We start from the raw sequence: 72,089 nt of genomic DNA on the forward strand, positions 1-72,089 counted from the left end.
AGAACCAACAGAATTAGAGTGAGAACTGTCAGATTTTAAAGAATAGGAGGATGACGCCAAGAAAGAAGACATGGCTGACCAAAATTTGGAATGGATGACTCAAGGACCATTGGCCCTCTTGGGTGCTTTTCACAATATGCTAAAGCAGTCGGAGAGAATGTTCACAAAGTTTAACCCTAACAACACAGCAAAGACAGAAGATCACTTAGACAACTTCTATCTACAACTGCAGATACTTGAGGTATGCTATGATCGTGTTGCATGTAGATTTTTCCCATGTACCTTAGATGGTCATGCAGTTGCATGGTATCACAGTCTTCCTATCAACTCCATACAGAACTGGGGTATGTTCAAACATATGTTTCTGAAAAAGTTTGTTGATGACAAGACTCGACCATGTTACTCAAAGAATTGGGAAGCCTGAAGGTGGTGAGGAAAGAAAAGGTAAAATATTTCAATTAGAGGTTTCTACACATATTGAATAAGTTTGCAGCAGACACGAAACCTCATGACCCCATCACTGACAACTACCAACCAACATTGCATAGTTCGTGAAGTGAGCTACGAAACCAAAACTGTTAGAAAATTGTGAAGAGACAATCAATGTGGAAAAGGACCTGCACGTGATTGGAGTCATCAAGGATGATGAACCAGCGAAGGACTCTAGATACAAGAGTAGGAAGCCCCAGCCTACGATGAGAAAGGTTAGAGAGAAGAAAACAAGGGATATTGAAACCCTCACTCGCCTTGTCAATAACTTTACAACAGAAGTGTCTGATCTTAAACAATGAACAATTGACACATTCAAGAGTAGTTGTCCACCCAGATAGAGACAAGGAAGCATGTCATCAGGTAACAACCACTACCCAACTAAAATTGTGCAGACCTCCAATTCTATGTTCCAGGTCGATGATTCCGCGAACAGTGAATTTTGTTCATTTCATGAAGATAAGAACCTGAAAGGGTCTTTTTCAGACTGGAAATGAATTACAGGCTCTGTATGTGACCAAATGAAAAATATGTCGATCAATTTGTAGGGATAGTTGGGGGACACAGATGATGATGAAGATGTTTCACCTAATGAGACATCAAGCACTTGGTGAGTGATTAACATGTATTAGTGCGTGCAAGCAGCACAAAAGACAATCACCGAGAAGCATCCTCCCAAGAAGAATGAGCACTACAGTCTTAGAAGTAAAGGGGCTCCCCCTACAATTGGGGAAGTGAAACAAAAACTCAAACTTCTGACGAGGGTTGATCCACCAGTCGTCCAAAAGAGGAAAACACAATGTGAGCCTTGGAAGATAGCAGCGGACAAGAGTACGTCCATTAGTAGAATACTACATAGCACTCTATCGGACAACACGAATACCAGTCTTACCCCAGACACCTCGATGAGTCTACCCCCTATGGATTACAACATTGTGGATGACATGAAGAAAACTCACGTAAACATGAGTTTTTTCGAGTTAGCTAAGATCAAGAGTCAGTGGTACATCCTGATGTTCACACTAGGGCAGACATCAGTGGACATCGCACCCTCTACCAGCAAGGGAGCAAGCACACCTCCGAAATCACTTTAAACTATGCTAAACACACTTCGAGTGGAAGAAGAAAACATTATTTTCCCTCCATTCCTACTTTCATTCAAAATCTTCAACTATAATGTTCACAACTATTTGGTTGATTCTGGTGCGGCTGCCAACGTCATGCTACTCTCCATTGCTAAAAATATCAATGCAAAGTGGAGCAAGACATCTGCGCAGATCATACAACTCGATCGAACATCTATACCAACCATTGGTAAACTCCAAGATGTGATCATTCAGCAATCTCACAACAATCGAGTTCACCAATGCATAAACATTTTTGTTGTGGATATACCAGAAGCATATGGCTTACTACTCAACAGAGACTGGTCCATCAAGTTGAGCGGATACTTTGCTACAGAATGGTTGCACTTGTGGCTTCTGTACAAGGGAAAAAACAATCAAATATGGGTGTCGTCTAAGAGATACATGAGGCACAATGTCACTCCCATGAATGGTGAAAACAAACCATTCGCCTTCGCAGGACTCATGTTCAGAAATTGCCTCTTGGAAACAGCGTTGGGGTGTTATCCCACACAGCCAGCCCTGACCCAACCAGACACGCAGTTGGGTCTCTTTCCTTGCCCAACTGATGGAAATGAAACATGTACAATACATTGTAACGTTAGTAGCAGTAGCAGTAGCAGTAGTTCAAGCACATCGAATGGTCCATGTACACACGAGTTGTCGACCGTGTACTTCGACAGATCAAAGACATATGATGGCTCAGGAGCTCGGAATGTCTTCATCATCCCAAACAATAGGAAACATCTGATTTCAAGCCGCTTGGAACTCGAGTGCACGAACAACATTGTTTAATACAAAGCACTTGTGTTAGGCTTGCAGAAAGCCATTAGCCTCAATGTGGTCATGCTCAAAGTGGTAGGTGATTCAGAAATAATGGTACGACAGGTACGTAACAGCATTCATTGTTTATCACTGCATCTCAAAAGTTACCAGTAAGAGGTATGGTGACTAATCTCTAACTTCCAAGCATTCAACATCATTGTTGTACCATGAATGCGTAATCTAGCTACCAATGTTTTCACAAACACAGCTTCTAGAATGTCACCACTTAGGGATATATTTACTGTTGAAATTTTGTATAGGCCATCTATCCCAGTTAGCATAACTAATTTATGCGTTTTTGATGATGATCAACATATACTGCATTTCATGGCCAACATTGATACCTGCAAGGAGGTAGTGATATACAAAGACGATCACGAGCGATCTTTGCAAGCTCGGGAAGATATCAAGAAAGGCCACCTCATTCCCAAAGGTGTGGCATCTTTGGAAAAGCTCTATGACTTGTAAGAATGTTTTCAGGGGCCAAGGAATAGCAAAACCCATGGCTCCACCATGATGCACGAATTGATCAACTTGGGAATAGAAGATCCGAAGCTCATCAATCTCGGTACGTGTTGCATGCAGCAGGAGTGGAAAGCCTTTGTCTTCTTGTTTAGATAGTACGGAGATGTGTTTGCGTGGACATATGATGGTCTAAAAGCTTACGACATGCGAATAATCCAACACATCATTCCAATCAAAGAAGGGATCAAGCCATATCAGCAAAAGCTGAGGAAAGTACATCCGTCACTAGAACCCCTCATACAAAAAGACCTCACCAAGTTGTTGGATGCATGGATCATATACAGAGTTCTTCATTCTACTTGGGTTTCAAAACTTGTTCATGTTCAAATAAGTTTAGGGAAATCCACTTGTGTGTTGATTTCCGAAAATTGAACCATGCCTCTGACAAAGACAACTACCACGTGCCGTCTATGTAACACATTTTGCAAACAATATCTGGGGCACAAATGTTTTCTCTACTTGACGGGTTTTTAGGATATAATCAGGTTCTGGTAGCTGAACCTAATAGAGTCAAAACTACCTTTTGTACCAAGTGGGGTACGTTTGCGTACAAATGAATTTTGTTCGGCCTCGTGAATGCAGGCATGACTTTTCAGGATGCCATAGACATTTCCTTTCGTGGACTCATCTGATAGATAATAGTAGTGTACCTCGATGATATTACTATATTTTCAAGAAAATGGGAACACCACATACGCCATTTGAAGAAAATTTTTGAGCGCTTCCGAAAATACGAGATTTCCTTGAATCCCAAAAAGAACATATTTGCATTATCTGAGGGGAACCTCCTTGGACACATCGTTGCCAAGAGCAGGGTCAAGACTTATCCAAATCGGATTTGAACTATCACAGAGATCCCTCAATGAGCCAACAACAAAGTAATGCACTCCTTCTTGGGAAAGATAAACTTCCTTTGGAATTTCATCTCAAATTATGCGCAGATAGTCAAATCAATGCATGCCATGATCAAGAAGGATGCAGTTCACAGTTGGGAAAGAGAGAAAAGTACGCATTCACCTATATCAAGCAGGCTATTGCAGAAGCACCTGCACACTAAAACTGAGATTTCATCAAAAAATTCCTTCTATACACCTTCACCTCCGGCAACTCGCTCGTTTTAGTACTCACTGAGAAGGATGAGATGAACGACAAATGCCCCATATCCTTCATGAGTGCAAGCATGCAGGGACCCGAACTCAATTACCCCGCAGCTGAAAAACAATCATATGTTGTATACAAGGCGGTGAAACACTTCAAACCCTACTTGCTGAAAAACCATTGCATGGTATATGTCCCTCACCGAGTAGTCCGCTCACTGCTTGTACAGCAAGAGCTGGGTGAATGACGTGCAAACTAGATGAAAAGCTTGCAAGAATATGATCCTGACATCAAGTCATTTCACATTGTCAAGGGTCATGGTCTTTGTACACTCATAGCTAAGGCAGTACACACATAGGAGGAAGAAGAAGAGCTCATTGGTTGGGGGTAGGAAATAAAAATGTATGATGTAGTGCAAGCACCACCCACTATAAACAGAAACTCTTGGTACATAGATGTGCGTCAGTACCTTGATCAGGTCACCATAGCCTCTCACTTTTCCATCAGATAGAAGAGGGAATTGCATCTAAATTTTTTAGCTTATCAGTAAGTGCACAAAGTGCTTTACAGAAAGCACAACAATGGAATATTGCTCAGGTGTCTGAAGGCACATGAATCAGAGAAGGTTGTGCAAGATTTGGATGACAAACTGGATGGGGGTCACTTCACGAGAAATACCACTGCGCACAAAGTTATGTGAGCTGATTTCTACTGGCCCACATTATTCAAGGATGCACATGCTTATGCCTGCAACTGCCCAGTCTGTCAACGATGTCCCAATGTGTGCATAGTCCTATGTGTCAACAACGTGCCCCAAAAATAAATAAGTTCCTATGTACAACCCTCTTTTAATAATACCAAGCCGAAAGAAGAGAACGGCTTCTTGCACAGAGAGGTGAAGCATGCAACTCCACCAAGGTAATGACCAGGCTCACTAACAATGGAGAAATATGTGTATTCTTGCATGACTCTACTGAGGTACTTTCCAGTTCTACTGGAAGCGGAGCAACACCAAAGATGAAAACTTATACTCTTAAATTTTTTAACTCGTGAGCCAAACTACCCTTCCCGATTTCGAGACACTGTGATCAAGTTGAAATTTTTGTTTTGTTTGACAAAGTTGACAAAGGGTGAACCATGTCAGACCATGGGGTAAGTGGGGAAGCTGAAGTAACTGGAACAATGATTCAATACTCCCTAAAATACCAATGCCTTGTGCCGTCAATGAACCAAAAGAGAGAATATGGAATTCTACCAGTGTGTCGCCAAGTGTTGTGGCAGCAGCAAAACTCTCCAAAATTTTGGCCTGCATCCAATTTCGGAGCCTCCCTTGAGTTTTTAATTGACGTTTGAAAGAACTCGGGATCACCCTGTGGACTCATGTGATTCTTTGCACCCTCATTTCTTGGCCATTTAACGTACAACTTTTTTCATGTTGGTCACAATTTCATGCTTGCAACCATATTCAGGTCATGCACAACGGCTTCGCTTTGTGTGTACATGTTGTGTTATCTATGTAAAAATATGTCACACTAACACACGAAGTTGTATACATTGTCGTGAAAGTGTCATTGCAGTTGTTAAATGATCCATCACAAACGTCGTGCTTGTCACTCACACCATCGGTCAGTCATGTTGAACATATGTTGTCTTGATGGTTTGAGGCGTCTTGTCATCAAGTTATTTTGAGTGTGTGTTCGCAAGGTTGCGTATGAAAAAATTCACTCTGTTATGAAACCAGCTCACAAAAATATAGAAAAGAGAGATCCACGCCTTAGAATTCAGCCTCTTCGAGGGGGCAATTCCCTTTAAATTACATAAATGAACAATTCTTGGATGATACAAATGACAAAACCTCCTTTCTATATATAGGAGTCTATGGAGTCACAATATAATCCAGCCGACCTAACAATAATAATATAAAGCCACAAAAATAACAATAGAGGGATTCTATGGGCACATTAATAACAGTATGGGGGTAATGGGGGCACAACAATATAAATAAGGGGTATAACTACAATAGTAATGGGGTAATCACTAGTATTATAGGGACGATAAGGTACTCTGAAATTGATCGATTTCGTAGCTGTCGAGTTCTTGTTTCTATAACTGCTTCCGGTTCCAATATAATTTTTCCTTCCTCGTCAAGTTCTGGCAATATTGTTTGAACTGGGAGCTTGTCGCCTATAACCTTCTTTAAGCATGAAACATGGAAAACTGGGTGCAATCGAGAAGCTGCAGGAAGCTCCAATTTGTATGCCATAGTACCAATCTTTTGCAACACCTTGTACGGACCATAATACTTTGGTGATAATTTATTATCCTTCTTAGCTTGCTTGAGGGACATTTGCTTATATGGTTGTAGCCGTAGGAATACCCAATCACCTACATCAACACTTCTTCACTGCGATGTTGATCTCCCTGTTGTTTCATTCTACTATGTGCCAACAGGAGGTTATCCTTTAAGAGTTGGAGGACTTGTTGTTGATGTTCGATGTGATGTTCCACTGCCTGAACCTTAGAATTTTCTCTTAAATATGATGTGATGGATGGTGGTTGATACCCATAAAGTGCCATAAATGGGGTCATTTTTGTTGCTGTATGGAAGGAAGTGTTATACCACCATTCAGCCAGAGGCAACCATTTGACCCATTGTGTCTGTTTATCAGATACAAAGCAACGAAGATATCCTTCCAAACATTTGTTTACTATCTCAGTTTGCCCATCAGATTGAGGATGATAAGATGAGCTATGAGCTAACTGAGTACCAAGACAAGAAAATAATTCTGTCCAAAAATTTCCAGTGAAAATGGGATCTCTGTCACTTACAATAATCTTTGGGTTTCCATGTAGCTTTTGAATTGTTTCCATAAATGCAGTAGAAACTGTACTGGCTTTAAATGGATGTGATAATGCACAAAAGTGTGCATACTTGGTAAGTCTGTCAACTACCACCATGATGACACTCTTTCCCTCAGACTTGGGTAAACCTGTGATAAAATCCATTGAAACCTCCTCCCAACGTTGGCTTGGAATGGATAAAGGTTGTAATAGACCCGGTGTCTTAATTGTTTCAACTTTATTTTGTTGGCAAACCAAACATTCCGCCACAAACTTTTGAATATCTGATTTAAGGCCATCCCAAAAAAATTCCTTCTTAACCCTGTGGTAAGTTTTTAAAAATCCTGAGTGCCCTCCTAAGGGAGAAGTGTGCAATTCCATAAGAATCTTTTGTTTTAGCTGGGAATTCTTACAGAGGTATAAGCGATCTTTGTACCATAACGAATCATTTTTCCAGCTAAATGTATCAGACGTACTGGAATCTTGTTGTAGCTTTCGAATAAGTGCCCACACTTCTTCGTCATTCTTCCATTCCTCCCTTGCTTCGTTTATCCAATCTGGTTGGATAATAGAAATGGCACACAACAATGCTTCCACATCCTCATCCTTTCTTGAGAGTGCATCTGCCACCACATTTTGCTTCCCTTTTTTGTAGATGATTTCAAAGTCATAACCCAACATCTTTGTGACCCACTTTTGTTGCTCTTCAGAGGATAATCTTTGTTCTAAAAAGTATTTAAGGCTATCATGATCCGTTTTTACCTTGAAGTGTCTTCCCATTAGGTAGGGTCGCCATTTCTTAAGTGCATGGAGTATTGCCAACATTTCCTTCTCATAAATAGCTTTGCTTAAAAACTTTCCCTTGATTGGACGACTTTCAAAAGCAATGGGTCTTTCATCTTGCATTAGAACAGCACCAATTCCATTTCCTGAAGCATCACATTCCACAATAAAGGTTTTTGTGAAGTCCGGTGTAGCTAAGACCGGTGCTTGGCACATTGCCTCTTTAAGATGTTCAAAGGCCTTTGTTGCTTCCGGAGTCCATGAAAATGCATCTTTCTTCAATAATGTTGTTAGAGGTGCTGCTATTCTCCCATAATTCTTAACAAACTTGCGATAATACCCTGTCAACCCAAGAAATCCTCGCAGATGCTTTATGGATGTGGGGATTTTCCATTCCTTAATGGCTTTAATTTTGCTAGGGTCTACCTTAACTCCTTCATGAGATACAATATGACCCAAATATTCCACCTCCTGGACTCCAAAGAAACATTTGGATCTTTTTGCATATAATTGTTTCTCCTCCAATAGTTGTAGCACCCTGTCAACATGTTCAACATGATCCTTCCAAGACTTGCTGTAGATTAGTATATCATCAAAAAATACTAACACAAATTTTCTAAGGAATGGTTTGAAAATTGAATTCATCAAACCTTGAAATGTTGAAGGTGCATTGGTAAGGCCAAAAGGCAAGACCAAAAATTCATAATGACCCTCATGAGTTTCAGAATGTCTTCAATCTTCATTCTGATTTGATGATATCCTGAACGAAGATCCAACTTGGTGAAGTAAATTGATCCATGCAATTCATCCAGTAATTCATCAATGACAGGAATGGGGAACTTATCTTTAATAGTGAGCTTGTTGAGCTCCCTATAATCCGGACACATGCGCCATGATCCATCCTTCTTGTGCACCAATACTACTGGAGCAGAGAAAGAACTTTGACTCGGTTGAATTATACCAGCCTCTAGCATTTCTGCAACCATACGTTCAATTTCACTTTTTTGGACATAGGGATATCTATACGGCCTGATGTTTGGAGGAACACTTCCTGGAATCAGATGAATAGCATGATCATGATCACGCATAGGTGGGAGACCTTTGGGAGTCTCAAATACCTTGGAATGATTGTCCAGGACTTTTTGGAGATCTGGAGAAATAGATGATTCCAATGTGGAAACATCTAGCGAACATAATTGTGCAATTACACCTCTTTGCTCCTTTTTTAGAAGCTTTGTCATACCATTAGAGCTGATTATCTTTCCTGGTTTCCCTGCAATACCCCTTAATTCAACTTCCTTTCCTTCCACAGAAAATTTCATGAAAAGTTCTTGAAAATTAAAAGCTATTGTACCCAAGGATTGTAGCCATTGGACTCCTAGTACAACATCAGCACCTCCCATTGGAATGGAAAGCATTGGGCTAGTCAATACATATTCTCCCATGGATAGCTTGATATTATGGCACTTTCCAGAGCAATTTATTGTTCCTCCATTTGCAATCATCACTTGACACTCTGGTGCTGGATATAGGAAGCAATTCAATTCTTTTGCTACCCTACAATGAATAAAATTGTGGGTGCTTCCTGAATCAATCAACACTATTACCTTTTTCTTCTTGATTTGTCCTTCTATCTTGATGGTTTGAGGAGTGGTAATTCCCGCCAATGCATTACAAGATATGGTCGGATTTATTTGTTCTTCATCTAGGCTTTGTTCCTGGAGTATATCCTCTTCTTTTGACCTTTCTTGCTCCTTTTCTTCTTCCTCTTCACAATCTATGTAGAATAATTTCTTCTCAGCACACTTATGACCTTTAGTGTATTTGCTATCACAACTGTAACAAAGCCCTTTTGCTCTTTTTTCTTCCAATTGTTGTGGTGTCAACCTTATAGGTTGTGGAAGACTAGGGGCAACAACACTTCCGTCTTTATAGTTGTGAGTGGTATGCTTCCTGGTTGCCATAATTTTGCTTTCCATTTTTCTTGCTAACCTGAATGCCTTCTCTAATGAATCAGGTTCCCAAAGGCGAACATCATGTTGGATATTATCCTTTAAAGACCCTATGAACACATCAATCCTATGCTCCTCTGGAATATCTTTTACCCTTATGTTCAATTTTTGGAACTCCTCAATGTGCTCCATTATTGAACCCTTTTGTTTGAGACTTATCAATTGGCTAAAAAAAGTGTTGCTTTTTGTATCCTCATAATGTGCTATCAATTCTTCCGTAAAAATTGCCCAAGTGATAAATTGTTTACGAGAGCAAAGCCATTGATACCATACAAACTGATTTGGTTCCAAATATAAAGTTGCCATACGTACCTTTTGTGTGTTTTGCACATTATTGAGATCGAAGAATTGCTCCATCTGTAATATCCATGTGGCGGGATCCTTGCCATCAAACTTCCTCATATCGATTTTTGGAATATGGTGATTCTTCAATCCAACATTAGCGTCTATGGAATCATGATTAACATTTCTTTTGTTCTCATCATGAGTTTCCTTTACTACCCTTTCACCCTTAGGGACGATTTCTTGTAGCAACTTATTCATATTTATCTTCAATTCGTCCATGTTTGTCTTCAAATCTATCTTCAAATCATCCATCTTAGCTTCCACGTCAATCATCTTAGCTTCTACGCCTTTCTTTAAACATCCATCTTAGCTTCTACACCTTTCTTTAAACCATCCATCTTAGCTTCTACATCTTTCTTTAAACCATCCATCTTAGATTCTGTTCCCTTTTGTGCAAGGGACAGTTGTTGCACTTGGTCTTGTAATTTTGATATATCATGTTGCATTTCTTCCTCTTCTTCATGAGTCATGCTAGAGCTTTCAGGTTCCTTACTAGGTGTTTGCATTTTCTTTCCTCGAGGCATCAGTTACCGATAATAATGCTTTACTATGCCCTTTGAATTCCTTCAAACCAAGCTTATGCAAAAATAAAAAATAAAAACTACACACCTTTTTTTACTTTGTAGAAGCCTGATATTGAATCTGATGTATCTCTGTAATTTCGAATCATCCAGTTCTGAAATTGTGATCTATAGTAGCCTTCTATGTCCTCTTTCCAATGCCACTAGTCTGATCCAAATTGGATTCTCCAAGAATGCGTTATGCCCAATCTCCCGCAATGACCTGATTATAGACTAGTTCAGTAGAGCGAACTTGTATGAAGTGCCACATGTCACTGTTTCAACCTTTGACTCTGAAAAATATATAAAAGAAAACTACAGTCCGTACTCTTTCTGTACCTTCTTATGAAATTTCAATCCGATTCTCAGAAAGAAAGTTATGACGATTTTCCCCAGGTCACCTGTTTTGAGTGTAATTCAGGAGTCTGCAAAAAGACCAACTTCCTGAGATCATATCTCCGAAAATATCGCGCAAAAAGCTCTGAAATTCGAACCCAAGCTTCAGCGCGATTTCTTCTCAAATGGGTTTTTTTTGCGAATTCTGAAACATCACACCAAAAACGTTATAGCGAAAATTCCACGATGACCTGTTTGGAGCAGCGAAACCCTAGAATCCAAAGCTTTGATACCAAATGTTATAAAACCAGCTCACAAAAAGATAGAAAAGAGAGATCCACGCCTTAGAATTCAGCCTCTTCGAGGGGGCAACCTCCTTTACATTACATAAATGAACAATTCTTGGATGATACAAATGACAAAACCTCCTTTCTATATATAGGAGTCTATAAGTCACAATATAATCCAGCCGACCTAACAATAATAATATAAAGCCACATAAATAACAATAGAGGGATTCTATGGGCACATTAATAACAATATGGGGGTAATGGGGGCACAACAATATAAATAAGGGGTATAACTACAATAGTAATGGGGTAATCACTAGTATTATAGGGAGCCAACACACTCGCTCACGCACTTAGTCATTTTTCTGAAGTTATGACGATCGGATCACCCCTTAACAGCTAGACCTCCACGCTGAAATCCACTCGACCCACTGTCACCCACAACAACACAGAAGTGTCCAACATGTCATTTCAATCTACGTTTCCCGTAAGATGATCAACCAACCCTCCTGTTGGTCAAACAGAGAGTTTACTGGGCAAAGACCCTGGGGCTCACTACCCCCAAACATTGCGTAGATGTTGCACACCTTTCCCGCTCTGCTGATTGAGGAAACTACACAGACAAGCCAGATAGACACCAAGTGTGCGTCCTTATCTCCCCTCAAAATTTGTGCAGTTTTTCCAGCTAGCCACCGAGTCAGCTAGCTAACTACTCACCCAGAAAATCACGCATATTTCATAAGCAAGCCCCTCAACAGCCTAGCATCCCGCTCAACTCAAAAACTGCACAGGTGTTTAGTAGGCCAACCTCCCATCAATTGTGCAGTTTTTGTCTCCAGCAACCCCGCATCCCGTTGTGAGATATATCTAGGAGTTGCGTAGTTTCTGCTGCCACGCCATCCCACAACCTACTACCAACTCGCTCCATGAAATGCGTTGTTTTTTCTGCCAAGCCTCCTAAAGCCCGCAACTAGCTCCCTCTAGGAATTGCGCAGTTTTTGCTGCCAAGGCCCTCTACTACCCGAATTGCTTCCTTCGAGAAATTGTGTAGATATTCCCTCTAGCCGAGCCAAATCCCATGAACAGTCATTGCTGATTCGGATTGTCCATCTTATTTCCCTAGTGACCTTTGCACAAATTTCACCAGTAGTTCCTGAAGCTCACATCCCATCTTGAAACTTTCCTTGTGCAGTTTTGCAGCCTTGTCCTCTCTCCCAGTCACCTACATCGGAAAGCGAACAACCATGCATCATGGAAGACTAGGAGGTTTATGGATTTGATGTCATCTACTCATGAGCGACTGCAGATACAGTTACATGAATAGACATGACATGATGACAAATTGGATAAACAAGGAGAGTACATGCAAAAGGGTGTGTTCATGAATAGATGAACAAATGATGCATGCAAGGAGATGTGTTTGCAAATGGACGATCATGTGAAGGTGTGTTCGTGAACGGACAAACAGACGATGCATGCGAGGAGATGCGTTAGTGAACGGATGACCATGCCAAGATGTGATAAGAAATGGAAGAGAATGCAAGGATGTGTTCATGAACGACGAACGAACGAACATGCAAGGGGATATTTTCACAAACAGACAGACATGTCAAGCATGCCAAAGTACAAGTGAGGAGTAGCGCGCACATGCAACATCAAGCGAACCCAATGACCATCAAGGACTCTACACACCTTGCCATGTGGAGGTGAAGCTATGATACCCCAAGAGGACATACATCGCTTAGCAAAACTGTAGCTCAACATGCACACCAGCAGTAGCATGAACATACCAACATTGTCATGTCGATTCGTGTCATGAGTCATGTCGACCACATCACTACTGTGGGCCATACTGTTGTCAATCAATGTAATGTAATGTGGAAGTCCAAGAGACCCACTTGTAATCTAAAGAGTCATGTAATCTTAAAAGTCATGAAAGTCAAACAGTCATGAGGGAAGTCAAACAGTCATAAGGGCCAGTTTCACCCTTGGCTATAAATACCCCCCATTCATACATGCAAAGGATTTTTCCACCTTGGCTCCTCCCACATAGTCTTGAGAGTTTGTAATCTTTTCTTTGAGGAGCAAGTAGTGGCTCCAATGCCCCGCCCATGGGGTTAGTGACGTATGGTGTATTGATTTGTCTTGGAACTTTCGCTTAATTCAGAAGCCTAATAATAGGCCAGCATGTTTTAAAACATGTGTTGTAACTATTTGTAAGATTAATCTTGAGCACTTGTAATGCATGTTGCTTTAACTCATGTTAAATAATTGAACTATTTCAGCTGTTCTAATACATATGTTTATGAAAATGTGTTGTATAAGTTGTTAACACTGTCTTTCCCATGTTGGTCACCTCCCCAGAAATCAAACAGAACATTTCACATAAACTTGTTATAATGACCTTCACACTCGTGCATACTGCCCTGCTGAGTTTTCAACGTGCTATCTTCCTTTGTGTGTTGTGACTATCACATCCGTGTGGATTTCTCTTCCAAAATTTGTGCATGTCATGTTGTTTTGTGTGTCTCTGGCAGATTTGGGACTTCTGACTGGAGACTCACTCCCACCCTCTCTCTCTGTTGTGAAAGAAACTTAACACAAGTAACACTAGCACTCGCCAGACACGTGAACTTCGATGTTCAAAGAAAAAGAAAACCACTCTCTCGTGCTAACAAGAAAGAGCTAAGGAAAACATTTAAGATAATGGAAACTGTGTCATCATACTGGATGGGACTCATACACGAAGCGGTGTGAGGTCAAGTTGGGACTTCACACTGGGGAGATCCCCTGAATGTTAGCGGGTCCAGCACCATCAACATAACCTTTCTAGGTGCTTAGCCCATAAGACAACTTAGCTTTTCACTATCCTAGCGCCTCAGTATCTCCCATGAGAAGGCATGCATGTGGCCAAGGCCTTCCAGAAACTCCCTCAGCAAGGTCTTTCCAGAGACTATGGACTTTTCTAGAAATTTTTGAGCCAGTGACCCTGAATTATGTGCCACTTTTTTAGGGCCATGACTTAGGCCATTGCCTAGAACTTCCTGAAACCTTCAAAAATTATAAATGACACTGAAACAAAGGTACTAATGCAAAAACTTGACCAATGAATTGATTGGACCCCCACTAACCATAATAGGCATTTCATCAAACATGTCACAAATATGCAATCTACAGATGATAACAACATATCTCAACATAGGGGTCTCATGCTTATCTAAGATTTGCAGAGAAGCGATGTTTCCTTATCACAATAGTTGCATTATCATCTATTATGTCTTATATTCATGGTATTTTCAATTACTAATCAACACATGATGATATCCATACATCAACTCTATTATAAACATACTCATAACCAACATATAACCTACAAAAATAACAAGGATATAATAGCCATACAATCCACATATAATACATTAAATTTACACATGAAATACCAAGGACAAATGGCTCTTATTAACGAATGCAAAAGCTAACCATGTTTTGGACTTCCATGAACCACCTAACCATAGATTGGCTAAACCAAATCTTTCTTTGAGCCAATCACCCATGTGCCATATTCCAAGCATGAATGTGGGACTCAAAACCAAACCAAGCTAGGTTTCCTCATGCTTTATTGCAATCCCCATTAGATCAATAGACCCTAAAAAGGCATGGATTCCCACTCGATTTCTCCACCTACACCGTGAGGAATTTGACTATATCCTAGTCTTTTTGCTTTACCGTATATCCCGCCATACAACGGGTTAGGATCTCTATGCTTAATCAAGACTCCACCCTCTAGGGAACACACCTGTAAGCTTTACCATATATACTGCCATTCACTGATTAAGGATTCGTAGGCCCACTGAGGCAAACAAAATTTTTCTTTACCACAATTCTAGTCTGGTTCAAGGATTCCTAAGCCTTGTGTTCTTTCTTTGAGAGACCACCTCACTCAATTCCAAAACCATCTAACAATCCATCTTAACCAAATAACAGAGAATCCATCATACCATGGCTATCCGGAAATGGAAACGCAAGGCTAAATATCATTTTCACACCTCACAAAACCATCCAGGATGACAAACTTTATCATAAGCGAAGGCATCTACACAATCCATCATACAATCAACTTATTAGATTATGTGGTTTGTTATCGGTCAGTAAGTCACTGGGCTTAGCTATTATTTGTAGATATTAGTTTGTATACCAAGGGGTGACAATTCAAACTATGTCAATTTCTATCAACATTCACAAAATCAAGACGTGTGTAGTATATGATTTGCCATTTATTTTCAATCACAACCATGATATGACAACTTAACATCCACCCTCAAAATCGAAGGCAGTATACTTTGTCAAAGTTTATGAGATTGAAGGTAATATACTTTGTCAAAATTGATTCATTTTCGAAGGCATCTACAAAATCCATCATGTATATTAGAATGGATGGCACAACCTATAAAACACTAAATGGTGTTTTCCCTAAGTTAAAGCATGACACAATTGTTAAACATATCTTACTTAAGAAATCATACAAACACATAGCAATAACGCTGGCCAAAATCATTCAATTGTTTTCACAGGTTCCTACTGCTAATGCTCCACTGCTCAAATCCCAAGAAGAACTATTAAAGTTACCCCACAAATCGACGGCTCAAAGCTTGGCCATAAATGTTAAAGTTACCTTTCCCGAAACCCTAATGTCCTAATGTTCTCAACTAAACTAGTCAACACAAAAAACCTAAATATGTTGGGATGAAGAATTAAACTTGGTAAGATACCTTAAAATGGTAAAACAAAGAGATAATGAATTGTTTAAAAAAATTCCAATTACACAATCATTGAATAAGATACCTTGAAATAGTGAAACATAGAGTTCATTGGAAAACACAATTATTCACATTGTTTGAAGAATTTAATCCACACATTAATGTAGTGCAGTGTTTATTATATGGAAAATGGAATTAAATGAAACATGATTTCAAAAACATAATTATTTGTATAAGAAGTTGCTTACTTATAAAATATAATGATTTCCATAAGGCATTGCTTACTATTAGGATGTTTTGGAGAGACATGTCCTTGGATTTGAAACTTAAATTACCAAAAGTACAATGTTGGTTGTATACATTGTTTTATATGGTTGGCATGGTTTCAATGATGTTAATATGTGGCTTCTAATAACCGAAATAAAATTATATATATATACGAGCACAACCACATTAATAATTGTTATGTGTAGTTTTTTAAAGACCAACTATTTATGATTACTAATTACTATATAAATAATAACAACTATATTCTTATATGTTTATGATTATTATTATATATATATATATATATATATATATATATATATACAGAAACGGGTAGTGGATATATTAAAATCTTGGCCTTAATGCTATAGAGCGGATTACAAAAGGTGAGTCTAAATCTAGAAATGCTAAACAGCCTTGCAAGATCGTGACAATTATGTTTAGCTCACATCTCTTTTTAGCTGCTATTATGCGGTCAATTTCAGAGATTTTCGCAAGCTTTTCGATACAAACAAACTGATTTAACAGTAGGCAATAAAACATGACAATTTTCTAAATTAAGGAATTGGTTCCCATATTTCCTGTCTGCTTATGAGCAGGGCACCAGCCGTAAGAAGGGCTGCTTTATTAGCTTCAGTGTCTACCTCCTTATTATTGGCTCTCAACACATGATAGAAATTCAAGTTCTGGAAAGAGTCTCCAAGGTCTGAAATTCTGTGAATAAGCCTTGCTAGCCTTAGGTATTTTGGCTTAGAATGAGTCACCATAGTGTTAATGATGACCTGAGAGTCTCCAATAACATTAGCCTCACTGATGTTCAACACTTTCAAAATCTTGAGTCCTTGAAAGAGAGCCAAAGCCTCAGCTTGAATGCTAGAAGAGATGCCCAAACCCCAGGCGAAACTCTGGATCCTAAAACCGACTGGATTCAATATAACTCCTCCAGCACCCGCTCTACCAAGATTTCCCTTTGCAGCCCCATCAAAAAATAAAGAGTTCCTTTGATGGTTTGCAATCCATCCCTATAACTCTTTTGTTGTAGCCCTTATTTGCCAAACTTTTGGGGGGGAGGTACTCTTTGCCATTTTTTGGAACTGAAGGTCAAGAGAAGATCCCCAATTTTTATCTTGCTGGGTGAGATTTAAATCATCATTGTGGTCTCTCGGGCACTCTTTTAACTGGCATTTAATTTTAACTACCACTAGCTTGACATCCTGTTCGCAGTTTCTAAAAATCCTTTTCTTTCGCTCAAGCCAAATCTACCAGCAGATAATTTTAGGGAGAATAAACCAAGCAGCTCTAATAATTTTGTTTTTTGGAGGAGGACCAGGGTACCTTTGTAGCCATTTGACAAAAAAATCAGCAGTGGAGGAAGGCAACACGAAGCTGGAACTCAAAGTTTCCAGTAGCTCGGTCCAGATCTACAATGTGAAGGAACATTCAAGCATCGGATGAGAAACACTTTCCTGGTTTGTCTTGCAAAGTCTACACCTTGAAGGGCCATGGAAGCCACGCTTCTGAAGATTATCGTCTGTCAAGATTTTGGAATGGCATAACAGCCAATTGAAGAAGTCAAGTTTTGGTAGTGAGGGATAATGCCATATCCCTTTCCATGGCTTTGGGTTCATGGCCACATGGGGGTTCTTACACAGCTTGGTGTATCCCTGAGCAACGGAATAACCACCAACCTGCACACCCAAACCACTTGAATCCCTTCTTTGCATCTGCGTTGGAGCCAATCTGTGAATCTTGAAGAGCAGTTCCTTGCGTTCCATAATCAAATCTAGGGGCGTTTCAAGTTTCCAGCCAGCCCAGTGTGAATCCTGCCAGACTGAAATGTCCCACAGGGAACGCAATCCAACATCGTTCATCCAACTGTGCAACGCTTGAAGAGAGCAACAGTCTCCCAGCGGCTCATTGTTCATAATTTTGTCTGTCCAAAGGTTGATCCTTTTTCCATTGCCGGGGACTCAGTAGGCATGAGTATTTATAAGAGGACAAGCTTTGGTACAGAGCTTCTAGAAGGGCGTATTCAGGAGTGGCAAAGGATGATCAAGACAGTGGGAGCACTTGCCATTAAATTATTTTTTCCAAAGAGCTACATGAGCCCAGCCAAGGTTAGGAGCAGTAATTCTCTAGATGAGCTTAGCTCCCATAGCGATATTTTGATATCCAAGATTTTTGAAGTTCAAGCCTCCTTCCAATAGCGGTTTAGAGATGGATTCCCAGCTGACTAATGGAATCTTTTTCTCATTTTGCTTGGCCCCCTTCCAAAAAAATTTCCGAATGATCTCCTCCATTTTTCTGAGAATGCCAGAGGGAGCAAGAAGAATAGAAAACTGAAATAAGGGAAGACTATTAAGGACTGATTTAATAAGGACAGACTTACCAACAATGTTGAGCCAGGAAAAGCCCTAGGCCAGCAACTTGTTCTTGAATTTCTCCAATTGGGGGAGCCATTCTCTACCAAAGGCTATTTTAAGAAATACAAGAAGGCCTAGGTACTTGAAGGAAGTCCAGTTTGAGGAAGTTGTGAAACCAAAGGCTCTGGAAATGGAATTGAGCAAGCTAGAAGTGGTGTTCTAGCAATAGATATGGCATTTTCCATTGTTTAGACTGCTTGCCGAAATCATACAAACTCGTCCAGGACTCCTTTAAGTCTGGATTCTATAAGCACAGAGGCATCTCCCAATAACAAGGTGTCATCTGCAAAGAGGGCATGATTAATTTTTTTAACACTTCTTGCTATACAAAGCCCAACAATTTCCTGGTCCAACATTTTTTTGTCTAAATAGAAGCTAAGGACAAAGGCTTGAAGAACGAATAGAAGGGGAGATAGAGGGCACCCCTGCCTAAACCCTCTCGTGGCTTTGAAAAAGTCATTAGTTCTGTTTTTTACTAAAGTAGCAATCCAAGGCTCCAAAATGCAGGCCCGAACCCAATTTATAAATTTCTCCCCAAATCCAAATTTGTGTAAGACTTTCAGCAGAAAACTATGCTTGACTCTATCAAAAGCATTTGCTATATCGAGCTTGACAACCATACCTTTTTCATTATGACTCAGACTTGAGTGGATTGCCTCTTGGACCAGAATGAAGTTATCCACTATCTGTCTCCCTTGAATGAATCCTCATTGGCTTTCTGGAATGACTTTGGGGAGGATGAGCTTAAGTCTATTAGCGATGACTTTAGTAATCAATTTGTAACCAATATTACGTAGCAAAATCGGTCTAAACCTGTTGAAGGTGTTGGCTCCTTTCTCTTTGGGAATGAGAGCAAGAAAAGTAGAGTCTGTGCTGCCTTTGATTTTCTGGCAAGCTTGGGACTTAATAATCATTTTGTATCGATCTTTTTCCACAATCGGCTAGCAAGATTGGAGGAATCTGGCTATAAATCCATCCGGCCCAGGGGCTTTGTCTGGGTCCATGGCGAAGAGGGCGTCCTTGACTTCATTCTTGGTGAATTTAGCTTCAAGAAGGTGATTCATTTCAACAGTAATCAAGGAGGGAATCATGTCAATCATGTCAGAGATTTGGTCTAGATTTATATCTTCACTATGCAGGTTTTAAAGTGAAGGGAGGCAGCTTTTTTTATGCTTGTATTGTCTTTGTGAATAATATTGCCATCTTTGATTTTGGAAATGGAATTGGTGCATTTCCTTGTCTGAGCTTGTTTATAGAAGAAGGAAGAGTTCTTGTCCCCTTCTTTAAGCCAAAGGCTGTGTCGCTTAAGTCTCCAGTACTCTTCTTCTGCTAGACAAGCCTTGTGATAGTTTTGCTGGAGCTGGGATTCTTTGTCTAGAATATCTTTAGTTATGTTAGCTGTTTCATCTTCGAGATGATGATTTTCTAGAATGCGTTGGAGATTTTTTCTTTCATTTGCTGGATTGGGCAGAGTTTTGGCTCAGCTTTTTAAAGCCCTTTTCACTCTTCTGAGCTTCTCCTCCCAGACAAAAAAGGGGGAGCCTTTGACCAGCTGCATCCAGATGCCCTCAACTAATTGCATGAGGTCTGATTCCTTAGCCCAGAGCGGGCTAAATCTAAAGGGAATTAGACCTAGGTCATGCTGAAACACTAGTTCCATCTTGATGGGTTTATGACCAAAAGTGCTACATGGGAGAATATGAACTCTAGCCTCTAATCCAAGCAAAAGAAAAGATCTTTGAAGTAAAAATCTATCCAATCTAGAAACAATGTGGCTAGGACCAATTCTTTTATTAGTCCAAGTGTACTTACTAGAGATTGGCTCGATTTCCAGCAGGTCCCAATCCTGCATAAGGTCCTCTGCCCATTCCATTGCTGGATCTCGAACAATGTTGCCTCCTCTATTGTCTGCTGATAAGAGAGTGAGATTAAGATCTCCTTCTATGATGGTATTTTCAAGATTAATGAGATCTGCTTGGGTTCTTATGGAGTCCTAGCAGGCCTCTTTTTCCACAGCATTCACAGGGGTGTACACGTTGAAGAGACTGATAATCTCTTTTGAATCTAAGTGCTGCAATTTTAAGAACAGCCAGTGAGTACTGAGGGTCTCCGAAATGACTAAGAATTTGTTAGCATTCCAAAGAGTGCCCAACCCACCGAAAGCCCCTTAGGCTGAGATTGATTTCTCCTCACATTTGTTACAGAGTCTCTTACTTGCTTGAAGGAAGACAGAGTATTCTAGTTTGGTCTCCTGGATGAGAAGAATGTCAGGAGCTTCTGTTCTTATTAAACTTCTAATGGCTTCTTCTTTGATTGTGCTCCCCATACCTCTACAGTTCCACGATAGTATCTTCATCATTTGTATTTCTGGTTGGCTCCCTTGGAGCCTTGGGGTTGGTTTCTTGCCATATTTGTTTTTTATGCTAGTAGCTTCTTAAGGGTTGGATGGCTGCCTTGGAGCTTATCCTTGAAAGTTTCCTGCTCTTTTTTTTCTCGATCTGATTTGCGGCCTCTTGTGGATCTCCTTATCGAAGCTTGGGATTCTCTATTTCCCCTTCTTCCTTCGAGAAATCTAATTCATGCTCAGCTTCCTCTACTTCGACAGTGTTTCCTTTGGAACTCTTAGCAAGGCTTGCCCCCTTGGGAGACGAGGGGGTGCCTTTAGAGGGTGGGGTTGATTTTTGATTGTCTGGTTCCTGAGTTTCCTCTATTTGCGAGCTTAGAGGAGCGAATTTATTTTCTTGATCCATTCTGGGAGTGAATAATATTAAGTTACTCTATAATATTTTATTTAATATTATTTGATTTTAAATTATTTAATATAATTTAAATATTTAATAATAATATAGTAATAAGGCTTCATTTCTATCTATGGCACAAACCATTGATAAATATATAATAAAAGTAACAATTTGAATTTTTGACCGGAGAACCCACAGAAATGGAATTTTTACACCAACGTTTCGAATCCCAAATGGGATCCATCATCAGGGTAAGAGAAAAGATGATAGAAGATGATAAAAGAAGAGCCAGAAGGAAGAAATAAATACTAATGAGGGAATAATAAAGGAGCAGCACAGGTCGGCTATAAAATGAAACCTAAAATTAATATTAATTTTAATCATTATAAATTAATAACAATTATTTTAATTTTTAATTTTTTTATTTTTTTTAAATTAATTATTTAATTTTTATATTAATATCAATTATTTAATATCAATAAAACAAAAACTCTAATACTAAAACCAATATTAAAATTAATATCTAAAAGACTGAAATAAATATTAATATTAATATCAAAAATCTATATATAACCTAAACCCTATATTAATATTAAAAACAAAAAACTAAAAAACTAGAAAGGAAAACTAAAAAATATGCTAAGGTCCAAAAAATATATATATATAATATTAATATCAATAACATTTATATAACTAAAAACTAAATTAATATTACTATCTTAAAACTTAATAAATATTTTAATAATAATATCATAAAACCTAAAAATTATATAACAATGATATTAAATAACCTAAGGCCTATGAAATTATAATTATAATTATAATTTTAATGATAGAATAACCTAGAATTTATCTAACTAACTTAATAAAAATAAAAAAGAAAGTTATATCAATAAAGCTCAATCTAAATAAATTAGGAAAACTAAATAAATTAATATTAAAATAACCTAAATTCTTTTTTAATTTCTATATTTAAAAACTAAACTATATTAAAACATACATTAAAGTCTAATTTATATTAAAAACATCCTAGTAATTATATTAAATTAAAGAGAGCTATAATATAATATAAGAACCTAATACCACAATTAATATAAAGATCAACACTATCCTACTAACTATAATAATATTTAAATTCATATGTAGACTTATATTAATATATATATTAAACATCTTACCTTTTTTTTTTTTTTTTTTTTTTTGACAACTTACCTGGGGCCGGGCAGACGCTTCTTGATTTCACTGATCAGTGGAAGCCAGCTTCCGCTGATCTCCAAACCGCTGTCTCTGTTCAGATTACACGGATGCTTCAAGATTTCGAGGGCTTCTCTGATCAACTGTATTCACATTCCAAGGAACATTTTATGAACAGACATCTGGTGTAGCAATGGGATCACCCCTCTCGCCAATTGTGGCCAACTTATACATGGAATACTTCGAGAAAAAGGCCTTGGAATCTTATCCTTTAAAACCAACTTGGTGGAAGCGTTTTGTCGATGACACCAATATAAAATGGACCCATGGTAAAACAGAACTCGACAAGTTTTTTAATTACCTTAACTCCATCTCCCCTGATATTAAATTCACTATGGAGCTTGAAGAAAATATGAGCATTCCTTTCTTGGACATTCTTATCATCAGAAAAGAGGATGGCTCTTTGGGCCATAAGGTTTTCAGAAAGTCAACTCACACGGAGAGCTACCTTCATGCAGATTCCCACCATCATCCAGCCCAAAAGCTTGGCGTTCTGAACACTCTCGCCATTAGAGCCCTCCGGATTTCTGACTCAGATCACATAAATGAAGAAAAGAGGCATTTGGTTTCAACTTTCAAAAATATCGGCTACAAGGATCATGAGATTAAGAAAGCCATAAAGAAAGCTGAAAGGAGGTTGTCATCTCCCAAACCTAAAGATGAGAATCAACCTCAGGATGGTAAAGTTTTTCTCCCTTATATCCATGGGGTCACAGATAAAATGGCAAAGATCCTAAGAAAGAAAAATATTATAACTCAATTCTCAGCTCCCGGTACCATCAGACAAAGTTTAAAATCTGTTAAGGATGATATTGACAAGCAGCAGCTTAAAGGAGTCTATAAAATAGACTGTTCATGTGGGAAAAGCTACATAGGTGAAACTGGTCGCTCCCTCCAGACAAGACTGAAAGAACATGGCGCTGACATCAGGAATGGAAGATCCCGTACCTCAGCCTTGGCAGAGCACTCCTCGAAGACTAAACACCACATCTGCTTAGAAAACGCATCAATTATCGCAAGAGAAGAGCAGCATCAGAGACGGAAAATCAGAGAAGCCCTCGAAATCTTGAAGCATCCGTGTAATCTGAACAGAGACAGCGGTTTGGAGATCAGCGGAAGCTGGCTTCCACTGATCAGTGAAATCAAGAAGCGTCTGCCCGGCCCCAGGTAAGTTGTCAAAAAGGTAAGATGTTTAATATATATATTAATATAAGTCTACATATGAATTTAAATATTATTATAGTTAGTAGGATAGTGTTGATCTTTATATTAATTTTGGTATTAGGTTTTTATATTCTATTAGAGCTCTCTTTAATTTAATATAATTACTAGGATGTTTTTAATATAAATTAGACTTTAATGTATGTTTTAATATAGTTTAGTTTTTAAATATAGAAATTAAAAAAGAATTTAGGTTATTTTAATATTAATTTATTTAGTTTTCCTAATTTATTTAGATTGAGCTTTATTGATATAACTTTCTTTTTTATTTTTATTAAGTTAGTTAGATAAATTCTAGGTTATTCTATCATTAAAATTATAATTATAATTATAATTTCATAGGCCTTAGGTTATTTAATATCATTGTTATATAATTTTTAGGTTTTATGATATTATTATTAAAATATTTATTAAGTTTTAAGATAGTAATATTAATTTAGTTTTTAGTTATATAAATGTTATTGATATTAATATTATATATATATATTTTTTGGACCTTAGCATATTTTTTAGTTTTCCTTTCTAGTTTTTTAGTTTTTTGTTTTTAATATTAATATAGGGTTTAGGTTATATATAGATTTTTGATATTAATATTAATATTTATTTCAGTCTTTTAGATATTAATTTTAATATTGGTTTTAGTTTAGAGTTTTTGTTTTATTGATATTAAATAATTGATATTAATATAAAAATTAAATAATTAATTTTTAAAAATTAAAAATTAAAATAATTGTTATTAATTTATAATGATTAAAATTAATATTAATTTTAGGTTTCATTTTATAGCCGACCTGTGCTGCTCCTTTATTATTCCCTCATTAGTATTTATTTCTTCCTTCTGGCTCTTCTTTTATCATCTTCTATCATCTTTTCTCTTACCCTGATGATGGATCCCATTTGGGATTCGAAACGTTGGTGTAAAAATTCCATTACTGTGGGTTCTCCGGTCAAAAATTCAAATAGCTCAAACCACAGATCTCTGAAATCCAAAAGTAACAATAATAATAATAATAATAATAATAATAATAATAATAATAATTTATTATTCATTTTTTATAAGATGTAAATAAATAATTGCTTATTTTATTAAAAATAATTAATATTGTTTTTAGAAAAAATAAAAATATTTTTATTTTATTTTATTTTATAAGATAAGTTATAATAAAAAATAATAATAATAATTTACTAATAATAGTTAAATAGCTAATTATTGTTAAACAATAATAATAATTTTTAATTAAATATTATTAAATAATAATAATATGAATATTAACTAATCAAATAAAAATAAAAATAATTAATTTATTTTATATAATAATAATTAATAATGAAATGCAAACATGGGAAGTTTGATCCACTATGGTTCGGCCCCTTCAAGATTGCAGAAGAAAGGGGAAATAACACTTACATGTTGGATGAGTACAATGCCTTTCGATATCGACATAGGAAGTAATTAGGTGCAGACAGCGATGGCAGACCTAGCTAGGGTTATAGGAGACTATGGCTAGCTGCTTCGTGGATGATGTAAAAAGATGCAACTGTACGTTCCAGTACTGTACACGTCCCCATCTCCACACGTGCTGGCCTCTTCCATTTTTACCATGGATGGAGTTGGGGTTTTACCTCGTTTCCCTTTTACCTGATCGTTTTCCACTTTACTGCTTCCCTGTTGACCCCTGGCCTCCCCTGCTGGAATCTGTTGCTTTGCTGCTCCTCCCCCTAGCGGTTACCAAGGCAACTATCATTGGTTATTAGCATCTATGGACCTAGATATGGTGGACTACTTGGAGGAGGAAATAGTGGAGGACTCCATCTGGACCTCGCGTTCTACTAAGTTGGGGATCGTTTCCCTTGGCGATGCTTTGCATGAAACTTTTTCTGGGCTCCTTGCATTCTCTAGACCTCCAGACCACCAGCTCGTCCTACCGAATGACCCTCTTGCCTGGCCGTCACTCTCATCTCCCCCGCCATCCCCGGCGACCTTAGGGTTTGCATCGGGTTGTCTTAACCCTAACCCTTCCTCGCCAGCCCCTGGTCAGTTCACTCTCTCGGGTTTTTCTGTAAACCCTCCCTCCCCCCATGCCCCTCTGGTTTCCTCGCGTCTGCTCATGCTGCTGTGCACTTCCTCTCCCCCCTCGGGCAGCTTCACCAGTATCCCCCCTCTTGCGGAAAACCTCCCCTCGAATTCTTCCACACCCCCCTCCCCATCAAACCCTCCATCACAGGAATGCCCCTCAGAAGGTCGTGGGAACCCTGCAGCTGAGGACAGAACAGCAAAGAAGACGCGGTGCTTTAGAACAAAGGAGGTGGACTCATTCCTCAGGTTGGAGGAAGACATTCAACTGGGAGAGACCATGGACTTTGCAGATAGGGTTTTTGTTGGCAAAATTCGGGTTCGAAACTACACCGTGACTCGTCTGAGATCGTGGGTTTCGAAGGTCTGGGGGAACAACTTGGTGGAATTTCCTACTGTGAAGACTTTTGTAAAAGGCTGGTTTTCCCTTAGATTCTCCAGGCCTGACCTCACGAACTGGGTACTCTCGTCCTATTGGAATTTCAAACATGCCCCGGTCCTGCTGAAGAGATGGTCCCCCCTTTTCGACCCGGATACGGAATAGCTTGGAGTCGGCCAATTTGGGTAAGGCTCCCTAGCCTCCCTCTGCACTTCTGGTCAGAGGACATTTTCAGGCATATCAGGAATTCACTTGGCACATATATGGAATCAGACAAGTCTTATCTATCCACGGGAAAGATGGCTTTTGCAAGGATTCTGGTTCACATGGACACTCGAGGGGGTCTGCAGGAATATCTTACGATTCAATGGCGGTCATTCACTCGGAAGCAGCCCCTGGACTATGAGGGCATACCCTACAGATGCCGACGCTGCCATAAAGTGGGGCACATGTACAAAGACTGCCCTCTGATAACCAAGCGAGTGCAGCCACAGATGGAGAGCGTGCCAAAAAACCGCCCCACGTGGGAAGATCCTCCACCTACTATCAAGGAAGCACACGGCCCTCCTGAACCATCCGAGGTGGACAAGGACCAAGAGAAAGACTACAGAAAGAAGCATGGGAAGGCTCCTCTCCGGCCTCCCTCTCCGCCTCTAACCAGAGCTCGGGCGGCCATAGGGGACGCTCACACCACGGGTATGTCTTCTCTCTCCCCTTCCTCTGTTATTTCTGCCATTGTTTCTGCTGGTTTGCCTTCTCTTTCCGGGCATGTTAGTTCAGTGGTTTCCCCGGAGCTCCCAATTGGTGCACCATCTCCCCTCCCCTCTGGACCCGCCCTCCTTACTCCCATGGTCCAACAGTGCACGATTGCCCCTCCCCCCCTGTTTTCTCCTTCCCCCAGCCCTCTCTCTCTGAGGCTTCCCCCTCCCCCTTCCTGGACCCGGAGTATCCCAAACCCCGCTACCCCCTCCGCTCCCGGATGCACCCTCAAAGTTTAGACTCTATTGGCTTTGAGATTATTACCTCCCCCCCCCAAATCCAAAGGATGACCCTCTCATCTTGCAAAAGCCAAGCATTAGGCTGGAGAGGAAGTCGCCTCAGGTAAATAGAAAACTTTAAACTGGGCTCTTAGAGCGGAGCAGGCCCTCTCCACCCCCCTCCATGAAGCTCCTCTCCTTCAATTATCGTGGGATGGCTAGCCCAGACAAGAAATTAGCCCTCAAGCACTTATTCGCCTCTGAGCCTGTTGACATCATTTTCCTTCAAGAAACCCTAGGCTCGGCTTCTGCAGTATCCTCCCTTCTTACTTCGTGGCTCCCTGGCTGGTCCTTTCACTCTATCGATGCATCGGGTAGATCAGGGGGTCTATCCATTGGCATATGCAATAGATCCTTAAAAATTTTGAATGTTTGGGGAGGCCGAGGTTTCCTGGGTGCTGATATATACTCCCCTACCCTTGAATCAGAATTCCGGGTCCTCAATGTGTATGGACCCTGTCAGGACAGGATGGCTTTTTGGAGGCATCTCCTCAACTCATCTCTTCTTTGTCAAGATAATGTTATCATTGGGGGTGACCTCAATTTCTCTCTGGGATACTCAGAATCCTGGGGCAACCATGCCTAGGTAGATGCTCTGTCGGGTCAATTTGAGAACCTCTTGGAGACCCACAGCCTTGTTGATGCCCCTACAGCAAAAAATAACCTACTTGGAGGAATAACAGAGTAGGAGAAGCCAGTTTGGCTAGAAGACTTGATCGCTTTCTCACTAAAGAAGGCCTGATCACTGGAGGACATGGTATAAGACAATGGGTAAGCTCGGGTGGACTATCGGACCATCGACCCATTTACTTAGAGATTCAGGATGCTCTTAGTAAGCCTAAGGCCCCTTATAAGTTCAATTCTACCTGGCTGCAAGATTTGGATTATATCAAGCTCGTGATAGACTTCTGGAAGGCTCACCCTCCTAGTGCTTCGGGGGACATTACTCAAAATTTCCTCCTCAATATGAAGGAATTGAAGAATCTATCCAAGATGTGGGCTCGGAAGAAAAAGGAGGTGGAGGATCTATCCCTCCAGGAGGCGGAGAAAGCTATTCTCTCATTTGAAGAGGATACAGGAGGGGTCTTGAGGACTCAAGAACAGAAAGAGGCCTACAATGCAGCGCTTCATAAGAGAACCCAGATTCTGACTAACAAAGAAGCTAATTGGAGACTCCGGAGTAGGGATATCTGGCTAAAGGAGGGGGACGATAACACTAAATTCTTCCATAAACATGCAAATGGCAGAAAGGCTATAAACACCATTTGGGAACTAAAAGACTCGGAGGGTAGATCGGTTCAATCCTTCAGAGAGTTGGCTTCTTTAGCTTGCTCACATTTCCACACCATTTATAAAGCCCCCCCACAAGCCTCCCTGGCAGAAGTGATGAAAACAGTACAGCTTTTCCCGAGGTTTGTTGAACAGGAGATGGAACAAGAGTTAGTGGGGGAAGTATCTATGAGGGAGTTGGAAGATACTTTAAAAATGATGCAGAAAGAGAAGAGCCTGGGACCGGATGGCTGGACAGTTGAGTTCTATGTGACTTTCTTCGAGGTGCTGGGGGCAGACCTCCTACAAATCATTGAGGAAAGCAGGAGGAGAGGAAGGATCCCGGGAAGTCTGAAGGCCACTTTCATCGCCCTCATTCCTAAATTTGACAAACCCTCCTCTTTTGATGCTTTCAGACCCATATCCCTCTGTAACTGCATTTACAAGATTATAGCCAAAATCATTGCTAATCGTTTGAAGCCCGTCCTCTCGCTCAACATCTCCCAAGAACAATTTGCCTTCTTGCACAACAGATAGATCCATGAGGCCATTGGGACGGCTCAGGAACTCCTCCATTCAATCCAGCTCCAGAGGACTAAGGGCATGATCCTGAAGATTGACCTCTCAAAAGCCTTTGACAGAGTCAATTGGCTATACCTCCGCATGCTCCTCACCCATATAGGCTTCCCCTATCCTTTCATCAAATGGATCATGAGTTGTATAACTGATATTCCCTTCAACGTGTTGGTAAATGGCTCGGCTTCCCCTCTTTTTCATGCTGAACGAGGCCTCAGACAAGGATGTCCCCTGTCTCCACTTTTGTTCCTCCTGGTTATGGAGGGCCTCAGCAGATTTATTCATGAGGAGCATAGAAATGGACGCTTAAAGGGTATAAAGATTACTGATACCCTAGCTTTAACCCATCTGTTTTTTGTGGATGACATCCTCATCTTTCTCGATGGTAGCCTGAGTGACCTCACAGCCCTCCACCAAGTCATGGAGGTTTTTCAAAAGGCTACAGGAATGGTTGTTAATGAGTCCAAATCTACCTTGTCTACGCTTGGATGTGCTCAAAACGAGATATTATATGCCCTCAGAAGGTTCCCCTTCATCACCATTCCGATTGAAGAAGGCCTGAGATACTTGGGATATCGCCTCAAGCCTTTTGGCTACAAAATTGCGGACTGGATCTGGCTGATCGCGAAGGTGGAAAAACGCCTGAACATATGGTACCATAAATACTTATCCAGGGCCGGCAGACTTATTCTGATCAAAGCAGTCCTAGAAGCAACCCCAGTCTACTGGATGTCCCTAGCATGGATCCCTAGAGGCATCGTGGATAGACTCCAAAAAATATGTTGCAGATTTTTGTGGAAGGGGAATCAGACAGGTAGAATTTTTTCTTGGACTAGATGGGAGACTCTGGCTCTACCAAAAAGATGGGGGGGGGGGGGGGGGGGGGGGCGATAAAGAGGCTGGATTTCTTCTCAAAAGCACTAGCAGCAAAACTGGGCTGGCAGCTACTCAACAAAGACAGCCTTTGGATGAAGGTAGTAACCTCTAAATACATCAGCCCCATCACTCTGCTGGACTGGATTCGACATGAACAAAGGACTTTCGGGAACTGTTCCAACATTTGGAAAGCAGTGAACAAGGCAAAGGATCTGATAAGGAATGGTTTGACTTGGAGAGTTCGTTCGGGCACAAGTGTGCGTCTGGGGGTGGACCCATGGGTGGGGTGTGGCAACGCACACAAACTCCCTGAAGACCTGAGACTTCATCTTGTAGAGCAGGGGATATCTCATCTCAATCATATTGCAGACAGTGAGTGATCATCCTTAGGTCAGCAGGCCTGGAAATCGGGAGCAGCCCTTAATATTCCCATTCAGTGGAGGCACTTTTGGAGCTTTTTCATCACAGCACTCATGGAGGCTCACATCAGGATTATGGAAGGGGAAGACGAGCTTATATGGGCTTATGCTAAACATGGTTCCTACGCTCCTAAGATCGGCTACCTGGTGCTCATGGAACCTTTCACACCACCTGACTCGGTGATAAGATGGAACCTCCTCTGGAAACTCAAAGTTGCTCCCAGAACAAAACTGCTCATATGGTCCATCTTAAATAATAAGGTCCCAACGGGGGCAAATCTAATGAAGCGATCCTTCGCTGGACCCTTCTGGTGCCATCTTTGTAGAAGCAGTAATGAAGACACAGACCACCTCTTCCTGAATTGTCCTTTGGCAATGGATCTTTGGAATAGCATCAGAAAATCTGTTATGAAACTAGCTCAAAAAAGATAGAATGGATAGATCAACGCCTTAGAATTCAGCCTCTTTGAGGGGGAACCTCCTTTACATTACATAAGTGAACAATTCTTGGATGATTCAAATGACAAAACCTCCTTTCTATATATAGGAGTCTAAGGAGTCACAATATAACCCAGCCGACCTAACAATAATAATATAAAGCCACAAAAATAACAATAGAGGGATTCTATGGGGCACAGTAATAACAATATGGGGACAATAGGGGCACAACCATATTAATAAGGGATACAACTACAATAGTAATGGGGTAATCACTAGTATTATAGGGACCTAACAACATCACTCTCAATTACGGAAATCTGGCAAGGGTCAACAGTAAAAGAGGCATGGATCTCTTGGTGGAGAGATACTGCAGGAAAGGAAAGGAACTTGCCTCTGCTTATCTGTTGGGCAATATGGATTGCCAGGAATGAGACCATTTTCTCACAGAAGTCCCCCCACTGGCCCTCCATCCACAACAGAATCGTTGCAGATTATCACATGATCCCGGAAGATCCCCAAAAAAACCCGCCTAGGAATGTTGAGACAGAGGTCATCAACAAATCAATCCCCTGGGCTTACTTCGACGGTTCAGCTCAGGAGTCAGGTTGTGGAGGGGGAGCTATTCTTTTCCTATCAGAAACCCATCTCTTCAAACTCCAAATGGGTTTAGGCCGGGGAAACAATAACTATGTCGAGCTCATGACTGCAAAAAACATCATCCTTTTTGCCTTACAAAAACAATGCTCCAACTTGCAGCTTTTTGGTGACTCAAAACTGGTTATTAATTGGATCAACAAAAAATATACTTGTTTTGCTTTCTCTTTGAGGCATATACTGGATGAGATTCACAGACTTATCTTGTATTTTGACTCTTTCACCTGTCACCATATTTACAGGGAGCGGAACACCTCTGCTGACTACTTATCCAAAGAAGCAGCGCTCAGGGACGACAACTCTTGGTTGATCTGTGAAGATTTGGATGGGGTCGTGTATCAGCACTATCATAGGCCATTCATAGACCCTGAAGCACTATGAGAACAGCACTGAATTGAAAACTTTTTATCTCAGTTTTTTGATGAAGAACATTTATTTTTTGTCTATCAGTTTTGATATTTATGTAAATAGTCATCGGTTACTCTACATCCTCTGAGAAGAGGACAAAACTCTAAGTTATCTATGTTTTTTTGAGCTATATGTTACTCCCTACGTGGAGGAATGCACAGTTTCTTACATTTTTGGTTGGACAGGCAGTGCCAGATCAAAGTAATGCTTTTGCATATACAGAATGTAATTTTCATCTTTCTTAATGGAAATTACGACTTTTTCTACGGGAAAAAAAATAATAATTAATAATGATAATAATTAATAATAATAATTAATTCTTTGTCACAATGTGACGTTGGACCATGGTTAACCGTGGTTGGCCATGGTTGATTTTCATATTTAGACAATATTTGTCACAAAGCCACATTTGAGCATGGTTGACTATGATTCACCATATTTGACTGAAAGGAATAACAAACCATTTGGATTAATAATAAAAACTCAAGATTGACCATGGTTGACCACGATTGACTATGGTTGACCATGTTTGATTCTATAAAACATGGTTGACCATGATCAACGATGGTTGACCATGATTGTCCATGATTTTTATATGCAGACATTTTTCTCACAATGTGAAATCCCACCATATTTGACCATGGTTGGTTATCATTGACCATGATTGATATTATAAACCCAAGTTAATAATAAACCCAAGGGATTAATATTATGAACCCAAGGGATTAATATTAGAACCCCATGATTGATCATGGTTGACAATAGTTGACCATGATTGATATTATAAACCTAAGGGAATAATAAATCTAAGGGATTGATATTATAAACCCAAAGGAATAATAAACCCAAGGGATTAGTACTAAAACCCCAAGGGAATAATATTAAACCCAAGGGACTAATATTATAAACCCAAGGTATAAAGACCCTAAGGTAAATATTAAAAATACTAAAATAAACATGGTTGAGTACGATTGATTTTCATATTGAGACAATCCTTGCCACAATGCAACATTGGACCATGGTCAACCATAGTTGAACATGATTGATTATGGTTAACCATTTTCGAATAATATTAAACCCTAGGAATATGAGCCCTTAGATCAATAAACCCAAGGGATTGAAATTATAAGCATCAATATTATAAACCCTAAAATAAACATGGTTGAGCATGGTTGATTTCCATATAGAGAAAATCCTTGTCACAATGCAACATTGGGCCATGGTTAACCATGTTTGACCATGATTGATTTTCATATCGATACAATCTTTTTCAGAACACAACATTAGCCCATGCTTGACCATGGTTGATTTCCATATCCAACCTTGTTTGACCATGGTTGAACATGGTTGGTTATGATTGACCATGGTTGACAATGATTAATATTATAAACCTAATGGATTGATATTATAAACCCAGGGGAATAATAAACCCAAGGGATTAATACTAAAACCCCAAAGGATTATGAACCGAAGAGAATAATATTAAACCCAATGGATTAATATTATAAACCCAACGTATATAAACCCTAAGATAAATATTACAAACACTCAAATAAACATGATTGACCATCGTTGATTTTCATATTGAGACAATCCTTATCACAATTCCATGTTGGACCATGGTTGACATCATAATAAACAATGGTTGACCGGGGAATAATCAGCGCAAGAAATTGATATCATAAACCCAAAGGAATGAAAAACCCAAGCGATTAATACTCAAACCCCAAGGGATTATGAACCTAAGGGAATAATATTAATCCCAAGGGACTAATACTATAAACCCAAGGTATAATAAACGTAAGGGATAACAATTACAAACCCAAGGTATAATAAATGTAAGGGATAACAATTATAAACCCAAGGTATATAAAACCTAACATCAATATTATAAACTCTAAAATAAACATGGTTGACCATGGTCTACCATGGTTGATTTCCATATAGAGACAATCCTTGTCACAATTCATCGTTGGACCATGTTTAACCATGACTAACCATGATTTAGTTTCATAGAGAAACAATATTTTTCAGAACACAACTTTAGACCATGGTTGACCATGGTTGATTTCCATATCTAGCCTTGTTTGACCATGGTTGGTTATGATCGACCATGGTTGACAATGATTAATATCATGAACCCAATGGATTTATATTATAAACCCAAGGGATTAATACTAAAACCCCAAGGGAATAATATTAAACCCAAGGGACTAATATATAAACCCAACATATATAAAACCTAAGATAAATATTATAAACACTAAAATAAATATGATTGACCATCATTGATTTTCATATTGAGACAATCCTTCTCAGAATTCCATGTTGGACCATGGTTGACATCATAATAAACCATGGTTGACTGGGGAATAATAAACCCAAGCGATTGAGATTATAAACACAAAGGAACAATAAACCCAAGTGATTAATACTAAAACCCCGAGGGATTATGAACCCAAGGGAATAATATTAAGCCCAATGGACTAATGTTGTAAACCCAAGGTATAAAAACCCTAAGATAAATACTAAAAATACTAAAATAAACATGGTTGAGCATAATTGATTTTCATATTGAGGCAATCCATGTCACAATGTGACATTGGACCATGGTTGACCATGCTTGAACATGGTTGATTATGGTTGACCGTTGTTGAATAATATTAAACCCTAGGAATATGAACCCTTGCATCAATAAACCCAAGGGATTGATATTATAAGCCCAAGGGAATAATAAACCTAAAGGATAAAAATTATAAACCCAAGGTATAAAAACCCTAACATGAATATTATAAACCTTAAAATAAGCATGGTTGACCATGGTTGATTTTCATATAGGGACAACGCTTGTCACAATGCAGCATTGGACCATGGTTAACCATGGTTGACCATGATTTATTTTCAGATCGAGACAATCTTTGTCAGAACACAATGTTGGAGCATAGTTGATTTCCATATCACTATGGTTTGACCATGGTTGAACATGGTTGGCTATGATTGACCATGGTTTACCATGATTAATATTATAAACCCAATGTATTGATATTATAAACCCAAGGAAATTAAAAACCCGAGGGATTAATACTAGAACCCCAAGGGAATAAGATTAAACCCAAGGGACTAATATTATAAACCCAACGTATATAAACCCTAGGATAAATATTATAAACACTAAAATAAGCATGATTGACCATATTTGATTTACATATTGAGACAATCCTTATCACAGTGCCATGTTGGACCATGGTTGACCATGGTTAATTTTCATATCGAGACAATCTTTGTCACAATGTGATGTTGTATCAAGGTTGAGCATGGTTGATTTTCATATCTATACAATTTTTGTCACAACGCAACATTCAAACATGTTTGACCACGATTGACCATAGTTGACCATGTTTGATTCTATAAAACATGGTTGACCATCATCAACCATGGTTGACCATGATTACCATGATTATCCATGCTTTTTATATGGAGACAATTTTTGTCATAATGCGAGATCCAACCATAGTTGACGATGGTTGGCCATGGTTGGTTATGGTTGACCGTGGTTTACCATGATTGATATTATAAACCCAAGATAATAATAAACCCAAGGGATTGATATTATGAAGCCAAGGGAAACATAAACCAAAGGGATTAATACTAAACCCCAACAGAATAATATTAAACCTAAGGGATTAATATTATAAACCCAGTGTATAAAAACCCTTAGATAAATATTAAAAATACTAAAATAAACATGGTTGAGAACAATTGATTTTCATATTGAGACAATCCTTATCACAATGCAACGTTGGACCATGGTTGAACATGGTTGTTTATTGTTGACCATTTTTGAATAATATTAAAACCTAGGAATATGAACCCTTAGATTAATAGACCCAAGGGATTAATATTATAAACCCAAGGGAATAATAAACTTAAGGGATAAAAATTATAAACCATGTTGTACCTTGGGAGACAATTCCTGGCTCAGTAGAAATCAATGCCCAAGACATTATTTAAAGATTACAGATTGATTGTTTGTTTGTCTCATCATTTTGCAAACCCCGGAATATTAAAATTTAAACCCTTTAACCTTCAATACATGGAACATAACTTTAAATGGAATTTAACTCTTGGATATAAATGAAGAGAAATCTTTGAGAAGTGTTGGTGAAAGTTTCAAAATAAAAGGTTGTATGCACATAGTCTTTTACCATAAACTTAGAGGAAAGTGTGTTTGATGAGAAATGGAAAATTTGAAAGAAGAACATTGTTTAAGGATTTTTAACCTCAAAATTTACAGAAACTTATAACCGTTAACTATAAAGAAATAACGGGTTGCTTCAATTCTTTCAATGAAGGAATACATACATAATATGACACAAGGAAAAAAAATCATACCCAACAATTTATTAAATCAATGCAAATCTTTATTCATCATTCACATGAAAATCAAAGTACAAAAGTAGTCTTCTCTGAGGTATGCAAAAATCCAGAACCCCTTTTTCATCTCAATGAAGTACATTTATACAAAATTTCAAGAGACAATTATCAGAACTGTCAACCTCCTAACTACCCAACTATTCGAACATTACTTTGAAACATGAAAAATTACATGACTTGAAAAATATAATAACTTTTAAAAGTAAGAATTTCATCCTAAATCAATCTAAGATTGTAGAGTAGTTGGGGATTCTGCTTTTGTCGCAGTAACTTATGGCGACATCCATTCCCTGGTCTTCCTCCATATTTCTGTAGTTGTACTTGGGGAATTTATAAATTTAACGTGTGTTATCATAAAATCTATGATTTTTTTGTACGTAGGCTTCTCAATAAAAAGAGTTTTCATCATCCAAAGAAGTTGAAAATCTTTATGACAATAATTGACAATTGTAGCTCCCTTTAATACTGCAGCGTTTTCATGTGTAGAATTAATCTTACTTTTTTCTTCCACCAGTAAGGTTTCATAAAGTTCCTAGGATAACAAATTGTTTTGTTGATCCCAAGAGGATGGTAAACTAACCCTTGTTATTTTGTCAAAAACGATATTGAACTTCATCACTGCTTCCTTAATTTCCATCAAATTCTTCTCTGTTTCTTTTCTATTCGCATTTTTCAATATCATTTTGTTTATTTCTATCACATGTTTAATTATGTATTCTATTCCAAACTCCATTTCCTGTGAAGACTTTGAGATTAAGAATTCAATCAATTTCTTAGAAAACTGGGCTTTATTCTTTAACTTCTACTTATTACTAAGGATGACTTCCTCTAAATCTATAACAATACTCTTCTCCTCTTCAGTGATAACCATGAATTCATAGACATTCTTTACTGTATTAATTATGTCATTCCACAAGATTTATCTTGATTGTACTAGAGACATGTTTCCTTTCACTTTCTCCTTTAATTATTTAATTTCTTGATGAGCAGCCTGGAAATCCCTTTTGTATTTTTCTGAATTCTCCTTGTTCATAAACAACTCATGCTTAGTTTCCTTGATAATTTTCACATCATTGTCAAACTCTGTTTTCTTCTTCTTCAACTCATTTTCAGAAATGTGCAATTAATTCATAACTTGAGTCAGTTTCTCAGTATGATCACCTAACTTTTCCGCCACTACAATCATGCATACATGTGAATCAATCTTTTGTTGTAACAAAAGATTCATCTCTTTCAACTTCATTATTTCTTCATCCCTTTGCAGAATCTCTTGGACCAGTCACTCTTTCTCTTTTTCAACCCCTAATACCTTTGAAGCCATGGGATGCTCTGCAGAGGGAAATTTCAACTTCTTCTTTAGTACCTAAATTTGTGCCTCAGCACTCTACAGTAACTTCTAAACTGCAAACCTATCTTCTGGATTCACACCAATCTTGATAATTATCTTCTTCAACTCCTCATTTTGGGTATCAAGAGCTCTAGAATTTGCTTTCTCCAACTTTAGCTAGTTTAGAACTTTATTTAAGATTTTTTCAGCTTTAGAAGTAGCTGAAGCATATTTATACAAATCGTGGAAGATTAATTGATGAGTCTGCATATGTAAATTAATCTTATCAAGTAATGGAATCCTCTTTTCATCTACTATTAAATTAATAGTCTTGAACCCTACTGCAAATGTCGTTGCCATTGTTGATGGATGAGAGAGAGAAAATTTCACCTGAATTTTCTCTAGATCCATAGCTGATAGCACCCTTGTTTGATTTTCAGAAGATACCTAAGCTTCTAATTGTGATTCCATATTTCTTGTAATCTTCTTGTTTCTTTCTTCCACCTGCAAAAACATTTGTTTAATCATGGAAATCGAATCTTGAGAAGATTCTCTTGAAACTAGAGAAGAAGGAGTACAATAAATTTCCCCCAATTGCAATTGTATACCAGGACTTACAAATGTACTAGTCTCTTCAGATATCTTTGCCCTTTTTGCTTCTCTGTATTCTTCTTCCTGTAGATTAATTCCCTCTGTCATACCTCTTTTCAGGTTCTTTTCGATAGCAAGAGGGGTCTCAATTTTTATATTTCCCAAGGGAGTTGACTATCCTCCATTTGCCAGCTTCTCTATTTCTGGTTTTGATTCATGCATAAAAGGAGTATAACCATTTTCTATTCTTCTGTTTGATGTTGGGTTCTGTTATATTCTTTCCACGACTAACCTACGTAGTGAACTGGGGGGTTAGAGCGGGGGGGAGCCCCCCCTTCATTGCAACGATTGCGTAGTGAGGGGGTCACAGGGGGGGTGGCAGCCCCCCTATCTAGGGGATTTGAAGGGGGCGGGTAGTCGACGCTGCCCCGAAAAAAATAAAATAAATAAATAAATAAATAAAATAAAATAAATAATAATTGGACACTATATTAGGTTGGGCGAACCTACCTATGGTTTTCGGTCCATGGTTTTGGATGCGATGGTCTTCAGTCCATGGTATTGGATGCTTCGGAATGTATAAATATGTATTGTAACATTGAAAGGAATATAATGAAAAATCAAGCTGGTAGTCCCGGTTTTGGGATCTAGGGGAAATATCTGTGTATATGTGTTTTATGTGTTACGCTCTCGCATTGTTTATTTTCTTTGTTTTATAGTTCGTATGCAGGTAATTTCTGTATAGGCTTAAAACCTACATTTGGTATCGGAGTTGTTTTGGCTTCAAGTGGATGCCTTTATTGCTGAGGGGTTTCACTTGGGCCTATGGTAGACCCTGTTCAGTGGGAGATCTGCGAGATCGATTCTAGTGGTTAAAGAAGATGGCAAGGAGTGGAAAGATAGAGATCGAGAAATTTAATGGTGAAAGTTTTGAGTTGTGGAAATTCAAGATGGAGGATCTGTTGGTGGATAAAGATCAGTGGATCGCAGTAGATCCGGGTACTAAACCAACGGGAGTGTCCGATGAAGAATGGAAGAAGTTGGATCATAAGGCAAAAAGCACAATACAATTGTGTGTCTCAAATTCAGTATTGCTGAATGTATGAGGAGAAGCTATGACGAAGGATTTGAGGGACAAGTTAGGGAATTTGTACCAATCTAAGTCTCTGGAGAATAAACTGTTCTTGTGGAAAGAGCTATATAACCTGAGGATGAAAGATGGAGACTCGGTGACAGAGCATCTGAATGCTTTTAATACTGTGGTAAGTCAGTTAGCATCTGTTGATACTAAAATTTCAGATGAAGATAAGTGCATCAGTTTGTTGTGTTCTTTACCAGATTCATGGGATAGTCTGGTTATTGCAATAGGTAGCAATGCAACTACCTTACAGTTTGATGAAATAGTCTCAGCCTTGCTGACAGAGGAGATGAGACGGAAAAAAATGGAGAGCTAGAATGGTGATGCCTTGTCTGTATGAGGACGGTCCCAAAACAGAAACAAAAATAAGTCATCGAGTGGGAGATCTAAATCTAGAGGGAGATCTAAATCTCCCGAAAAAACTGTAAAGGTGGTGTCTTCGAAATGCAGAAAGGAAGGGCACTACAAAAGGGACTGTAAATCTAAAGCTCCTAAAAAAGGAAAGGGATCTGATGATGCTCCTTCTGTAGAGGTGAAAACCACCTCAGATGAAGGTGGGGATGTGTACTTGGTTTCTTCAAGTACACATATAGATCATGAGGCATGGTTGATTGACTTAGGTGCATCCTTTCACTCCACTCCCCATAGAGAGTGGTTCTGCGAGTATGAGAAATACGATGGTGGTGATGTCTTCTTGGGGGATGATAGGAAGCCTAGAATCATTGGTCGCAGAAAAGTAAAGTTGAAGTTGCAAGGTGGAAGGGTTAGAACACTTCTGGGTGTTCTACATATTCCTGCATTGGCTAGAAATCTGATTTCTGTAAGCAAGCTATATGATGCAGGTGTAAAGACAGTGTTTGAGAAAGATACCTACAAGATGGTTCGGGGAGCACTGGTATTGATGCAGGGTGTTTGGATTGGAACTCTGTACAAGCTGAAAGGCAGCACTGTTGTTGATGGGTGCAAAAGTTCTGTGGTTCCTAAAAGTGGAGCTGACAATCTAGTGGTCTCTGGAGAGAAGGCCATGCTGTGGCATTAAAGGCTTGGACATATTGGAGAGAAGGGCCTTCGAATACTTCATGGTAAAGGTATGGTAGAAGGTATGAGTAGTAGCTCTCTATATTTTTATTTCTGTGAAAATTGTGTATATGGGAAGCAGATTCGTGTGAGTTTCCCCTCTAGTGGTAAGAGGGCAAAACAGATATTAGAGATTGTGCACATTGATGTTTTTGGACCTGTGAAGGTTCTATCACTGGGCAATTCTGTGTACTATGTGTCATTTATAGATGACTTCTCAAGGAATACATGGATATATTTCCTTAAGAAGAAATCTGAAGTCTTTGACAGGTTTAAATAATTTAAGGCTCTGGTGGAAAACCAAACAGAGAAAAAGATAAAGGTGTCGAGGACAGATAATGGTGGAGAGTTTTGTTGTAAGGAATTTGAAGACTTTGGTAAGAAGTGTGGTATAGCATGGCAGAAGACTACTCCATATACACCTCAGCAAAATGGAGTTGCAGAAAGAATGAATAAGACGTTGATGGAAAGGGCAAGAAGCATGCTCAGTGGTGCCAGGTTAGGATAGGAATTTTGTGCAGAGGCGGTGGAGACAGCATGCTACCTGGTCAACAAATCACCTTCATCAACGTTGGAGGATAAGACTCCACAAGAGGTATGGACTGGTAAGAAACCCTCTCTTTCACATCTGAGGGTACTTGGATGTGATGCATATGTACATGTTCCAAAGGAGAAACGAACCAAGTTGGATAGTAAATCTGAAAAGTGCATCTTTATTGGGTATAAGGATGGTTTAAAGGGTCATAAGCTTTGGAACCCAGCAACAAGGAAGGTTGTGTATAGCCGAGATGTGGTGTTCAGAGAGGTGAAAGATGTTATTAAACATGAAGTCCAACCAAAGGAACCTGAGAAGATAGATTTTGAGCTAAAGAAGGAAGAATCAGACTCTACAACAGAGGAGGAATCAGAAGATGAAGAGCCACAAACTCCGGGTGTAAGAAGATCAGTTTGAGAAAGAAGGTAGCCAGAAAGGTATAGTCCATCTGCTTTCTATTCAAATTTTTCTTTATCTATTACTGATGATAATCCTAGAACTATGAAGGAAGCAGTAGACTCAGAGGACAGAAAAATCTGGAAAGAGGCCATGGTTGATGAAATGGCATCTTTGCACAAAAATGAGGCTGGGGATCTGGTGGAGTTGTTGGCTGGAAGGAAACCCATTGGCAGCAAATGGGTGTTCAAGAAGAAGACAAATGTAGAAGGAAAGGTGGAGAAATACAAAGCTCAGTTGGTAGCAAAAGGTTATTCCCAGGTGCTGGGAATTGATTTTGGTGATATTTTTTCTCTTGTTGCCAAGGTAGCTTCTATTAGGTTACTTTTATCTGTTGTTGTTGCTTTTGATTTTGGGGTAGAATAGATGGATGTGAAGACAACATTTCTTCACTGGGATCTGGAAGAGGACATCTACATGAAGTAACCTGAAGGCTTTGCGGTGAAGGGTAAGAAAGAACTGGCATGCAAGTTAAAGAAGTCTCTGTATGGGTTAAAACAGTCACCAAGGATGTGGTATCAGAAATTTGATACATTTATACAGGGACTTGGCTTCACTAGAAGAAAAGCAAATCACTGTGTGTATTTTAAATTAATTGGTGACTATGTTATTTATTTTCTCTTATATGTGGATGATATGTTGCTGGTTGGAAATGACAAAGAAATTATCCAGGATTTGAAGACCCAATTTTCCTCCAAATTCGACATGAAATATCTTGGTGCTGCAAACTATATTTTGGGCATGGAAATTAAAAGATATCAGGCAAAGAGAAAGCTTTGGTTAAACCAGAGGAAGTATGTTGAGACAATATTGCAGAGATTTAATATGCAGGATAGTAAACCGGTGAAGGTTCCTACTCCTGTAGGTGTAAAGTTATCTGCTGAACAGTATCCCAAGACACAAGAAGAGGAAGAGGATATGTCCCTTGTTCCATATGCAAGTGCAATCAGTAGCCTGATGTATGTGATGGTATGTACTCGACCAGACATTGCACATGCAGTGGGAGTATTGAGCAGGTTTATGTCAAAACCAGGGAAGGAGGATTGGGCAGCAGTGAAGCGGGATTTTAGGTATTTGCGTGGCACTAGTGAGTATGATTTGTGTTACCAAGGAAGACTAGGATTGGACAGAGTTTTGGATATCTGTGGCTTTGTTGATGCAAACTGGGCTGGAGATTTGGATCAGAGAAGATCTACAAGTGGGTATGTGTTTAACCTATTTGGAGGTGCAGTCAGTTGGATGAGTAAGAAACAATCTGTAGTGGCACTATCAACTACAGAGGCAGAATACATGGCAGCCACTCATGCAAGCAAGGACTCAGTTTGGTTGCAGAGATTGTGTTCAAGTATGGGGTTAGTACAAGGAGCTATAAAGATAGACTGTGACAGCCAAAGTGCAATTTTCTTGGCAAAGAACCCTACTTATCATTCAAAGACAAAGCACATTGATGTTCAGTATCACTTTGTGAGGGATATGATAGAAGACAAATAGGTGTTGCTAGTAAAGGTGGACACCTTGAAAAATACTGCAGATGCATTGACAAAATCTATGAGCTCTGAGAAGTTCTCCTGGTGTATATAAACAATGGGTATTTGAGGGCTGGAAAAATGACTAAACTCTCTTCTGGCCCCCCCATGGAAAGAAAACAAGTAGGAGAATGTTGGGTTGTGTTATATTCTTTCCATGACTAACCTACGTAGTGAATTAGGGGGTTAGAGGGGGGGCGGAGCCCCCCTTCGTTGCGGTGATTGTACAGTGGGGGGGTCACAGGGGGGGCAGCAACCCCCCTTGTCCAGGGGGTTTGAGGGGGGCAGGTAGCCCCCCTCTACGGGGTCTAGGGCAGTGCCCTAGGAAAATTTTTTTTGGACCCTATATTAGGTTGGGCGAACCTACCTATGGTTTTCAGTCCATGGTTTTGGATGCGATGGTTTTCAGTCGATGGTATTGGATGCTTCGGCATGTATAAATATGTATTTTAACATTGAAAGGAATATAATGAAAAATCAAGCTGGTAGTCTCGGTTTTGGGATCCAGGGGAAAATCTCTGTGTATATGTGTTTAATGTGTTATGCTCTCGTATTGTTTATTTTCTGTGTTTAGAATTCGTATGCAGGTAATTTCTGTAAAAGGTTAAAACCTACATTTGAAATTATATGATATGGATCACAAGCCAATTTTTCCTCTAGCAATAAATTCATTCCTTCTAGCAATTTCTAGACTTTATGTGCTACTTGCCTAGTGCTCACAATGAATGGTCCAATAGTCCTAGGCAACTTGAAAAGAAGTCCCTTCTATGCAGGTACAAAATGTACCTGATCCGCATTTAGACTATGCCTAATGAATTCCAAAGCAAACATTCTCATAGGAACAAAAGTTGGTAATTTGTAAGGCTCAACCTCAGCTCCATATAGTCTTATTTCAACATGATCCTAGAAAGAAAACCTATCTTCAACCTTTACATCTTTACTCACTTAAAGGAAAGATTGAGCTTTAGGGAGTAAAGTTGGTACATGTGAACTGTTTATGATTGAATGCACAACTGAAAGGAAAGAGGGTGAAAAATAAGACAAACCCTCATTTTTAGGATCAATTCTTACTACATTAGTCCAGAAGAACATTGATTGTTTATGCTTGAGAGTGTCCGTGATATTCAACCCTAGATGCATGAATTTCTCAACGTTGGAGTACAAGAATAGATAGGCCACAAGAGAAGGAAATCTAAAACAATCTGTAAGAGTGAAATTCATGAACTGGAAATTAATTACTTTTTCCCAATATCCTTGTATATCCAATACAACTCCAGGTTTCATCATTACAACAAACATTCCATAATGACCTTTTCAATTACTGTAATGTCTTATTTCCCTAAAAATATGGCCAACACCTGAAGAACTGGTCTTACATCTTCCGCAAATATATCCAAAGGAAAATGAGTGGAATCTACAAGGAATTTTTTTGCATCAGTCATCAAATACAAGAGAATTAGAGCACATTCTGTAATAGCCCAAAATAAATATCTAATTAACTTTCTAGGTAACATTAAATTTAAATCAAAGTGGCACTTACCTTAGCCAAATAAACATATAATTAATAAACTATATTCAAACTATGAATACTGCTTACATGTGGTAGAAGTAGGCTTACCACAACAAGGTTTTTGGGACGACTCTCCACCCAACCGTAAACTCAATTATGTAAATATTTGCTACAAATGGCCACCCCCGAGACCTCAATCAACGTACTACTGCCAGTGACTCCTATGTCTTAGAACACCATTCTCCCAAGAAAATGAAAGATAGAATCTTGGAATGATGGAATGCCTCCCATCATCCTCACCATCTAATAAATAGAACAAACATTGGATGGGAAACCACATGTACACACTCCATGTGTCTACATGAAACTTTCTTTTGATTTTTAGCTTGCTTGTTTTATTTCTTTACTTTTCTTTTGATTTTAGCTTTCTTGTTTTATTTTCTTCTTTTTGATAGCTTTCTTGTTTTATTTGTATTTATTCTTATTTAGAGCTTTAGTATGGTTATTACTATTTTTATTTTTATTTATTTTCTTGTATATATTTTTAATATCATTTATTATTTAACATTTATGATTTTTTATTATTTATTATTTATTATTTATTATTTATATGATTATTTATTATTTTGTAGTATTTATTATTTCTTATTTATTATTATATTACTATTTATTATTTTTATTATTTATTATTAAGGGGAGGGATATTACATACTCTCCCACTTTAAGGAACTTCATCCCGAAGTTAAGTTGAATTATTTATTATTTATTATTTTATTTACTTCATGTTGCCAACACCCTCTACTGAATTAGTATAACCAGCAGGCATCGAAAGTCTCTAACACCCGGGAAATCTCAAGGAATCTCTGTCCTTTTTCCCACTTTTGGCACCAGGCATAAGCCTGACCCAGTCTGTATCCTAGTCCAAGGTTGGCCCCAAGGCTCGAACCTGACTCAGACCTCATCTGCCCCAAGGCAGGCATCCAGTACGGTACTCAATGACTCCGGGAATCTCGCAAGGTTGGCCTACTCCCTCCACAACTACTAAGGTGCACAGCCCCAGGCATCGAAGTCGTTACATCCTTTCCAGACTTCGGCATCCCAATCCAATAACAGGCACCTAGCCTAGAACATCAGGCACTTGGCCTCCTCAAGATGGTCCCATAGCCCTTCAAGAGCTATCCATCGAGAGCTATACACAAGACAAAGGAACCACTGGCATATGTAGTGTTGATTGAGTTTTGTCCCTAGCCCATATGGTGTTACTTATTCTCCCTCGTGCGTATGGGCTCGCACGAGATCATCAAATAAACCGGCCCTCTCAGCCCATTTGTGGAGTCCTGTGAATCATCACACCTCAACATGCATCCAATGCATTAACCATACCATCTTAGTATCATAGAAAATAATCCACATGCCAAGTCGTGCATGTCATCAAGAAAACATTCATTATTGTTAATCGCAACATTAGGAGTAATAACGCATTGCATGCTTATGCATGTCATAAATTTGTACGCAACTATCACATGCTTCAGTTATACCATCAACATAAAGACATATCATGACTTCACATAAATGAACCACATGTCAGTAAACCTCATATTACAGCATCATAACTCTTATGCCACGTTATGCATATCATATCCATCATGAGTATTCAACATTAAATATTTATCATCACGTAGTAAATGAATATGTCAATATACCTTGACACAATGTGATAATATTGATGCATATCGCTATCATCGTATGGATACATTAACACTATAAGAACCATATGTACATCTTTATCCTGCTACCATGATATCATGAAACATCGTCAATATGTATTCATCAAGTTGTCAATTACTTTTCAATAATCATTTCCACTTCTTTCTACTAGGTAGTTGATCATTTACACCAACGGTATAATCATCTAAGTACATCGTTAAATTTCACATGAGCCTCATCATCTTGGGTCTTAATCTCTTGTTATATATTCTTCCTTCCCCAAGGAAATTCTGGTGAAATTCATTGTTTAAGATATTACTAGTTATTCCATCATCATCTATCTCAAAATTAAAATTCCTTGATCTACATCCATTTACCCTTTGGCTTATTGATTCCAATATAGTTATATGTAATTGCATATAAACATTATTTCATCATGATTTTATTTTATATCATGCTTAATTTACTTGCACAAGGATTTTTTGATCCATGTTGACTTATTTAACAATTAGCACTTCATCCACATAAATATTTTCTTATCTCGTCGAGTTTGTCAAGTTCGTATCTCGATACCACTTGATTGCTTTATCATAAATTCACCCCTTCCTCAAGTTGGGCAAAGACTCTTTCTTATTAAATAGTATCATTATGTGAGATTTTGAAACAGTTGGAAACACTACTACCATCATTTGTCCATGAAAAATTTAAATGTGAGGTGTTATGTGGAAACAACCTCTTTTAACGTTATGGGAAGTCCTACTCATGAAACAATGAGTGAAAGTTAGTCAATACAACCTCTATTAATTGACTTTTACTTCTTTGTCACTATGTACACAATCCTTCTCACGGTATCCTTATAAAATTTCTAGCAACATTCCTTCGTTTATCATTACTTGGTCATCATGCGACTTCATACCTTCACATTACTCTTTCCCAACTTGGGTAATACCTGAAAAAATAAATTCATTAAGATAGCTACCAAATGTAATCCGCTTATCAACATAATAAAATTACCTGATCATACGTCTTGTTATCCATAATTCATCCATATAGTTAGTCACCTATGGAAAACTTTACAATGTGGCTCTCCCATTAGAGGGAAAATTGTTATAGATGTTGTCACGCACACAACTTATCTTCTCCAATCATTCTATGTTATCATACCGTTCAAGTTCTGTAAAAATGTCCTTCATTATTACCATGATTATTCAACTTCATTGGTTGATTGCCAATATTTTCTTCTTTATGTGCATCATCCTTAGATAGACCTTATAGTGATACCTTTAGAGTACCAAGTTATGATTATACCAAACTCTTCCATTATGTTCCAAAACAAGTTGTCTCTTTTTACTGATTTATTACCTTTGTTGTGATACTTCTTCTCTATCACCTTAAGCAGCCAAAGTGTAACTTAAATAAAGAGGGAAGGGAGACTCTTAGATCTCTCCGTAATAATGATAAGATAGTCGTTCTTAAGGCTGATAAAGGAGGGGCCACTGTTGTGTTAAATAAGGAAGATTACATTCATAAGATGAATGAGCATTTAAAATGTGGGAGTTATAGAAGAATCAACTCCAACCCTATTCCCAAGGTGATAAAACAAGTCAAGAAGGCCATCATGGAAACAAACCTTGAAGATAAAATAAGAAAGAAGTTGATTCCATCTTGTGAGGTTATTCCTAGAATCTATGGATTACCAAAAATTCATAAGGAAGGGGTCCCTCTTAGACCAATAGTTAACACCATTGGTTCCCCTACCTATGAATTAGCTAAGTATGTAGCTAAGATCCTAAAACCTCTAGTTGGTAACACAGAATCTTTTATAAAAGACTCAAATGATTTTGTAAAACTTATTAAGAATGAAAGGGTGGATAAGGATGATATTCTAGTAAGTTTTGATGTGGTTTCTTTGTTTACAAAGATTCCTCTAGATGAAGCTGTTCATGTTATAAAGATAGCCACTGATCCTGAAACAGCAAAACTTGCAGAAATTTGTTTACGGTCCACTTTTTTCAGCTTTCAAGATCACTATTATGAACAAATATCAGGAGTCACCATGGGTTCTCCGCTCTCACCTATTGTCGCCAACTTATACATGGAGTACTTTGAAAGAAAATCCCTTGACTCATACCCTTTGAAACCAGCGTGGTGGAAAAGATTTGTTGATGACACAAACTTAAAATGGACTCATGGCAAGGCTGAACTAGAGAAGTTTTTCAATCATCTTAACTCTATATCTTCCGAAATCAAGTTTACTATGGAGCTTGAAGAAAATGGTAAAATCCCCTTTCTAGATGTACTGATCAGTAGAAAAGAGGATGGTACTTTGGGACACCAGGTCTATAGGAAGAAAACACATACTGATAGCTATCTTCATGCTGACTCATACCATCATCCATCCCAAAAATCTGGCGTCTTAAACACTCTAGCTGTTAGGGCTCTCAGGATTTCTGACCCTGATCACCTAAATGAGGAAATTGAACACTTAACTTCTGTCTTCAAAAACCTAGGATACAAAGAGTTGAGTATTAAGAGAGCTATAAGAAGAGCTCAGGATAAGGTCCTCTCTAAGCGTCCTCCTGAAAACAAGAAATAAAATTGTGGAAAAGTTTACCTTCCATTCATCCAAGGGATTATGGAAAAGATTGCAAAAAATTTAAGAAATAATAACATAAACACCCAATTTACATCATGTGGAACAATAAGGCAAATGATGAGGTCAATAAAGGATAACATCAATCGTCAACAACTCAAGGGTTTGTACAAAATTCATTGCTCTTGTGGCAAGAGTTATATTGGGGAAATAGGTCGGCCTCTGAAAATAACACTTAAAGAGCACGGAGCTGATATAAAGAATGAGAGATCCCGTACATCAGCCCTTGCAGAACACTCATCCAAAACCAAACATCATGTGTGTTTGGAAGACGCTAAAATAATTGCAAGAGAGGATAATTATCAAAAAAGAAAAATCAGAGAGGCCATCGAAATTATGAAATTTCCTCAGAACCTCAACAGGGACAATGGGAGTGAGATTAGTGGAAATTGGCTTCCCCTAATTAGACAAATAAACCCCTCCAAGCCTTTAGAAGCATAGTATTAGAGGCTTTCAAAATTAATAAAATTAATTAATTAATGAATTTTGATTAGATTAATTAAATTAAATTTATTAAATTAAATTAAATTAACTAAAATTACTAAATTAATTTATTTTAATCAATTAAATTAAATTAAATTAATTCTAATTAAAATTAATTATAATTAGTCAATTAATTAAACTAAAAATTAATTAATAATAACCAAAATTAGCTTTTGATAAATAAAAAAATAAAAAATAAAAAATTATAAATTAATTAATTAATTGATTTACTTATCAATTAGACAATTAGGGTTAAATAAAATTAACACTGAAAAATTAGAAAAATAATAATAATAATAATAATAATAAAAGAAATTATGAATTAAAACTAAAAACAATAAAACTAATCTCTATTATACATGTAATTAAGTAATAAATAAAATTAAAATTAATTTTAATAAAATAAAACTAATTATAAATAAATAAAATTTCATCACATTATATAAATAAACTTACAATTAATTAGATAAGTAAAACAATTGGAATAATTAAGGCAAAAATAATCTAAATTAAAATAATTAAACTAGAGTTATTATAATAAATTGAAATAAAAATAAAAATAAAAAATAATTCATATATAAGGATCGGCTTCTTTATAGATCAAGATCTAGGTTTATTTATACTATGGTCAAAAGATTCTTCTCTCAAGGAACTATCATTCATATTCTATCTTAGTCCTGATGATGGACCTCCTTTGGGGTTTGAAACATCGACTAAATAAAGACAATACTATGGATAATCCGGATCATGCTACTCCAAAAAACTACCACAGAAGCTTGAAATCTAACACCTTAAACATCTGGTCCAAGTTGGCCATAATCAGTTGGTTGAGTTCATGTTGCTAAGTACCTCACTTATCAAGAGGTCACGGTGTCAAACCTCCTTTTAAAAAAAATTGCAAGTTTCTCCTTTCCATTTCTCCTTAGACAACTTTATCCACTATATGCAATTAACCTTGAATCACGAAACCTCATGTAACATTATACTCAACATCTGCACTGAAATACAAATCTATACGATTTTCCACTGAGACTAAAATATACCATCCTGTGGTTTATATATATATACTGCGAACCCAACTGATTCACTCAAGAATGAAGGGAACTTCAATGGTAGCTTGATGATGTTTAATATACAAATGATATGAGTAGTAAATGAACAGATACATGTAATTTGACTGGCAATTGTAATGCAAAATTAAATTTATTAGAAGATCATATTGAGAGAGTTGTGTTCTTGCAATAATAGACCAAAGAAATGCCAAGCAACTGCTATCGCTAAAGGACAATGAGAACAACAATCCAACCCAAATAATGAGTGAATAGTATGATCAACATTCAAGGAATGTTATCTCTGTGGTCTTAGATCAGATTGATCAATAAAATAATGAACAGATGCAAGTGAACAATGATCATCTAAAGGTAATAAGATATCAGAATTTATCCATTGTGAATTGGAACAGATTTCACTATTTTAGAGCACTTTAATTGGTGACAAATTTCAACATCAATTATCCAAATACTTCAAGTGCTATGTAAATTGTGTTGTAAAATGAACCGGTGGTGAGTAGTTACACTAGCATTAAAGATTTGTTCCTCTACAAAAGCATGCCAGTATCCCATATCAATAGTGCAATATTTCAGAGAATTATACATCATCCATCACCGTACAAGATTATATACTTTTCCAATGAATCAATGAGTCATAAAAAAACTATATACCTTTAATTATGTGACTCATTTAGAATTTTTCTTTGTTATATGGTTGTAATGGGGAGAGCTATGTCACAAACAACTCAAGAAAATGAGATAGTGGTTTTACCATGTAATGAGATTTTAATGAGAGTAGAGAACCACAGAGGAAAGAGCCAGTATTCAAACCAAAGAATTTGTTGTCTATGATGATGCATGAGAAAAACCAATGAGGAACTAATGAGTGCATCAAACTTTAACTTATACTAGCCAAACACTTACAATTGATCTTCCAAAATAAATGGTAATACCCCTGGAATTTCAGGTCTCACTTCTAATATCATACTTTTATAATGATTCTAAAGAAATAAGTTGGTTGTAGTTAGTTTAAAAGTATATCAGTCTACCAAAGCCAGATCAGTTATCAAAATGTAATGAAAAGAAAGTTGATGAATTGTAAAAAGAAAAGAAGGTTGATATAGAGACCTTGTACGAGAAATAAAACACTACTGTAACTCAATATCAAGATTCATCACTTGAAGAAGCATAAATTAAGAACCAATATACTCAATAATAATTATTATCAGAGTCTAATAATAATAAGGTTAATAAGTTATCCTTATTATCAGAGTTTATGAGTTTTAATAAGATATATTTTATCGTAAATTATCAACAATCACAATTTTGTAGTATAAAACCATTGAAAACATGAGTTAGAAGGTAATAATGATGTCAGAATAAAACTTAGAGAATTGTCTCAATGTAAAATCCAAATTTGAATGACTAAAGCTTAAGAATATTGGTGGCATTATTGTGTTAAAAAGGTACTTGAATTTCGAAAGAAAATTTATTCATCATTATATGTCACACCAATATTAATTCTACAGATTCATGACCTTTATGTGCAAAGATAAATTGAAATTTTGTGTTTTAAGTATCTGTTTAAGCAATCAACACTTATGTTAGAAGAAAGATGTTAAAAAATTAAATGGACTGCTTTTAACAAAATAAATTGTTAAACAAGTGTTTCTTGAGATTCTTATGGCTAAGAAATCAATTCACCAAAGAAATATTCCACACCATAAACAAGAGGAGACACTGCCACCCGACCCAGAACCAGATCTGATGACTGGGAAGGTTATCCCTCCCCAAAACACAAAATAAAATCCTTTTATTAATAAGATGGCCCGCCTGCAAGCGCACCCGCAAAGGCAACACCATGTCAAAACCCTTAAATTACAATACATTTTAGCCATAATGATTTCCTGGATAAGACATAAAATTGTAGTTCTACATGGCCGAGCATTAAACTGTACCCAGTGCCATGATGATATGCCTACAGAATTCCAGAAATCTTTGCTTCCGCTTTTTTTTTAACACAATTTACAAAAATTCCAAATTGGACTATGTCTATGATCCAATTCCTATATTGAAACAAGAACCCATGTTTCTTTGAGAAACATGCCCTAGCTGCACCACAAAGAATGGATTTCCTTAGGAGCGAAACCATACCATGGGAAATGACAAATAAATTAGTATATATATGAAATAAATGCACTCATTATAAAAATATGATATGATTAGCTGAGACTGGAGATATTATCTTGTTTCTTGGGCATTTTCTTTGGGCGTTTTGAGCAATTCATCATCATCATTCTGTCCTATGTCAATTTAAGCCCGGGACTTCACCAATTTCTGCCCGCAGATTCTTCTTGATAGTCAAACACGTTGAACCTTTGAGATCGAATGGAGCTTGGTTTAGAACCATCAACCCACAAATCAGTCATATTATAGTAAAATTCAACCTTCACAATTTGAAGTTCAGACTTTCGACATTAAAGTCAGTGTATGGCATCAATCTATTCGTCTAAATGTTTGCTAGGGAAATAGAAAAAAAAAATTGCTGGAAAAATGACATGTATAGAAGTGTAAGGACATGGATCAATGATAAAAATCTAGAGCAGATTTCAATTCCAAGGCAGATCAACAATAGAATTCCAGGACAGAATGCTAGACACAGTTAACTAATTTTGATATCCATCATATTTGACAAGGTATGAGACTTCCACCAAATTTGATCAAGGAAAATATTCCGAGATTCGCAAATCATTCATTTCCAACAACCGGTTATCACTTTTCAATATGATCATATAACCACTGTGTTATCAAGCACTGGAATTGCTCACAAATTTGGCATAGTAGGTGGTCGGGTTTAACTAAACCTTGGTTCTGATTGAGCCTTTGTGAAGGAGCATTTCCTTAGTGACCGAATATGTACTTCCAATGTGTTGCTTCCAAAATAATTTTATCCCTTGAGCTAAACAAGATTCACGATAATTCCTCTTGTACATTGATAATTCCTCTTGTACGATATCCGAAAGGGTGTGGGTTCAAATCCCACTCTCAACATTCCTCTCTATACATTGAGCCAAGAAAATAGATAACATTCAAAAACTAGTAATCAAAAGATAAAAAATAACCCCATGACCAAGTAAATATGTCCATCAATTGTCATGGGACAAGTCTTCCTATCAATCTCCGATTCTGTGGATCTCTCTCTGGACTTGCTAGGAAACTGCTCCGAGAATACTTCTGAGTTTGTTTCTAGCCCGAACCTTGGCACAAGCATACAGACCAAGGAGGAAAAGAGTTCAGACTCGCATTATTACCAAAGTCAAAAATATTAGATAAAAAAAAATAAAAAAATAAATAAAAATCTTAGAGAGAGTACATGTATGGTTACTCTACAATAGGAGCCGCAAATTACAATAATGCCTGTGCAAAACGACACAGAGATTTCCATTACCTGGTCTAAACCCCATTGATTTTCCATAGAATCCACCCAAGGCCTTGTCTGGCTTTACAAAATGAAGAATACTCCCTTGGATTCGGCCTACAAAGGTGAACTCTCAGATGTAGGCGAAAAGTGGAGGTCTCATGCATGGCCTTTTGTGCTACCATCGTGAGCTTAGTTGCGAGGCTCAATTTCCTGTGCGTGTGGAACACGGTCAGAGAAGTTATATGGCCATGGAATTCGGTGGACTCCTCATCCATTTTCGCAAGGATATAAATCACAATCTTCTTATTGTAATCCTCGGCCACATAGAGAAGTGTCTGAAGTTGGATAAAATTGGGATTTCCCCGATACAACAAAACAGTCTTAAAGGTTGGTCGTACTTGCCCACATCTTGGAAAAGGCTCTTCATCCAATTCACCTTATCTAACAAATGAAAGCATGCACCATAGTAGCTAATGTAAGATATAAAAGATTTTCCTAGATTAAACCCTAAACCAACGAATAAAAGCAGAGAAAAGCGAAAACAGAAAGAAATTAACAGAAAAACGAATGGTTATCATCATAAAACACACACTACTCAGTTTATGTTGTGGCAGAGCCTGGAAACAATTAAAAATTGCTAACGAATTAATGAAAACAAATCTGCACTCAGAATTGCGGAAATCTAGAAACCCCGATCCCAAAGTTTAGTTGCCGTAGAAATCACTCGTAGAAAAAAATAAATATGCAGCCTCCCGGAAGTAAGCATCTTGTAACTTTCAAAACAAGTCAAGTTAAAATCCCAACAAAATAATTTTTTTTAAGATACTCATAGGCCCTAAGGGTTGAACTTGCTTTGATACCATATGTAACATCCCAAAATAAATATCTAATTAACTTTCTAATTAACATTAAATTTAAATCAAAGTGGCACTTACCTTAGCAAAATAAACATATAATTAATAAACTAAATTCAAACTATGAATAGTGCTTACCTGTGGTAGAAGTAGGCTTACCGCAACAAGGTTTTGGGGATGACTCTCCACCCAACCATAGGCTCAATTGCACAAAGATTTGCTACAATTGGCCATCCTCGAGGCCTCAATCAACGTACTACTGCCAGTGACTCATATGTCTTAGAACACCATTCTCCCAAGAGAATGAAAGATAGAATCTTGGAATGATGGAATGCCTCCCATCCTCCTCACCATCTAATAAATAGAGCAAACATTGGATGGGAAACCACATGTACACACTCCATGTGTCTACATGCAACTTTCTTTTGATTTTTAGTTTTCTTGTTTTATTTTCTTCTTTTTGATACTTTTCTTGTTTTAATTCTATTTATTCTTATTTAGAGCTTTAGTATGGTTATTACTATTTTTTTTTCTTCTATATATTTTTAATATCATTTATTATTTAACATTTATGATTTATGATTTTTTTATTATTTATTATTAAGTGATTTATTTATTATTACTTATCATTTATATTATTATTTATTATTTTGTAGTATTTATTGTTTTTTATTAGTCATTATTTATTATTATATTTTTATTTATTATTTATTATTAAGGGGAGGGATATTACACATTCTAGTTCGGATAAATATTCAAAATAGGTAGTCAATGATTCTTCGGAAAATACAAGTAAGACTCCGCAGAAGGATAACATAGTGCATGTTGAATCAAGAGAGAGGAAACCTAAGAAACATTTTCTCCTAGCCTATTCGTCCCAAAGCACCTTTGAGGATACATTGTTTAAACTAGCCAATGAATAATTTCGGGAAACAAATATGTTTGAGGGAAAAAGGATGCCAACACACAAGATTTTACCATTGCATCATAAGCTGGGGAATTAAACTGGTTTAACTAAACATGTTGGTAGAATTCATGATGGTTAATAAGGAAAGAAAAATCAAAGATATCTCTTTCAGTATCCATGAGCAGAATGTGAGAAGAGGAACCGGCTAAAACATTTTTCTTGGCCATTTTCAAAGGAAAAAATGATTGATTATGATAGAAATACCTGGTACTAGTGACGAGGCTAACTCAGACATGAGATGGACTTGAATTTCTCAACAACAAGCAATAGGACAGTGTACTGAGAAAAAAGCCAAGAAAATGTTTTATAGCAAAATAAGAAAATACAGGAGGGCACATGACATTAAGTGCTATCATGGGGGAAATGAACGAATTTAATGCAAGAATTGACATTTCGAAGGAGAGTTGGATGAAGGCGTATGACATGGTGAATTAAAAATATGAACTGCCTCACTCGCTGATGTCACTGCAGGTGGACTACTCTGTATGGGAATAATTCTCGGGTGGTGCCTCTGCAGTAAATCTGCACTGTTCATCCAAAAGTCAACAGGTCCGACAAAATTATTTGCAGGGGCATTGCTCGTGTTGTCCTTCAACTTAGTTGTGTTGTCAGGTTTTCTCCATTGGGCAGGTCCCATCTTCTTTACCTTTCACTCACCTCCAACCCCACACTTTAACATATATGAATACCACCATAGGGTCCCACTGTCTGTCTTTATTTATTACAAGACACTTTATAGTGACAAGATATTATTATTAAAAAAAACTTTGATAAACCAAAGTAACTTTAGTTTAATAAAATAATAAGAAGTTTTTCACATTTTTTCTTTTCTCTTTTCAGTATTTGATTTTTTTTTCTTTTACAGTTATATTTAATATGTACAATGCATAAAATTTAAATCAGGTTACAACATCTAGCTCCACCTAGTGGTAGTGTTTTTAAGAAGAAAGAACACTAATAACAACAGATTAGTGCCTTCACCTCAAGCATGGAGTGAAACTGTAACGTCTCACATTACCATGGATAACTCACCGACATACTTACAATGAACTGTTGGGTCCCTATAATACTAGTGATTACCCCATTACTATTGTAGTTATACCCCTTATTTATATTGTTGTGCCCCTATTACCCTCATATTGTTATTTCTGTGCCCCATAGAATCACTCTATTGTTATTTTTGTGGCTTTATATTATTATTGTTAGGTCGGCTGGATTATATTGTGACTCCTTAGATTCCTATATATAGAAAGGAGGTTTTGTCATTTGTATCATCCAAGAATTGTTCATTTATGTAATGTAAAGGAGGTTGCCCCCTCGAAGAGGCTGAATTCTAAGGCGTTGATCTTTCTTTTCTATCTTTTCTTGAGCTGGTTTCATAACATTTGGTATGAGAGCTTTGGATTCTAGGGTTTCGCTGCTCCAAACAGGTCATCGTGGCATTTTCGCTATAACTTTTTTTCTGTGATGTTTCAGAAGTCGCAAAAAAAACCCATTTGAGAAGAAATCGCGCTGAACCTTGGGTCATAATTTTAGATCTTTTCACGCGATATTTGCGGAGATATGCTCTGAGGAAGTTGGTCTTTTTACAGACTCCTGAATTACATTCAAAACACGTGACCTAGGGAAAATCGTCATAACTTTCTCTCTGGGGATCGGATTGAAATTTCGTAAGAAGGTATAGAAAGAGGATGGACTTTAGTTCCTTGTATATCTTTTTCAGAACCAAAGGTCGAAAATTGTACATGTGGCACTTCATAAAAGTTCACTCTTCTGGAAAGGAATAATCAGGTCATCTTGGGAGATTGTACATAACTCTTTCTTGGAGAATCCAATTTGGATCAGACTGGTGGCATTGGAAAGAGGACACAGAGAGCTACTACAGGTCACAATTTCAGAACTAGATGATTGGAAAGTACAGAGATACATCAGAGGCAATATCAACCTCCTACAAAGTGAAAAAGGGCGTGTAGATTTTTTAAAATTTTTGCTTAAGCTTGGTTTGAAAATTTATTTTGAAGGAATTCAAAGGGCATAGTAGAGCATTATTATCGGTAACTGATGCCCCGAGGAAAGAAAATGCAAACACCTAGTAAGGAACCTGAAAGCTCTAGCATGACTCATGAAGAAGAGGAAGAAATGCAACATGATATATCAAAATTACAAGAACAAGTGCAACAACTGTCCCTTGCACAAAAAGGAACAAAATCTAAGATGGATGGTTTAAAGAAAGATGTAGAAGCTAAGATGGATGGTTTAAAGAAAGGTTTAGAAGCTAAGATGGACTGTTTAAAGAAAGGCGTAGAAGCTAAGATGGATGGCATGGAAGCTAAGGTGAATGGCATGGACGCTAAAATTGATGGCATGGATGACAAGATGGAAGAATTGAAGATAAATATGAATACGTTGCTACAAGAAATGGTCACTAAGGGTGAAAGAGTACTAAAGGAAACTCATGATGAGAACAAAAGAAATGTTAATCATGATTCCATAGACTCTAATGTTGGATCGAAGACTCACCATGTTCCAAAAATCGATATGAGGAAGTTTGATGGCAAGGATCCCGCCACATGGATATTACAGATGGAGAAATTCTTCGATCTCAATAATGTGCAAAACACACAAAAGGTACGTATGGCAACTTTATATTTGGAACCAAATCAGTTTGTATGGTATCAATGGCTTTGTTGTCGTAAACATTTTATCACTTGGGCAATTTTTACGGAAGAATTGATAGCACATTATGAGGATACAAAAAGCAACACTTTTTTTAGCCAATTGATAAGTCTCAAACAAAAGGGTTCAATAATGGAGCACATTGAGGAGTTCCAAAAATTGAACATAAGGGTAAAAGATATTCCAGAGGAGCATAGGATTGATGTGTTCATGGGGTCTTTAAAGGATAATATCCAACATGATGTGCGCCTTTGGGAACCTGATTCATTAGAGAAGGCATTCAGGTTAGCAAGAAAAATGGAAAGCAAAATTATGGCAACTAGGAAGCATACCATTCACAACTATAAAGACGGAAGTGTTGTTGCCCATAGTCTTCCACAACCTACAAGGTTGACACCACAACAATTGGAAGAAAAAAGAGCAAAAGGGCTTTGTTACAATTCTGATAGCAAATACACAAAAGGTCATAAGTGTGCTGAGAAGAAATTATTCTACATAGATTGTGAAGAGGAAGAAGAAAAGGAGCAAAAAAGGTCAAAAGAAGAGGATATATTTCAGGAACAAAGCCTAGATGAATAACAAATAAATCCGACCATATCTTGTAATGCATTGGTGGGAATTACCACTCCTCAAACCATCAAGATAGAAGGACAAATCAAGAAGAAAAAGGTAATAGTGTTGATTGATTCAGGAAGCACCCACAATTTTATTCATTGTAGGGTAGCAAAAGAATTGAATTGCTTCCTATATCCAACACCAGAGTGTCAAGTGATGATTGCAAATGGAGGAACAATAAATTGTTCTGGAAAGTGCCATAATATCAAGTTATCCATGGGAGAATATGTATTGACTATCCCAATGCTTTCCATTCCAATGGGAGGTGCTGATGTTGTACTAGGAGTCCAGTGGCTACAATCCTTGGGTAAAATAGCTTTTAATTTTCAAGAACTTTTCATGAAATTTTCTGTGGAAGGAAAGGAAGTTGAATTAAGGGGTATTGCAGGGAAACCAGGAAAGATAATCATCTCTAATGGCATGACAAAGCTTCTAAAAAAGGAGCAAAGAGGTGTAATTGCACAATTATGTTCGCTAGATGTTTCCACATTGGAATCATCTATTTCTCCAGATCTCCAAAAAGTCCTGGACAATCATTCCAAGGTATTTGAGACTCCCAAAGGTCTACCACCTATGCGTGATCATGATCACGCTATTCATCTAATTCCAGGAAGTGTTCCTCCAAACATCAGGCCGTACAGATATCCATATGTCCAAAAAAGTGAAATTGAACGTATGGTTGCAGAAATGCTAGAGGCTGGTATAATTCAACCGAGTCAAAGTTCTTTCTCAGCTCCAGTAGTATTGGTGCACAAGAAGGATGGATCATGGCGCATGTGTCCAGATTATAGGGAGCTCAACAAGCTCACTATTAAAGATAAGTTCCCCATTCCTGTCATTGATGAATTACTGGATGAATTGCATGGATCAATTTACTTCACCAAGTTGGATCTTCATTCGGGATATCATCAAATCAGAATGAAGATTGAAGACATTCCGAAAATGACATTTAGAACACATGAGGGTCATTATGAATTTTTAGTCATGCCTTTTGGCCTTACCAATGCACCTTCAACATTTCAAGGTTTGATGAATTCAATTTTCAAACCATTCCTTAGAAAATTTGTGTTAGTATTTTTTGATGATATACTAATCTACAACAAGTCTTGGAAGGATCATGTTAAACATGTTGACAAGGTGCTACAACTATTGGAGGAGAAACAATTATATGCAAAAAGATCCAAATGTTTCTTTGGAGTCCAGGAGGTGGAATATTTTGGTCATATTGTATCTCATGAAGGAGTTAAGGTAGACCCTAGCAAAATTAAAGCCATTAAGGAATGGAAAATCCCTACATCCATAAAGCATCTGCGAGGATTTCTTGGGTTGACAGGGTATTATCACAAGTTCGTTAAGAATTATGGGAGAAAAGCAGCACCTCTAACAACATTATTGAAGAAAGATTCATTTTCATGGACTACGGAAGCAACAAAGGCCTTTAAACATCTTAAAAAGGCAATGTGCCAAGCACCAGTCTTAGCTACACCAGACTTCACAAAAACCTTTATTGTGGAATGTGATGCTTCAGAAAATGGAATTGGTGTTGTTCTAATGCAAGATGAAAGACCCATTGCTTTTGAAAGTCGTCCAATCAAGGGAAAGTTTTTAAGCAAAGCTATTTACGAGAAGGAAATGTTGGCAATACTCCATGCACTTAAGAAATGGCGACCCTACCTAATGGGAAGACACTTCAAGGTAAAAACGGATCATGATAGCCTTAAATACTTTTTAGAACAAAGATTATCCTCTGAAGAGCAACAAAAGTGGGTCACAAAGATGTTGGGTTATGACTTTGAAATCATCTACAAAAAAGGGAAGCAAAATGTGGTGGCAGATGCACTCTCAAGAAAGGATGAGGATATGGAAGCATTTTTGTGTGCCATTTCTATTATCCAACCTGATTGGATAAACGAAGCAAAGGAGGAATGAAAGAATGACGAAGAAGTGTGGGCACTTATTCGAAAGCTACAACAAGATTCCAGTACTTCTGATACATTTAGCTGGCAAAATTATTCGTTATGGTACAAAGATCGCTTATACCTCTGTAAGAATTCCCAGCTAAAACAAAATATTCTTATGGAATTGCACACTTCTCCCTTAGGAGGGCACTCAGGATTTTTAAAAACTTACCATAGGGTTAAGAAGGAATTTTTTTGGGATGGCCTTAAATCAGATATTCAAAAGTTTGTGGCGGAATGTATGGTTTGCCAACAAAATAAAGTTGAAACAATTAAGACACCGGGTCTATTACAACCTTTATCCATTCCAAGCTAACGTTGGGAGGAGGTTTCTATGGATTTTATCACAGGTTTACCCAAGTATGAGGGAAAGAGTGTCATCATGGTGGTAGTTGACAGACTTACCAAGTATGCACACTTTTGTGCATTATCACATCCATTTAAAGCCAGTACAGTTTCTACTGCATTTATGGAAACAGTTCAAAAGCTACATGGAAACCCAAAGATTATTGTAAGTGACAGAGATCCCATTTTATTACAAGACACTTTATAGTGACAAGATATTATTATTTATTACAAGACACTTTATAGTGACAAGATATTATTATTAAAAAAAACTTTGATAAACCAAAGTAACTTTAGTTTAATAAAATAATAAGAAGTTTTTCACATTTTTTCTTTTCTCTTTTCAGTATTTGATTTTTTTTTCTTTTACAGTTATATTTAATATGTACAATGCATAAAATTTAAATCAGGTTACAACATCTAGCTCCACCTAGTGGTAGTGTTTTTAAGAAGAAAGAACACTAATAACAACAGATTAGTGCCTTCACCTCAAGCATGGAGTGAAACTGTAACGTCTCACATTACCATGGATAACTCACCGACATACTTACAATGAACTGTTGGGTCCCTATAATACTAGTGATTACCCCATTACTATTGTAGTTATACCCCTTATTTATATTGTTGTGCCCCTATTACCCTCATATTGTTATTTCTGTGCCCCATAGAATCCCTCTATTGTTATTTTTGTGGCTTTATATTATTATTGTTAGGTCGGCTGGATTATATTGTGACTCCTTAGACTCCTATATATAGAAAGGAGGTTTTGTCATTTGTATCATCCAAGAATTGTTCATTTATGTAATGTAAAGGAGGTTGCCCCCTCGAAGAGGCTGAATTCTAAGGCGTTGATCTTTCTTTTCTATCTTTTCTTGAGCTGGTTTCATAACATTTGGTATCAGAGCTTTGGATTCTAGGGTTTCGCTGCTCCAAACAGGTCATCGTGGCATTTTCGCTATAACTTTTTTTCTGTGATGTTTCAGAAGTCGCAAAAAAAACCCATTTGAGAAGAAATCGCGCTGAACCTTGGGTCCGAATTTCAGAGCTTTTCACGCGATATTTGCGGAGATATGATCTGAGGAAGTTGGTCTTTTTGCAGACTCCTGAATTACATTCAAAACAGGTGACCTGGGGAAAATCGTCATAACTTTCTCTCTGGGGATCGGATTGAAATTTCGTAAGAAGGTACAGAAAGAGGACGGACTGTAGTTTCTTGTATATCTTTTTCAGAACCAAAGGTCGAAAATTGTACTGTGGCACTTCATACAAGTTCGCTCTACTGAAAGGAATAATCAGGTCACTTGGGAGATTGTACATAACTCTTTCTTGGAGAATCCAATTTGGATCAGACTTGTGGCATTGGAAAGAGGACACAGAGAGCTACTACAGGTCACAATTTCAGAACTAGATGATTGGAAAGTACAGAGATACATCAGAGGCAATATCAAGCTCCTACAAAGTGAAAAAGGGTGTGTAGATTTTCTTAAATTTTTGCTTAAGCTTGGTTTGAAAATTTATTTTGAAGGAATTCAAATGGCATAGTAGAGCATTATTATCGGTAACTGATGCCCCGAGGAAGAAAATGAAAACACCTAGTAAGGAATCTGAAAGATCTAGCATGACTCATGAAGAAGAGGAAGAAATGCTACATGATATATCAAAATTACAAGAACAAGTGCAACAAGTGTCACTTGCACAAAAAGCAACAAAATCTAAGATGGATGGTTTAAGGAAAGATGTAGAAGCTAAGATCGATGGTCTAAAGAAAGGTGTAGAACCTAAGATGGAAATAAAGGCATAGAAGCTAAGATGGATGGCATGGAAGCTAAGGTGAATGACATGGACGCTAAAATTGATTGCATGGATGACAAGATGGAAGAATTGAAGATAAATATGAATAAGTTGCTATAAGAAATGGTCACTAATGGTGAAAATTTACTAAAGGAAACTCATGATGAGAATAAAATAAATGTTAATCATGATTCCATACACTCTAATGTTGGATCGAAGACTCACCATATTCCAAAAATCGATATGAGGAAGTTTGATGGCAAGGATCCCGCCACATGGATATTAAAGATGGAGCAATTCTTCAATCTCAATAATGTGCAAAACACACAAAAGGTACGTATGGAAACTTTATATTTGTAACCAAATCAGTTTGTATAGTATCAATGGCTTTGCTCTCGTAAACAATTTATCACTTGGGCAATTTTTACGGAAGAATCGATAGCACATTATGAGGATACAAAAAGCAACACTTTTTTTAGCCAATTGATAAGTCTCAAACAAAAGGGTTCAATAATGGAGCACATTGAGGAGTTCCAAAAATTGAACATAAGGGTAAAAGATATTCCAGAGGAGCATAGGATTGATGTGTTCATAGGGTCTTTAAAGGATAATATCCAACATGATGTGCGCCTTTGGGAACCTGATTCATTAGAGAAGGCATTCAGGTTAGCAAGAAAAATGGAAAGCAAAATTATGGCAACTAGGAAGCATACCATTCACAACTATAAAGACGGAAGTGTTGTTGCCCATAGTCTTCCACAACCTACAAGGTTGACACCACAACAATTGGAAGAAAAAAGAGCAAAAGGGCTTTGTTACAATTGTGATAGCAAATACACAAAAGGTCATAAGTGTGCTGAGAAGAAATTATTCTACATAGATTGTGAAGAGGAAGAAGAAAAGGAGCAAGAAAGGTCAAAAGAAGAGGATATATTCCAGGAACAAAGCCTAGATGAAGAACAAATAAATCCGACCATATCTTGTAATGCATTGGCGGGAATTACCACTCCTCAAACCATCAAGATAGAAGGACAAATCAAGAAGAAAAAGGTAATAGTGTTGATTGATTCAGGAAGCACCCACAATTTTATTCATTGTAGGGTAGCAAAAGAATTGAATTGCTTCCTATATCCAGCACCAGAGTGTCAAGTGATGATTGCAAATGGAGGAACAATAAATTGTTCTGGAAAGTGCCATAATATCAAGCTATCCATGGGAGAATATGTATTGACTAGCCCAATGCTTTCCATTCCAATGGGAGGTGCTGATGTTGTACTAGGAGTCCAATGGCTACAATCCTTGGGTACAATAGCTTTTAATTTTCAAGAACTTTTCATGAAATTTTCTGTGGAAGGAAAGGAAGTTGAATTAAGGGGTATTGCAGGGAAACCAGGAAAGATAATCAGCTCTAATGGCATGACAAAGCTTCTAAAAAAGGAGCAAAGAGGTGTAATTGCACAATTATGTTCGCTAGATGTTTCCACATTGGAATCATCTATTTCTCCAGATCTCCAAAAAGTCCTGGACAATCATTCCAAGGTATTTGAGACTCCCAAAGGTCTCCCACCTATGCGTGATCATGATCATGCTATTCATCTGATTCCAGGAAGTGTTCCTCCAAACATCAGGCCGTACAGATATCCCTATGTCCAAAAAAGTGAAATTGAACGTATGGTTGCAGAAATGCTAGAGGCTGGTATAATTCAACCGAGTCAAAGTTCTTTCTCAGCTCCAGTAGTATTGGTGCACAAGAAGGATGGATCATGGCGCATGTGTCCAGATTATAGGGAGCTCAACAAGCTCACTATTAAAGATAAGTTCCCCATTCCTGTCATTGATGAATTACTGGATGAATTGCATGGATCAATTTACTTCACCAAGTTGGATCTTCGTTCGGGATATCATCAAATCAGAATGAAGATTGAAGACATTCCGAAAACGACATTTAGAACTCATGAGGGTCATTATGAATTTTTGGTCATGCCTTTTGGCCTTACCAATGCACCTTCAACATTTCAAGGTTTGATGAATTCAATTTTCAAACCATTCCTTAGAAAATTTGTGTTAGTATTTTTTGATGATATACTAATCTACAGCAAGTCTTGGAAGGATCATGTTGAACATGTTGACAGGGTGCTACAACTATTGGAGGAGAAACAATTATATGCAAAAAGATCCAAATGTTTCTTTGGAGTCCAGGAGGTGGAATATTTGGGTCATATTGTATCTCATGAAGGAGTTAAGGTAGACCCTAGCAAAATTAAAGCCATTAAGGAATGGAAAATCCCCACATCCATAAAGCATCTGCGAGGATTTCTTGGGTTGACAGGGTATTATCGCAAGTTTGTTAAGAATTATGGGAGAATAGCAGCACCTCTAACAACATTATTGAAGAAAGATTCATTTTCATGGACTCCGGAAGCAACAAAGGCCTTTGAACATCTTAAAGAGGCAATGTGCCAAGCACCGGTCTTAGCTACACCGGACTTCACAAAAACCTTTATTGTGGAATGTGATGCTTCAGGAAATGGAATTGGTGTTGTTCTAATGCAAGATGAAAGACCCATTGCTTTTGAAAGTCGTCCAATCAAGGGAAAGTTTTTAAGCAAAGCTATTTATGAGAAGGAAATGTTGGCAATACTCCATGCACTTAAGAAATGGCGACCCTACCTAATGGGAAGACACTTCAAGGTAAAAACGGATCATGATAGCCTTAAATACTTTTTAGAACAAAGATTATCCTCTGAAGAGCAACAAAAGTGGGTCACAAAGATGTTGGGTTATGACTTTGAAATCATCTACAAAAAAGGGAAGCAAAATGTGGTGGCAGATGCACTCTCAAGAAAGGATGAGGATGTGGAAGCATTGTTGTGTGCCATTTCTATTATCCAACCAGATTGGATAAACGAAGCAAGGGAGGAATGGAAGAATGACGAAGAAGTGTGGGCACTTATTCGAAAGCTACAACAAGATTCCAGTACTTCTGATACATTTAGCTGGCAAAATGATTCGTTATGGTACAAAGATCGCTTATACCTCTGTAAGAATTCCCAGCTAAAACAAAAGATTCTTATGGAATTGCACACTTCTCCCTTAGGAGGGCACTCAGGATTTTTAAAAACTTACCACAGGGTTAAGAAGGAATTTTTTTGGGATGGCCTTAAATCAGATATTCAAAAGTTTGTGGCGGAATGTTTGGTTTGCCAACAAAATAAAGTTGAAACAATTAAGACACCGGGTCTATTACAACCTTTATCCATTCCAAGCCAACGTTGGGAGGAGGTTTCAATGGATTTTATCACAGGTTTACCCAAGTCTGAGGGAAAGAGTGTCATCATGGTGGTAGTTGACAGACTTACCAAGTATGCACACTTTTGTGCATTATCACATCCATTTAAAGCCAGTACAGTTTCTACTGCATTTATGGAAACAGTTCAAAAGCTACATGGAAACCCAAAGATTATTGTAAGTGACAGAGATCCCATTTTCACTGGAAATTTTTGGACAGAATTATTTTCTTGTCTTGGTACTCAGTTAGCTCATAGCTCATCTTATCATCCTCAATCTGATGGGCAAACTGAGATAGTAAACAAATGTTTGGAAGGATATCTTCGTTGCTTTGTATCTGATAAACAGACACAATGGGTCAAATGGTTGCCTCTGGCTGAATGGTGGTATAACACTTCCTTCCATACAGCAACAAAAATGACCCCATTTATGGCACTTTATGGGTATCAACCACCATCCATCACATCATATTTAAGAGAAAATTCTAAGGTTCAGGCAGTGGAACATCACATCGAACATCAACAACAAGTCCTCCAACTCTTAAAGGATAACCTCGTGTTGGCACAAAATAGAATGAAACAACAGGCAGATCAACATCGCAGTGAAAGAAGTTTTGATGTAGGTGATTGGGTATTCCTACGGCTACAACCATATAAGCAAATGTCCCTAAAGCAAGCTAAGAAGGATAATAAATTATCACCAAAGTATTATGGTCCGTACAAGGTGTTGCAAAAGATTGGTACTATGGCATACAAATTGGAGCTTCCTGCAGCTTCTCGATTGCACCCAGTTTTCCATGTTTCATGTTTAAAGAAGGTTATAGGTGACAAGCTCCCAGTTCAAACAATATTGCCAGAACTTGACGAGGAAGGAAAAATTATATTGGAACCGGAAGCAGTCACAGAAACAAGAACTCGACAGCTACGAAATCGATCAATTTCAGAGTATCTTATCAAGTGGAAGAACTTATCCGCTGAAGATTCCACATGGGAGGATGAGAATTTTATGCAGAAGTATCCAGAACTACTCAAGCGTTGAGGACAACACTTTTTTGAAGGAGAGGGGCATGTTGGGTCCCTATAATACTAGTGATTACCCCATTACTATTGTAGTTATACCCCTTATTTATATTGTTGTGCCCCTATTACCCCCATATTGTTATTTCTGTGCCCCATAGAATCCCTCTATTGTTATTTTTGTGGCTTTATATTATTATTGTTAGGTCGGCTGGATTATATTGTGACTCCTTAGACTCCTATATATAGAAAGGAGGTTTTGTCATTTGTATCATCCAAGAATTGTTCATTTATGTAATGTAAAGGAGGTTGCCCCCTCGAAGAGGCTGAATTCTAAGGCGTTGATCTTTCTTTTCTATCTTTTCTTGAGCTGGTTTCATAACATGAACACTATGATATATACAATGATTGGAAAAAACATTAGTCAGTGCTGGAAATAGTGTTTAAGGTGCTACCCATTCACTGGAAGTTGTAGCAGTTCACCATCTAAATTATCCAAAATGAAGGTGTTGTTTTCCTTTGACTTTGTACCTCTAAAAGGAAAAAACCACAAAGGATCAAACTTACCATGTTTCCCTTTGTCTTCCCTTCTTGTATCCCATCTGAGGACTAGGTCACCGAGCTGAAAAAGAATATCCTTAGCCTTCCTGTCAAAAATCATCTTCATTTTCTATTGATAACCAATCAAATTCTCCATGACTTGTTCCCTATTTTCATTAAGTTCAATCAACTAATTTATTCTTCTCACCATAGGGATTGAATCTTCTTGAATATCTTGGACCAATAATGCAACAATATTTATCAAGTGACTAGGAAATAATACAGTTGTTCCATAAACAAGTTCAAATGGTGATTTTCTAGTGGACCTTCTTGGGGTTACTCGGCCCTCTGATAGAGAAAATTTCAGTTTAGTATCCCAGTTATTTTACTTTCTGCAATGGTCTTATTAAGTATCCTCACCAATGTTTTATTTGATGATTCTCCTAACCATTCCCCTAAGGGTGATAAGTAGTAGAATTAGACAATATCACATTATATTTTTAACAAAAATCTTGCAATCTAGCAGACCTGAAAACTTGCGCATTGTCTGCCACCCAAATTTGTTGAAAATAATTTCCTCAAAAAATTAAATCACCACCAAATCATTTTCTTTTCTTGTTGGAACTACTTCCACCCATTTAGTAAAATAATTTGTGCCTATTAAAATCCATTTATATTGCCCACTTGATAATGGATTGATTTCTCCTACGAAATCTAATCCCCATTGTCTGAATGGTTCTTCTATAAAAACAAGAATTAAAGGCAATGGTGCTAACTTCTTTTTCTCAGCAAACATTTGACATTTTTTACATCCCCTTACCAACCTGTAAACATCTGAGAATAAAGAAGGCCTAAAAAACCCAGCTTTCAAAATCTTATGAGTTGTCACTTTCCACCCATAATGACCACCACAGAAACAACCATGATATTCATTCACTATTTCAATACTTTCCCCTTCTATTAGAAAAAGCAAGAGAATACTACCGCGAATCCTCCAATAAAATTTTACATTGACTAACACATATTTCTAAGTTTTAAGTTTTAAAGCTCTGTATTTTGATCTATTCAAATTGGGAGGAAAACAAAGAAAACATAAATAATGGACAATGTCCTTATACCAATCAGAACACAAGTATTTATACTGAACTTTATCATTATAATTTTCTTTCTTAGCTCCATATATTTCCTCATCTCCTTCTGCATTAGTACTACTTTTCTCAACTTCAGTTTGCAAATTGATTCTGATAGCTTGGAAATTTGTTTCTGTTAAGATCTTTGCCACACCTTGTCCTTTTACTAACTTAGTTGGATTTATATCCAAAACATATTCTTGTATATTTGATATCCATTTCCCTCTTCTTCCTTCTACATCACCCTGAATCAAAACATCCTTTACAACAACATTTGGAACATATGTAGTTACTTGAGATTAGAGGATATAAACGCTGAAAGCCTTAATTGCCTTGACCAGAGCATAAGCCTACTTTTCCAAAATATTATACTTTAGCTCTACATCTCTTAATACTACGCTAAAGAAAGCCAGTAATTGTTCCCTTCCTTCTTCATTCCTCTATAAAATTATCCTTGCAATAGTAGAAGCAGAAGCAAACGAAAACAATCGAAAAGGATTTTTATAATATGGGCTTATTAATACAGAAGATTCTTGAAGTTCCACTTTAATTCTAGAAAAATATTCCCTGTAAATTGAATTCCATTTCACTTCAAAACCTTCCTTTATCATATCAGTAATGCCTTTTACACTCTCTTCATAATTGGGAACAAATCTCCTAAGAAAAAGTATCCTCCCTAAAAAACTATGAATTTCGTTCTTATTCCTAGTGAGTGGTATTTTCTTGATTGCTTCTACTCTTCCTCGATCTATCTTGATTCCTTCTTTTGACACAATATGGCCTAATAAATTTCCTTGTTTCAAAGCAAAATGAGATTTCTTAGGATTCAATGATAGACCATACCTTCTACATTTTTCAAAAATATGTCGTAGATACTCCAAACGTTCTTCATCTAAATTTGAGAAAACAATGATATCATCCAAGTAAATGTCAACAAACTTATATTTCTCTTCCACAAAAGATATGTCCATAGCCCTCTGAAATGTAGTCCCTACATTCATCAGTCCAAAAGGCATTTTAGAATACATAAAAGTGCCCCAAGGAGTCGTGAATGTTGTTTTCCTCTGGTCCTCCTTATGTACTGAAATTTGATTATAACCAAAGAAACCATCAACCATTGATAACCTGTGAGAACCAGTCACCTTCTGTAAAATACAATCCATCTTAGGAAGAGGATAGTTATCTTTCAAAGATGCTCTATTCAAATTTCAGAAATCAACACATAATCTAATTTCTCCATTCTTCTTCCTTACAGGAACCAAATTTTCTACCCACTCTGTATACCTTAAAGGAACAATTATCTTTGCATCTAACAACTTCTTAACTTCTCTCTCTATGGATAGCAGCAACAAAGGATTAATATGTCTAAAATATCTCACTCCTGGTTTTAAATGAACTTATGTTGAATAATCTTGGTATCATACGTCTTTAAATATTCATAATACCATGCGAAAACATCAACAAATTTCTTCAAAATATGTTGGGTCCCTATAATACTAGTGATTACCCCATTACTATTGTAGTTATACCCCTTATTTATATTGTTGTGCCCCTATTACCCCCATATTTTTATTTCTGTGCCCCATAGAATCCCTCTATTGTTATTTTTGTGGCTTTATATTATTATTGTTAGGTCGGCTGGATTATATTGTGACTCCTTAGACTCCTATATATAGAAAGGAGGTTTTGTCATTTGTATCATCCAAGAATTGTTCATTTATGTAATGTAAAGGAGGTTTCCCCCTCGAAGAGGCTGAATTCTAAGGCGTGGATCTATCTTTTCTATCTTTTCTTGAGCTGGTTTCATAACATTTGGTATCAGAGCTTTGGATTCTAGGGTTTCGCTGCTCCAAACAGGTCATCGTGGCATTTTCGCTATAACTTTTTTTCTGTGACGTTTCAGAAGTCACAAAAAAAAACCCATTTGAGAAGAATTGGCGCTGAACCTTGGGTCCAAATTTCAGAGCTTTTCGCGCGATATTTTCGGAGATATGATCTGAGGAAGTTGGTCTTTTTGCAGACTCCTGAATTACATTCAAAACAGGTGACCTGGGGAAAATCGTCATAACTCTCTCTCTGAGGATCGGATTGAAATTTCGTAAAAAGGTACAGAAAGAGGACGGACTGTAGTTTCTTTTATGAGTGTTTCAGATTCAAAGGTTGAAACAGTGACTCGTGGCACGTCGTACAAGTTCGCTCTACTGAACCAGTCTAAAAGCAAGTCACTGTGGGAGATTTCACATAACTCTTCCTTGGAGAATCCAATTTGGCTCAGACTTGTGGCATTGGAAAGAGGACATAGAAGGCTACTACAGGTAGCAATTTTAGAACTGGATGATTCGAAATTACAGAGATACATCAGATTCAATATCAGGCTTCTATAAAGTGAAAAAAGGTGTGTATTTTTTTTTAAATTTTTGTGTAAGCTTGGTTTAACGGAATTCAAAGGGCATAGTAAAGCATTATTATCGGTAACTGATGCCCCGAGGAAAGAAAATGCAAACACCTAGTAAGGAACCTGAAAGCTCTAGCATGACTCATGAAGAAGAGGAAGAAATGCTACATGATATATCAAAATTACAAGAACAAGTGCAACAAATGTCACGCTCACAAAAGCTAACAGAAGCTAAGATAAGTGGCGTGGAATCTAAGATAAAGGGCATGGAAGCTAAGATGGATGATTCGAAGACAGATTTGAAGAGAGACATGGCATATTTGAAGATAGATTTGAAGACAGATATGGAATAATTGAAGAAGTTGCTACAAGAAAGTGTCACTAATGGTGAAAAGGTAGTAAAGGAAACTCATGATGAGAACAAAAGAAATGTTAATCATGATTCCATAGACTCTAATGTTGGATCGAAGACTCACCATATTCCAAAAATCGATATGAGGAAGTTTGATGGCAAGGATCCCGCCACATGGATATTACAGATGGAGCAATTCTTCGATCTCAATAATGTGCAAAACACACAAAA

This window comes from Pinus tabuliformis, chromosome 3_1 (assembly GCF_031772625.1).
Source record: "Pinus tabuliformis cultivar Carrire ecotype Pingquan chromosome 3_1, CPIR1, whole genome shotgun sequence".
NCBI lineage: Eukaryota > Viridiplantae > Streptophyta > Pinopsida > Pinales > Pinaceae > Pinus > Pinus tabuliformis.